Source organism: Neolamprologus brichardi, chromosome 20, assembly GCF_056152115.1.
Source record: "Neolamprologus brichardi isolate AB-2024 chromosome 20, ASM5615211v1, whole genome shotgun sequence".
NCBI lineage: Eukaryota > Metazoa > Chordata > Actinopteri > Cichliformes > Cichlidae > Neolamprologus > Neolamprologus brichardi.
This window is the reverse complement of record NC_142123.1, coordinates 2,625,305-2,686,252: the sequence shown is the minus strand read 5'-3', so window position 1 is coordinate 2,686,252 and position 60,948 is coordinate 2,625,305. Positions and strand designations below refer to the sequence as shown.

Below are 60,948 nucleotides of genomic sequence, written 5' to 3'. Positions count from 1 at the left end.
TTTGACAGTAAAGGTAAAGTAGCAATTGGATTACAATTATTTAGGTTTAAACAGTCTGCACCAGGTTTCTTAAGAGGTAAAGGAATAAAGCCAGATATTAATGAAGAACATATAATGTTGTTTAAGTTGGGATTTCACCACAAGTAGGACATGGGTCAATGTGACAAGTACTCAAAATTCATGAGTTTGACACTAGAAGGGGAAGAAAAGTGGGACTCATACAGTGTACTATATGTGGAATTACGTAGAGACAGCTGCTGATGAATATTACTAACCTTAGTGTTGAAAAAGGCCAAAAAATATTACACTGCTGATTGCAGTAAAACTGTTGTGGAAAATTGGTGGCTGAAGGGTGTTGTACAATAAAACAAGGAAAACAGCGATAGTATTCCTTTCACCACACCTAATTAGTGCCGCATAATATTCCATATTCTTTGATTGCAGTTTTAAGTTGGTGTGATTCCAGGGTGAAACAGGGAGCAGAGCAACAAAAGTATTCAGAAAACTGTGTAGTGAATAATTGTATAAAAAAAAGACTTGTTCATCAGGAGAAGATAAGATGTTCTACAGTTCTGCGGAACAACACCAACAGATAATATCAAGAATATAGCCCTCAGAGTGAGTTGGAAAATCAATAGTTACAAAACTACAAAGACCAAATGAGAAGGCACTTATAAGAGGTTTAGTGACGGTGTTCATATGTACATTATAATCACCGGATAAAATAGCATTAGAGGATATGGAACAAACTAAATTTGCAAAGTAATTTACAAAGACCTCATTTAGCTTGGGCATTCAGTACACTGTAGTAAGTGTATACTGGGAGGAGGCCCGCTGATTTGTAAGACAATAGCCTCAAATGAGGGATAATGAGGAATAGTTTTAGAGGATACTTTCCACTTCTTGTTGTAGAATGAGATCCCAGGACAAATACCTCGATTTAGCTGTCCAAAATTATTGTCAAGTAAAACTCACAGCACTCAGCAAATGACAAAATAGAGGAGTTGGTGAGTGACTGAATGTTAAATAGCCAGAACGACAGTTTGTTCATGTCAACTGTGGCATTAGTCAACCTTGACAGGTTAGCCAGCAAACTGCGGTCAACAGTCCATCCAGATCGCTGTGGAGGTAGAGTGCAGACTAGAATGATAACACTGGATTTTGATCAGGACAGCTGAAGTTCTGTTAAGAGCAGAGATGGGCATCCGATTACTTTTTTTAAGTAACGAGTAAAGTAAGGGATTACTATTGCAAAAACGGTAATTAGATTACCGTTACTTTCCCGTAGGAACGCTGCGTTACTGCGTTACTAAAACCGTGATTTTTTTGCGAGAATGTCTCATGACGGTGACGTAAGCGAGTGCAACGTTTGTGGCAACAGCTGTGTGCAGATCAACAATGGATCATATATCGCGTGGGGAGAGCGTGGAAGCACTGACCTTACTTTGAGTTTGATTCCATAAAAAGTGACAAAAACATTAGTGTCCGTTGTGCGTGGGAAGAAAACTTTTTTTTACAGCGAAAAAACCCTAAACTTCTGAGCAAGCACCGAGTAGCTACGACGTAATGGGAAACTCGCAGAGAAACTGCCGTATCCTTCCACTGACCGGTAAGGGCAAACCTCCGCCTAACTTACTCCTGCTTTACAGGTGAAAATAGAGCAACAGGACCGCTAGTCTTTGACTTTATTTATTTTCTGCTGTGTTTTACTTGCATCTATTTGAAAGACTGAGTGTAAACACACAAAAAAAATATATTTTATGTGCTGGAATGTGCAGAAAATAGGTTTAAATATTAAACTAATTTCTTCCAGTCAGAGAATGTTGCAGATAATTAAATGTTTGCTTGATGCATAAAGTTAAAAGATTAAAACTAATAAAACAAGTTTTAAAAAGAGACTTTTCCATTTGATTACATTTTGTATGATGATTATGTAGAAAAAGTAGAATTGGGCTGAAAGATCTATCACTTTATCACCTATTCAGGTTGTAAATCGTGTTTTTAAAAAGTAACTAAGTAACTAAGTAATTAATTACTTTTGAAAATAAGTAATCAGTAAAGTAACGGGATTACTTTTTGGGGGAAGTAATCAGTAATTAGTTACTGATTACTTTTTTCAAATAACTTGACCAACACTGGTTGAGCCACAATTTCTTTTGTATTTTTGATGAAAATGACAGAAAATATCCAGGTGATGATACAGTGGTGGCTCAGAAGAATGAAGTCAAAGCTGAAGAAGCTCGGCTTTCATGTAATGAAATGCATCACAGCGATGTTTTTAGTTTGCAGGTCATCAATCAGTCATCTGACCTGCAGATGACCATAGATGGTACAAAATAACATTATCAAAGTCAAAGTCGTTCGTCACTACAACATTCACATTAGTTGATCAATTGTTAATATTAAATTAAATTAAATTAAATATTGATTAGTGCATCGTAAATGTATCTAATCTATATTTTATTGTTAGTTATTATTACTTTATAAAATCAATAGCAATTACTACCACCTTATATCAATCCAACAGAGCCAGGGGACTTCTCTTTGGGTTCACAACATGAGCTAACACATAAAATTGCCAATAGCTGCTACAGGTTTGCTTTCAAGTGAAACACAGATATCCTGGTGTGTCAGTTTGATCAATAGCTGACCCTCACACCATAAAAGCAATAACAGCTGTTTCTTGCAGATAAAACAGGAGCAACATATTAAGAGAGAGTTCCATGAATAATGTGTTTCATTGACTTGGTCTCCTGTGAAGAGACCACATGAAACAAACAATTGCCAGAGGTTTGTTCATAGGCAAGTCATTTTATTGTCTGAAGTTACTGCTGTGCAGGAGTCATGTTTGGTCTAGACTTGTCATTCCTTGACTTTTGAATTTCAGGTGAATTTCAGATTTTGAATTTTGGCAAGCATGGTCAAAGCAGCCATCGGTCTGCAGAGGATCACACACCTCAAAGCTTTTTATGCATCTTATTTGGAAGCAGCTGACCCCATAAGCAAATTAAGAACAAAGGACTAATTCGGGAAATGACTGTGGTGATTGCTGTGGTGATTGCTACAGAAAAGAGCTGTGATCAATGAGTCCAGATTATTTCCGACACTCTCCCGGGAAATTTCCCAGTGTCTCATGGGTTTCTGTCAGTTTATTTGCTAATTGTGCATTCATACATTTAAACATTTATGCTGCCATTACTCCAAATATGGACATAAAACTTTGCTCAAATAGATAAACAAACATCCACCATCAATAAAACACTTAATAACAACATTTCTGAATCAGAGGGTGAATAATGCATGAACCGCTTCATGATTTCCAATTTCTGCCTCAGTCAGTATGTTGCTCGCTTGATCTTGTATTTCCGTAATTGCTCTTGACACAATTTTATGAGCAGGCCACGGACAAAACAAAATAAGCTCCAGAGAGAAGCCACATCAAAACACACTCACTCACTTTTATACGCAGGTGTGATGGAAGCTCTGTTGCATTGTGGGTGCTCAGAGACATCATGGTAATGACCTGTGAACTATATTTTACATCGCCATCATCTACCCACATGCCCAAAAACACACACGTCCCCGTCCAAAACAGTGGTTTAAGAGCCTGTTCTCTTAACCTCTTCATTGTTTGGTTTGGCAACTCGTCTATTTTCTAGCCAGTCTGAACACTGAATAGAGGCTGCATGGAGTGAGATACAGATGAAAACAGGAAAAACAGAAGGGTAAAACAGACGTGGACATTAAGCTTAAAGATTTTAATAAAAAAGATTATCTTTAGCACATGACATTACTTCAAGTTATTGCTTCTTCAACCTGGTTTCAAACTAAAACTGACTTTATACCTTTATAATAGGTATAAAGTCAGTTTTAGTTAAGGTTAACAGAATACATGGTGATTTCAGTCACCACTGGGTGCGTGTTGTATGTGTAAAGTGCTCAGATCTTCAGATCTTCTTCTGTCTTTGTGTCAAAGAATACACATGTAGTTGAGGTCTAAGTGAATATTCAGTCAGCTAAGTTTCTTGTTGCAGCTGTTTGCTGTTATTACAGTAAATATAGCCGTGCTCTTTTGCACTTTCTTTATCCAATAACACAAAAGCCAAATGTAAAAAAAGGGGGAGAAAGAAAGAAAAGAAAATTTGTGAGTGGTAACAGGAGCAGTTAAAAGGTTTGGGAAGTTGGCAGCGGTACAATCCATAAAGGAAAAACATCTAAATCTAACAGAGGAAGAGAGGCATTCATCACGGCACTGAAAATGAAAAAGCATCCTAAGACTGTGCTTGATAATACACTGTAAGTTTAAAAAGTAAACCCTCTTTGTCTGTGAAGGTTCTCAGTCATCCAGGTCATCGTAGTCAAAGGAGCTTGCAAAGAAAAGCGTCTGGACTTCTTTAAGTTACTTGAAGACGTTTCACCTTCATCCGAGAAGCTTCTTCAGTTCTGAGGTCAAATGGTGGGGAGTCCCAGATTTAAACCTAGTGGGAGTTTCCCCCCACAGAGGGACAAAAGGACCCCCTGATGATCCTCTAATCGCCTGAGCCAAGGTGTGAAACTGGGTGTGGGTCCCAATCAGCCAGGGTTTCGGGTGAGCTCATTGTGAAACCTGGCCCCACCTTATCATGCGAATTCCTGAGGTCAGATGGCCCAGGATGTGAGTGGGCGTTAAGGCGTCTGGGGAGGGAACTCAAAACTGGATTATAGATGGCAGACAGTTGGTGTCGTAAACCACCGCCTCTGTTCAAAGATGGTCGCTCACAGTGGACATAGATGCTTCTCTGTCCAAAATGTGAACATTGGCATCCTCGAAAGACCCCCTTTAGCAAAAAAACAAACTGCATCATCAATAACAAACTTTCTATGTTCCCGGTGTGTTTGATTTAAAAGACATTTCTAAAACTAGAGCATCTGATGTCACACATTTTATCAACTAAAAAAAAGGTGGTAGGCATGAGACGTGAGAGACGGCGATTGTGTCTGTGATGAACAGGATGCGAATGTGTCTTTGAGACTATTCTCACTCCATGATCAATACAAAATACTGTTTTGAGTCAGGAGGAAAAGTTCACCAATCTAAAAAAGAGTGATTCAAGAGGCTCAACAGCACCAGAGCATCTTATTTTCTCCCGAAGGCCAGTGCCAACCAGCGTCACTGAAAGAAGATTAAAGAGGACAAAGAGAAAAAACCTGTTGACAAGTAGACAGCAGAAAAACACTTTTGGAAAACACTGAGACAAACAAAAAGGATTTTGGTTTCGAGACACCGCGGCTCACAATCTCACATACCCGGTGTGGTCTTATGCTAATAGTATTTCAAGACATATCAACATCCATGTCAGTTTTAAAGAAGCAGCCTTCAAATTAACATTTAGATGGAAGTGACACTTCAGGACCTCGCGAGTCAGAGATCAGGAAAGAGTGGGTGCAAAAAAAAACGGGTCCATCAAAATCATTTTACACGCCTCAAGGAGATGTATAAAGTGGAGTCCGAGTTAAAATCACCAACTGATTTAAAAGCCTATTAACTCAATTACTGACAGGTGTGTCTTATGATCTACCGTGGAGACTAGATCTGCTTATTTTCGTCTATACGTCGCCACAAGCAACAGTGATCAGCAGGAACCGCCGCTGAGTGTGTGAAGGCGTTCACACTTGTAGAATACCCTTTGGACTCAATGGACAGAGACTCCGGCCAGCATACACGCAGTCGTAGCTAAATGTACACCCTGCAATTTCTCACACTTACAGTCTCACTCCTTCTTCTCAGCCTCACACAATAAGCTCCTCTGTATCCATCTGATCCTCTATTTTTTCATAGCATCACTCCCATATAAGGGCTGTGGCGTCACTGTGAACCTCTTCCCTCCTTCCCACAAACAGATGATTGGCAGCTCCATTAAAGAGAAAGGCGAGCAAAAGGATTACGACTGTACTCCACGCTCTATGTCCTCTGCCAAGTACACAGCTACACAGATGTATGAATCTCTATCCTCGTGTCCTTACGTGGACCTCCAAATAAACTGAGCTGCCAAACGTGTTGGAAATTTGAACCAAAGAAAGCCACACAAAGTAACACACACATGGAAATTATTATCCTTTCTCTCTCTGCGCGTGTTTTAAACATTTTTCCTTCTCTCGTTCTCTTTTTCTATGGGTTCCACAGCAAGGTTACCTCTATCCATTCAGCCTGTTAATTCAATAAGCATTGCAGAAAAAGCAGGATCAATTGGCAATTTTTCTTTTTTAATTATCAAACAGGTTGAAATCCGAGGATATTTTAGGTGGACAAGGATGTGCCACTCTTTATACTCAGATAAATATCTGTGAGATATAGAAGAACATGATTACATGAGAGGTTTAAACTTTAACAACACTTAACTGCTGCAAGCAAAGATTGGAATGAATTTAGTTGGCCAAAGGATTAGTCACTATAATAAAAACAGAAATTTGGCATGCATGGAAACAGTTTCAAATTCATTCGCATAGAATGACCTCATCATGGTGTTGGTCTGTGTTTTTGCTTTTCTTTTATATACTGCTTCACCTATAGCCACCATGGTCTACCTGCTGTTACTGAGCCAGCTGTGAAGGTCCAGCTGACCTGTCAGGACTAGAGATTATCCAGCTGTCTGCAGCTCTGAGGGAAGTGCACACATAATGACAGTTCAACAGTTTGGTACTGAGTAGGATGGCAGGATTGGATGACTTCCAAATGTTGTAAAGCAGAAAGATACAAGACATTATTGTTCAGCACTATGCAAGATGTGTGCCTGTAATGTCATCTGTAGCAGGATGTCAATGTTGGCTAACATAATCGATACAATATATCTACTCACCTTGTCATTAAATGAGAGGCTTTCCCTGCAATTGCACGCTGTGGAAAAACAGCCACTGGCACTCTTTCCTTGTGTTACTGGGTTGCTTTGATTACCAGGGGAGATAAGAAAGAAACACTCATCAATAATGCAAAAATGCAATTAATGACTTCCCCACTTCTGACGGATCTCCCATCCCGGACCCCTGCACTGCTGCAATCCCCACCCTGACCCATCCCCGCACGATTACAGACAGGAACAAGACAAATATGGAAATGGGAAGCCATTTCTTAACATGCGAAAGGCACAATTTGGATTCCGTCTTAATGCTTCGTTGTCAGTGTCACACCCTCTCATATCAGTCCTAAATCTCCAGACCACAGTAATTGATGTGCATTACTTGCCTTTGCCTGCGCTACAGTTTGAATCTCAAACTTTGCTTTACTGAAGAATTATGCTTGTTTGCATTCTGAAGGCGTAAACAAACACCAACACAAGTCTAATTGCTTGTGTAATTGCAAGAAAAATTATAGGTTTGGTACTTGCACTAAATTTGAGCCATTTTCAGAGGCTGGTGAAAACATGTTTAAACATGTTTAAACTGGATTTCTGTGAATGCTGACAGTATATACTAAATTTCCAGGCTATGCTGGATTAATTTGAAAAAGTAGCAGTTCTTGAGCATTTTACCCATGCAGTTTTTCACTCACGAAAAATGTATAAAAAGTCCCTCAGTGGTTGTCAGGTGATGACATTTCATCTCACCACCTGTCGAACACCATTTAACAGAGATTTTAGCAAGCTCGAAAACAATTTCAAATGATGTCTGAATAACGTGTTACTCATTGTGTCAGGACTGGTATGAAGATGTGTCTATCCGAGCTCAGCTCGCCGCGTATAGGCTCTAAAAATGGTTGTGCTGATAATATTTCTACCCAGTGATATTAAACATATTTAAGTCTTGCTTTCAAACCAGCAGAGATCAATTATATATGGTATATTCTATATTCTGTCTCCTAAAACAATTCCATGTTGATGTAAAATTAAAAGCCATTAGAATGGTAAGATTAATTGACTTCTATATCCTGACTTCTATAGATATAGCCTTATCTTTTTCCAAATATGTTCAGTGGTGTGCTTCAGTCCACGAAAACAAACATGTATCCTCGTCACGAATCCTAAACTTTTCTCTATTTTTTTTTCTTTTTAAAAGGGTGTGTGCGTGTTTTGTGTGCAGTGAGGAGTTGCGGGGGGAGGGGAGGGGGGACATGATCATCATCATCATCATCATCATGACCATCAATGAGTAGGCTCTGTAGCCTTCAGTGCAACGTGATAAAAGAGTACTCCACCTACGCTGCTGATTGGCGTTACGCAGGTATCCAGCTATTATTTATTACCACAAAGCCCAGACGCTTCATTTATCCTGACTGGCTCTCACAGCGGGATCTAGCCGATTCCACTCTACTTTGCACTTGGGCGCACTCAGCTGACTTACCAACCGCATTATCTGCTCGACAGAAGACAGGTAAAAGCTAAAAAATGCTTAAAAAAGATCTTTAAAATAACATTTAAACTGTTATCTTGTTGTGAAAGAAGACAGTTTAAGGTTTGCTTTAACTCTTTGGTAAAGGAACAGAAAGAAACACTGCGTAAAACTACTGTCTTTGATCAATATGAATCTGTTATTTACTGATTTTGAAAATTTCTCTTCAATCTAACTTTGCGAACAGTGAATTGTGCGTTTTTACGCACCGATTGGATCGTGCCTTGTGCGCAGTGGGTTTCTTAATGAAAATGCAATGAATTTCTCCATTACGAAAACACCTTATAAAACGAATTGTTTTTGCACAGGCGACACCAACAAGATGAGAAGAGGTTTGCTACTGGTGACTTTTTTCCTCGTCATGGAATTTCGCTACAGCCGGTGCAGATGCGACGAGCCCGGATCGCGCAGATCAACTTCAGATGTAGGTTCCCGGGCGCGTAATAATAATAATAATAATAATAATAATAATAATAATAATAATAATAATAATAATAATGGATTGCATTTATATAGCACTTTTCGGGCCCCTCAAAGCACTTTACAATTCCACTATTCATTCACTCTCACATTCACACACTGGTGGAGGCAGCTACAGTTGTAGCCACAGCCACCCTGGGGCAGACTGACAGAAGCGAGGCTGCCATATCGCGGCAGAGTCTGAGAACATCTTTTAGAATAATCACATTTTGTTTTATTCTTCTCATTATTGCAGCAGACCATAGGCTTAGAGAACTTTAAGCGGAACATCCTGAAGAGATATAATGACTTGGATTATGACAGCTTTGTGGGTCTGATGGGCAGAAGAAGTGCAGGTTAGTGTTTTCGACGGGCGAACATGACCAGTTTAAAATATATATATATATATATATATGATGATAGTAATGCTGAAGCGATAAACTAAAGAATAAAATATTTGCTGCAATGTTTCTGAAAATCTCACCGGTCTTCTGTTTTTTTTCATTTTCTTCATCAGACGCTGACGCTGAACAACCATCCCAAAAAAGTAAGATTTTGTAATTTACTTATGGCGTAAAACGACTGTTTAAAATTGTCATGAAATATTGCATTTTGCTTTTTATATATAAGGGGAGATGGATGACATTTTTATTGGACTTATGGGACGGAGAAACGCAGAGACTGGTGAGTGTGTGACAAGTGTCTAATATCCATGTCCTTTTAGCTTTGTCGCCTTTTATATTCATGTTTTCTATGTATATGTTACAGATAATGGTGCCTGGAGGAGAGAGTCTCCAGAGAGGAGAGGCATTTTTCTCAACAAGTGCAGGCTGAGGTGAGTGCCTCTTCAAATGTCAGCTGTTTAGAAAAAATAAGTTAACGATCATCCTGCATAATTAAGGATAAAACCGATTTCAGACATAGAACTTCGGAAGATTTGTGGTGTTTTAAAGGGACTGGTCTATGCACACCATCTGCATGCTTTTCATTTCTTAAAGTAAATCTCTACTTGTAGTTCTCACAGTGGATTTTTAGGGTACTTATGTCCATGTATGTGTTTTGTTTTTTCCTGCAGGTTACTTCAGGGACTGTAGACACTGAGAGTTAGTTTCATTTGGCTACAATGACAGAATATCACCGAGAACATCAACAGCAAACCAAATGTCTGATGGAAACGAAAAAAACACATATGATTCCCACTGTACCCGGCTTATGAAAGTGACAATGTACCAAGCATAATGTACGGTTTTATTTGGAGACAAAGCATAATTAGAAGTAATAAATTCTATTTCTTTATCATGTCATTCTTTTTCTTAAAGTTCAAAATAAATGTAATTTTTATACATAATTCATTCATTTAAATGTTGGTGCATTTCCCCTTGTTGTTTAAGTGATTCTTCAAGCTGTTGTCTCATGTTGAGACAATAATGTTCAGTCACAGTGTTGGGTTAAATAAAATCAGGTGCTCAAACGGTTCAACGGGGGGTTTCAAATATACTCTGAAAGGTGAAAAGAAAACACTTTATTTTGCATTTCTGAAACAAACATATCAAACATCCTGGCTCTGGTTTTAAAGCCTGTTAATTAGCTTGAGTTACAAATTAAATTTAAACAAAATTAATTTATTAACTTGAAGCATTTTATGCCAAATTACTTAATTACTCACAATTAATAATAAATGTCATACATCTATTGCTTTTTCCTGCATAACTCCAAGCACATTGGCTGTGACAATAAATTCAAACACTGATGATGTCAAATATAATTAAGGCTAAACCAGATGTTGGTTGAACACAGCTGAGACAAATGTAGCCTCCACTCAAACATCTCTTATCTTTAACAACTCACTCATGTTGTCATGACTTGTTAGTGTGCGTAAAAGGGTGAAGAAGAAGTCATACTTTTCACCACAGTTCTTCTTGACTAACAGAAGGAAAGTAGCCACAGGTGCTCCTGATGTAGTTTCTGATGGCGATCACTGCAGTTAAAACACATTCAGCATCATCTAAAACACAACACAGCTAATACAATACAGCGTTTTATTCAACTGCAGTCCTGTTCACAGTGAGATGGGAGTTTAAATTCTCCGTCTCCTTTTCCTCTGTCACCGTATCCTCTTTGGTTTGGTTTCCACTGAGAGAAAAGGCAACAGTCGTGCGATTCTTTCCGTCCTTCACCCCCTGAACTGCTTTAAGTCCCGCTGTTACAGCAGTCTGCGAGTGTGGGCTGACATTCAAACCATGACGTAAAGAGGGCTGGTAGCGTGGAATATAACCATACGCCCTTAGGTGGTAGGTGTAGTACTCCATCACGTACATCAGCTCTGCTTCGATATAATGAAACGATACAGCCAGGTCTGAGCAGCACTGCGGACCCTAAGGAAGAATAACACGCAGGTTAAAAACATCAACCACACACAGAACAATAAAAAGCAACTTACTGAAAACATGTTAACACTGAAGTATTCATATTTTTACTATATGAGTAGCAGTCACCGCCCATAATCACATTGATAGTCATTGCTATTGTAAACCACTGAGTTTTGCTTTAATGCCTGAGAGCATGATCAGTAATCGTCCTTGTACAAAGCGTACAACGCTCTCTGCTTTCAATCTCTGAACTGAAATGTAATTTTCAACAAAATATTGGATTTAATAAAGACAAATAACCACATACGGTCCAAAGAAAAGAGAGTGCTGCACAGTAGGGCTGCCACAAACGATTATTTTGATAGTCGACTAATCAGATCATCATCCATTGAACATAAAACGTACAGCTTATTGCACCAGCAGCATCTGCTCTTATGTAACTATCATTAGCTTACAGCTTTAAGTGTTTAAGGTATGTGCTAACTAAAAATAAAAACAAGATCAGTTTATTAAATTTTAATGAAATGTGCAGATTGTTTCGGTGAAGTTTAATAAACTCCTTGCTATCTAAAATATAACAGGACACCGGAGTAAATTCTCAGCATCTCACACTTCTGATAATCAGTTGTCTGCTTGACATTTATTCAGCTGTGTAAAAACTATAACTTTAATCTCAGCCAAACCGATTTACTCAGGAACAAATAAAATACTGAAAAAAGCCAAACAATAACATTTTTAAGTTATCTAAGTGACTTATATATCATGTTTAACCTGAGTAGCGAAAGACGGCGGTGGGTTTGAAAACGATTAGCCAGGAGTCCGGTGTTCTCACGGCTCTAGTTAGCTTAGCCCCCCCGCTAGCTATCGAGCTAGTGGCTAACAGACGTCTCCGAAAACGTCGGAGCGCTTTTGAAAATATGTGGTGTCTTGATAAACTGAGCAGATATTTGAGGTTTACACAGCTACATTCTCGCCTGAAAATATGTTAAACGTTTATTTTGTGACCCAGAAAGAATAATAAGAGTAATATTAAAACTATTGTTTCATAAACGGTCACATGTTGTCACAGTTTTTCCTTTTCATTGTCTGAGGAAAAAAAAAAAATTGTGGCTTAATATTAAAAGTACATTTACGTTCTTATTACCCTTTAAAAAAATAAAAATAAAGCAGCTCCATACTCAGGCAGACAGCAGCTGACAGCATCAGTAATGAACCTGCCTCATTTTAATTGCAAAGGACAATAGATTAGTTGCATCATCAGCAACAAATTGACCAATTTTCCCCTCATTTGACAGGACATTGTCTGTGCTGCCGTCATCTACTTTAAAATGAACACTTTCTTTTTTCCAATTCAATTATTGTTTGCACGGGTCAGGCACACAACTCGAATGTTTCAGATACTCACACATTCATTTGTTTTAGTCAGTACTCTTCTGATGATTCGTTTAAATCAATGCCTGTATTTCTAATTCAAAGTAAAATATACAAAACGTCAGGCGACAGTTTTTAAATTTGATTCTAAATAATTAAATAAATAAATAAAGAGATATAAATTGGTCAGAATTATTGATTATTCCTTCACATGTTCAGAGACCCTTTTCGGTGTGATTAAATCAGTTACTTGGTTAACTGACGAATCGTGCTTCGGGTGATAACCGTAGATGAAGTGTAGGTTTGGAAAGGCTTACGTTTCACTCATACATTTGGTCTGGAAAAGCAAACTTTCCACTGAATAGCTGGATAATTTATTTACTTATTTATCAGTTTATTTAAGTATCACCGATGAACAAGTGGTCACGTTTTGCAACACTCTTTGAGCCAAGTAGTTTTAACCACTTTACTCTTTAATTTATCATATTATATTTGTGTCGAGCATAGCTTTTCTTTATTCAACCTTTTGAAGCATGGTGTCACCTGTAATTTGTAAAACTGTACTTTCAAAGTAGTTTCCTCAACCCTTGATAACTTGGATTACTGTGAAGGTAGCATTAATGCTCAACAATATACATCCATTAGCCACTTCATTAGATTTACCTCACTAGTGGCATTCAGATCTGCCTTAATACTGGCATATATTCAACGAGGTGCTGGAAACATTCCTCAGAGATGTTTCTCAATATGAACCTGACAGCATCATGCATTTGCTGCAGATTCATGGGCTCCACATCCATGATTCTCCTGTTTCACCACAGCGTTCTGTTGATTTGACAGACAGTGTGCTATCCTGCTAGAAGCAGCCATCAGAAGATAAATACGCTGTGGTGATAAAGGGATGCAAATGGTCAAAAATAATAGTAATGTAGGCTCTGGCATTTAAACAATGCTCAGTTGGTGCTGTGCAAAGAGAATATTCCTGCGATACAGGCAGGATGGGACCATACCTTCATGTTGCTATGGCAATATCTGACCGGACCATCCGATTGTCTTAATGAGCCTGTGCGAGACTCAGTTTTCTGTTGGCAACCAGTGTGGTTTTCTACTGCTCTAGAACATCTGCTTCAAGGCTCAAGTTGTTGTGCGCTGAGAGATGTTCTTCTCCATATCTTGGTTATAACAAGTGCTATTTGAGTTACTATCTGGCTATTCTCCGTTGACTTCTGCATCAACAAGGCATTTTCACCCAGTGAACTGCCTCCCACTAGATATTTTCTCCTTTCTATGTGAACTGTACAGATGTTTATGAAGGTAGGTAGGGCAACAGTTTCTGAAACACTCAGGCCAGCCCATCTGAAACTGTCTTCCCCATTCGGATAGTCAGTTTGAAAGTCTCTAGGTCATCATGATCAGGTCTACATACCTACATTCACTGAGTTTCTGCCATGTGATTGGCTAATTGGCTGCTACAGTATGTGCGGCCAAACACATTTTGGAGCAAATTATGTTGCCATCCAAAGGAAGGCCTTTTTTTTTGTTTTTAAAGAAACAGCCTTCCTGGTTTCAGTCAGAATATTGCCAAACCAAATTTGCCAATATTCTGATTGCATGTCTCCATATTTAAAATGTTAAACTGGCTAGCTTACAAGTCCAGATACGCCATCGATTGAAAACATTTGTCATGGTGTGACACTAAAATTCAAAGAAGGGCTTGAACTGTCGGGAGACAGACACTATCTCTACTTTTAAGATTAGGCTTCAAACTTTCCTTTTTGCTAAAGCATATAGTTAGGGCTGGACCAGGTGACCCTGAATCCTCCCTTAGTTATGCTGCAATAGCCGTAGGCTGCCGGGGGATTCCCATGATGCATTGAGTTTTTCCTTTCCAGTCACCTTTCTCACTCACTATGTGTTAACAGACCTCTCTGCATTAAATCATATCTGTTATTAACCTCTGTCTCTCTTCCACAGCATGTCTTTATCCTGTCTTCCTTCTCTCACCCCAACCAATCACAGCAGATGGCCCCGCCCCTCCCTGAGCCTGGTTCTGCCGGAGGTTTCTTCCTGTTAAAAGGGAGTTTTTCCTTCCCACTGTCGCCAAAGTGCTGCTCATAGGGGGTCATATGATTGTTGGGTTTTTCTCTGTATCTATGAAGCGCCTTGAGGCGACATTTGTTGTGATTTGGCGCTATATAAATAAAATTGAATTGAATTGAACTGTTGAAAAGTTTTCTATATCAAACAAAATGGTAAAACTATCACTTTCAAAGCCAAAGAAGCTGGCCGCCTTAGTTCTCAAACTGTTTTGTTAAATGAAAACATGATACCACACAGCAGTAATCCAACTTTTTTTGAAAGTTTGTATGTGCCTGACAATAAATTCAAAATTTGATTATTTTTCTAAATTAGGAACTTTTTAGTGTTAGCACTCAATATACAGTCTTTGAAGTACTTTCAAGTAAAGACTGTAAACATTGTTGCCGATGTGACAGTAAGTGTAACTTTCACTAAGAAAAAAGTGTGTACACTTTTTTAAATGAAAGACCTGTCACTTGAATGGAAGACATGAGCTAACGACATTAAAGGATTTCTAATTTAAGGTTCAGTCTGTCATCAGCATGACGTCCTAACCTGACTTGGCCCTTTCTAACAAGGTTAATCCACTCACTGTTTGTCTGCTTTATCTAAGCGCTACCTGTGAACTGGATTTTAGAAATGACCTTTGTATGAAAAGATTTCTTTGTTCTTTACCACCACAATGTGTAAGCCCATTTCACTATTACTCGCTCAAATTTAAAACTAATGTGAGGGGACTTGCCTCAACAATTGGGTAGTAGCAATAGCTCCAGTACCAGAAGCTCTTGGAGAACTTGCCAGTAAGATGGTGCTCTGGCACAAACGGGTGAAAAGTTTCTCGTTGCAAAGTGTCTCTGGAATCTCCTGCCAGAACACCCATCTTCTCCAAACACTGACCGAGAGCTAGGTCTTCCACAGGGGTCGTGTGTGTGCAAACCTTGGTTCGAAAGCCTTCCACAAATCTTTTGAGGGCTTCTTTACTGAGTACATAACCTGCTCCCCCACTCATGTAGCCTTGTTTGGTATACGGTTTGAAGCGCTTGCCAAAATAGATTGGTTCTTCGGAGGAGTGGTTGGACAGAATCCAGCGCAGGTTGTCCACTACCACATAGGTGTCATCATCCGCTTTTAAGAACCAGTCTGCTTCATTCCCGTGGTGTTCGTAGACGTAATGGAACGCTCGAATGGTCTTCCAGTAGAGCTGGTCACGGCCCTCCTTTGTCCCCAGGCCCACAGTGGGGAAGTCGGGGTCGTCCACAGAGCTCATGAACACGACGATGTTGCAGTGCCGACTCCAGGTAGCCCTGACATGTTGGGCCCTGCTCTGCAGGTTATACGGCCCCGTCATCACCCAACAGAGAACGCGTACTTTCTGATACAACATATCTGCCACCTGGCTGTCTTCACCTGGAGGGACACACGACAGTATATAGCAGTGTTAACTGGTATGCATTTGTCATTCTACAAGCCACACCACACTCTACTTAACACATTTGGATACATATGCAGTTAGTTCCCTTCTACATTCTTTCAGCTGTCATTATTTTGGCCATGCCAATTGGAAGTAGCATGAAAGCAATAGTGGAAAAATTCCATATGTGCATCACAGTCCAAAGCAGAATAGATATTATCATCAATTCAATTCAATTTCTTTATTGTCCCACAAGGGGAAATTAGTTTAGCAGCAGGATATAAATAAACAGAACAATACTATAAAATAATAATGACAATAATAGTGATAGAAAGTCCTAGGACAGTTATTTGCCATTGAGGAGACAAGATGCAGTGGGGATAAAAGAGACCTGGAGTCTTTTAGTCCTCCTCACAGGTACTCTAAAACGGCGGCCGGAAGGCAACAACTCAAACTCACTGTGAAGTGGATGCTTCAAACAATTAATAATAGAATGAGCCTTTCTAAGCACATTTCGATTGTAAATGGCCAAAAGTCCATCTTGCCAGCGCCCTGAAATTTTGCTAGCAGTTTTTACCAGAAGTCCCAACCGATTCTTATTCTTCACCGTCAGTTTACCAAACCAGGCAGCGATACAAAAAGATGTCACAGATTCGATAAAACTTCTATAAAACAAAGACAACGTCTCAGATGAGATCTCATTCTCCTTAAAAAGAACAGTCTTTGTTGAACTTTTTTAGCAGTGGCATCAGCATGAGATTCAAAACACAGTTTATAGTCAAGTACCACACCTAGATATTTATAACTCTCTACAATCCCAATATCGGCAGTTTTAATGATAGTGGGTGATGAGCTATAAGAGGACTTCCTAAAATCAATAATCATGTCTTTAGTTTTTGACACATTAAGTGAAAGGAAGGACTCATCACACCAATTCACAAAATCATCTACAACCCAGTGAACTGGGTCATTGCACAGACTTGGTGCTATTTCAAGTCCGTTGTGTCTGTAAACCAATCTCTAAACTTTAAGGCAAAGTTCAGTCATGGGTTTAGAATTAGAAAAGAAATGTATTCATAGAGCTGAATGAGTGTAACACACCTGTACGGTGAGGAAGGTGCAGATTCTTAACAGCAGCTCCCTCCTTCCTCCAGCCGGTCGGCCTCTCCCTTACAGCGGTGACTTTTTCCTGAGCTCCTGACAGAACAGGGTAACTTCTCTCAAACCACACCTGGTGAAGGAAGAAGTACGTACTGCAGGCCCCTAAAATGAAGCCCAGCGAAAAGCCCAATCTGGAGCTGAAGCCTTTCATGGCGATAATGTCTCCACAGCTGCCAGGTCCAAGTTATTGCATGTCTACATGAAACAGCACCACACTCAGTCAATTTGATGCACAGCCAAACCACAAAGGCCAACAAATATCAGTCATTAAACGTCCGTAAGGTGCTTGATAGCAGACTGACAGCATGTAGTTGTACAATTAATTTTGCTATTATTGTTTTCTTTTTTAATTGCAATAATTTTAAAATTATAATACTTTGCCTCATTTTAGTCTTTAAAAATGTCATTAAAAAACTATTTCAATGTTTATGAAGTCATAGCGCGCTGACACTGCAGTAGACATGCGTTTAATGTATAATGTGCACAAATGATGACATAGTGATTAACTTCGCTGCTCGTGCCTAAAGATTTATTATGGTGACGTCATGTCAAGACCTCCTCCTTTTGTTTAGTTTAAAGACGGGATGATTCAAACTAATATTAGCAACACTTAAATTCAGTTTGTCGCTGGAGTAAAAAAGACTAGAGAAGCGCTTTTGACGCGCACTTCGTAACAAACTGTCAGCGGGCCGCTGGCAGTGTTTTTCATTGCGTCTGATGAGGTTAAAGACCCCAAATCCGAGACAGACGTTAACGATTAACGTGACGAGAAATGTTTATGGCAAAGCAGCTTCTCTCCTGTATGCTGCTCTTCTACTTTATCCAGACGATAAATAAAATGACGTGACAATCTGGTTACAATAATCAGGGATTCGTCCGTTGAGACAATAAATGAATAAACACGACAGAAACTGCTTGGCAGCAAAACGAGGCCAAAGGGAACCCAGATCGTTTCCCAAATGAAATAAACGAATACCAAAAGTTTCGTGTATGTCCACTGAGGAAATAAAAGAGAAATAAAAGCCTTTAAGAGACTCCCTCCCTCCTGTGTGTTATTTACCTTTGCTGGGGATCAGTCATTTGTGAGCACGATGTGCTTGTCACCCCAAGGAGCAGCTAAAGTATTTCGTGAAAAACAGCACAAGGACGCTACACCTGTCGAGCACACGGCTACACGCAGGTCTCATTCACCCGAAATACTGTTTCTCAGTGACGTCCTCCCTGCACTGTGTCGCCAAATAAGATGATTACCAGCAAAGAAAAGCTTCTGTGTAGAATTACATTCTTCTACCTCGCGGTGGGTAAGCTCTGAAAATGAACGCTGCAATTGGTCGCCTGTCGGTGACGTATGAGGAAGCGCTCGTCCGCGTCCTGAGAAATAATAATTGTTTCAGATGATCAAGATTTGTTTGTCACAAGTGACACTGGTTTTTCGGAGACGCCGGTGAGACAGCTACAGGGTAACGGTAAACGATGGCGACGACTTGTTGTCTGCAAATAATCGCCACTAGGTGTCACCCTTACAACGGCTCCAAAAGGCTTCAAGCCAGCTCCAGCAATCATAAGCACTTTACGTTAATGCAAGCAGTGGCGGTCCTAGCCTGTTTGGCGCCCTGGGCGAACACTCCCTCTGGCGCCCCCCCCCCCCCACACACACACACACACACACACAAAACATATTAAGGATTGTACATTAACATAAAACTGTTGTATACACACACACACACACACATGAAGAGAGAGAGAGTATGCAAACGGCTATCAAACAGCCATCATAATTCGTCATACATTGAGAACAGGACAAATCAACAATTGACGATGACTAATTAATATTAAAATCTGTAACATAATGTATTTTTTGGAGTTTAGTCTGTTACTGTTGCTATTTTTACCATTTCTTCTTGGAGCAGCTGTAACCCACATAATTTCCTTAGTGATTAATAAAGTATTCTGATTCTGATTATTTCAGGATGACCTGCCATTATCCAATCACACATCTGCTTACCTGCATCTTTTGCTCGTTTCTCCTCCTCTTTTTTTCTCTTTTTTCTAAACTGAGGATCTGATGGCTTTGAACTTTTCTTGTCCATCTTCCATTGGTTTTAATTTTGCACTCCAGTATGAACACCCATCCTTCAACCCGAGGATCACCACAACATGATCTAACACACCTACACCTTAGTTCACAGATTCAGTTTGTCTAAGGTGCATTTCTGAGATTTCAAACAACCCAGGATTCAAATCATGAATACATAATGGACTTGGATTTACAACATTATAAATGAAATGTGCTCTATTTGAAAGTATTAAACCCCGATTCTTTTGTCCCCATGACAAAACAGAGAAAACCGACTCATAGTGTGTTAAAATATTGATATTTCTTTTATTCATTCATCTTCCGGAAGAGAGAGACCTCTGCACAGCTCAAACGCCAGTTGCAAGAGCTCTAACATTCAATCATAAACTGTGTCTCATATAGGTTTTATTTTGGTACTTTACACGTCACACAGTCTCAAACATTGCTTATATGGCAAGTTCCTCATTGTCTTATCTATTAATATGGCTGTGCACTAAAACTGTGCACTAAAACTTCCTGTTTTTCAGTCTGGCTGAGCACTTAGTTTGTGAGTTAAAAGTGGCCTTGCTCTACAAGCCTTTATTAAAGTACATAAAACAATATAATGAGCAGATACACATTAAAAATATTTCTCTTATCCCTAACAGAAGCAACTGGCCCCCCTCCCCTTTTGACGGCTTGTGTGTGAGACTTTAAATCATCAAACTGTAAATTTTAAATTGTTATTGATCCCTTTACCCCGAGTCCTAAAGTGTATATTTATTTTCTTACTCTTCTTATATTTATTGTTTGTTTACTTGCACTGTTGTAACTGTCGTCTCGTCTCTCTATATACTGGACTGTAGCGGAGATGACAATAAAGTTTACTTTGACTTCAGCAGCGAGCAGGCGCACCGAGGGCTCTCGCTCACTTTTCGTGTATAAAATTTCGAAAAAACATCGGTGCAAATTATAAGTCTGTATTATAATGTCTGGTGTTTTCGTGTTTGTTGGTTTGTTTTTATTTTGTTTAACTTTGCGAGTTGGTTATTAGATGCTGCTACAGCCGGTCAGAAAATCATCCGCCGCCCCGCCCTCTCCTCTCTGCGCCGCAAGCAGCAGGCGCACCTCGCAAACGAAGGGCGCCCTTACACCCAGCAAATGGGCGATAGAAAACCGATCGGTGCCTGTGACATTCCCAATATGCGCTGGCATGACGTCAGGGCAGCACGAGTACGAGCATTTTTTTTTTTTGCCGATGCCCGTGATGCCGCCCCCCACCACGATGCCGCCCTGGGCAACCGCCCGTGTCGCCCGTATCTAAAACCGCTACTGAATGCAAGCCACCACCAGAGCTTCTGACTCCACTTTCAAACAGAACTCGGAAATTAAAGTGCATTCCGAGTCACCTGTTGCCCTGGATCCCCATTTCGTCGCTTGCAGTTAAAGGCAACCTGGCTATAACTACCCTCTCTACAGCTGGGTTCTTAGCCTGCTCCAGATAAGCAAATGTAATATATAGAACAAGTGTGACTGAATGTAAAGCTTAAAAAATTAAAATTTTACAATATACCAAAAGTGGTAACAAAGCACTTTTGAAGGGGACTAAATTTCTAGAGTTTTGATGTTCTTGAACCTCTAAACTCACACAGTTCAATTCATTTGTAGGTCATTTTCACCTCTTGTAAACAGTCATTTGGTATTGTGGTGGAAATCCAAAGTCAAACTGTGAGAGTAACAGGTGTTTTCTCTTTCATTTAGTAACTTCTGCAAAGACAGCAACACTATTTAAGAGTGTAATGTAAATGTCTCACTTCTGAGGAGGAAGTGATTTTTTTGACTTGTGCAAAAAGAATGTCTACAGTGTGAAAAGAGTACGAGCAAATTTCATGTAACTGTGATAAAGCTACACTTTTTATATGTACGATCTCTGTTTGTACTTTGTCTATTTAGAGTATACTGTGCACTAAGAAAGAGCTTTAACAGCTGCACAGAGTAAGACTGGTTAATGTGCATCAGCTTATATTTTTATACTGCAATATACAAAAAATAGAAAATAAAAACAAGAACATTTGATCAGAACAGATTATGCAAGCAAGTAAGCAATTAATTAAGCAATGAAATGTTAATTATTGATGCAACAAAATTAACCTCTTAAGCACACACGCCTAACCCTAAATGCGATCTCCTCCCTTTTGCCCCTGTATCTGGGGGCGCTGGTGCTTAAGAGGTTAAGCTCTAAACTAACAAGAGATGAATTCTTATAATTGTAAATACAGCAAGTGTTTCACAGCAAAGTAGGTTATTTCATTTGAGGTCCTAAAGAATAACAGAAAGGAAAATACTGTAAATAGTTACATTTTTTCAAAGCAGGAATGCATGATTGACTTTTTTTTAAATTCAGAGAATCTAAAACTATGGAAGTTATTGAATTTGGGTATAAATAAATTTCCATGTTTTGTCCATTTTTACTAGTTGATAACACTAACATAAATATCTAAACCACCTTGTGGTGGATAGGCATAGCTTTGGGTCACGTGGTGTTGGTAGTAGTAGTGATTGTTATATCACCTGTTCACTTCCCGAGCGAATTTTTCTGAATGAGTGAGTGATGGGGGAAGTCGACTTTTGCAGACCGTTCAAGCCTGGAATGGTTTGATCACTGTTGTTTTTGGATGGATTTGAAAGGTTTTTGATAACAAATAAAGGGGTCTTTTTTTTCTCTTTTTATTTTGTCTGTCCCGTTTGGCTCTTCTGCCATCAGAATTATTGTCTAAAGGCGAAGAAAGATGCCCAACGGATTTACTTTACCAAATGGGCCATCCCAGCCTTACCATAATGGTCTATTTGATTCACCTTTTATTGTTTATTTTATTTTTTATTTTCACTTGCTAAATACGGGACAGACTTGACTGAGGAAAAGAAAGGGGAGAAAGAAAGAGTGAAAGAAAAACAGCAGAGAAGAGGGACAAATAAAAGGGCAAAAAAACCCAAAACCCAACAAAATAAGCAGACAAAAAATCCATATATCAATCACCTGGATCACCTGTTGAGAAAGAAAAAAGAAAACAAGCAGAAGAAAAAGAGAGCAACATAATAAACAACATTACGATGATATATGGGAATATAACAATAAATACTAAATATTAAACATCGCCTCTGTCAGTGCGCCCCAGGGTGGCTGTGGCTACAACGTGGCTTGCCATCACCAGTGTGTGAATATGTGTGTGAATGGGTGGATGACTGGATGTGTAAAGCACTTTGAGGTCCTTAGGGACTAGTAAAGCGCTATACAAGAGGCCGAGAGGCCGAGTGCACCCCACCCCCAAAGTGGCCCAAGCGAGCCCCAGGCTCCAGGCCCCGATAAGCAGCCACCAAGGAGTGAGCCGGTGTGTGCCTGGACGCCCACCCCCGGACACAAAGAACCACCAATGCACCGATGTCTGAGGGCGTCTGCCACTGATAGGGGAAGTGGTGGGGGGAGAAAGGCCTCCATATCTTGGAGAGCCTGAGATGTCCCCAGAGAGGTGGCGTCTGATACCCGACCTGACATATAGACACAGACATACAGGCACGCACAGATACAAACATCCATTCCCACCCTCATGCTCTCATAGGCAATTACTCAACACTCACCCAACGTGGAGACAGACATAGAGAGACGCTGTACACACAATCACACTCCCCAAGCGTACTCTAAGCCCTGGGTCTAGGTACCCTTGCCCCTGGAGGGAGAAACTGCACCCAGACCCAGGTGGTGTTACCCTTTTCCCTGGGGTGGGGAGAAGCAGACCGCCCCGACGGGGGCTGTGTGAAGACTCCAAACCTCCCTTCGCCCGCTCATGTGTAGTGTTGATGCACGTGTGTTCTAAGGTGCATTTAAAACCCAGGAGGGCATGGAGCTACCTGCCAGAGAGCAGCAGGTAAGCGCATAGCCCCTGCTGATAGCCCTCAATGTCTACATGTATTTAAAATTAAGAGGTGGGCAATGACGCCAGGGGTGAGGCGTACGCCCTGATGGTCTTTTGGATTCCGTGTAGCGTGCCCACCCCCAAGATCCTATATGTATGTGTTATGGGAGTCTTAAATGGAAAGTTTGAGTTACGTTTGAACAGCAGGTGTGTCAACATTATTCCCCTATTCAGCTGCTCAGCGACTCAGTTTGACAGTTGCCAATACACCTTACCCACAATTGTCCATGATCTTACCTGTGTTTGTTCACATAATTCAGCATCATCACTATCTGCTCTCTTCAGGTCCTCTTCAGGATTTCATACAAATGTATCTGCTTCATCTATGACTTGAACAAATTCAAAAGCTTCAGGACAGGTGTACTGGGACTCTATTTGGGAAAATTCATCAAGAACTGTGCCGGTCAGATCAATTACTTCAGAGGAAATCACTGCAAAGCTGAAGCTGATTCGAAGCATTCTCATTATCTCATTGAGCCAGTGTCCTGTCAGGGAGGTCCCTGCTCCTGAGGGGCCGGGAGTGAATAACTGTTAGCTCCAGTTATTCACTTCCTTGGGAGATTTAGCTCTAGATCTGGTCCAATGGGCAGTTGAAAAGGAGTGCTTGGCAATCTGATGCATGGTTGAATCTCTTCATTATTATTCCTCAGACAACCTTTCACCCTCAGTTCAGATCACACCCCACTGCAGTGGCTCCATCACATGAAACATGCCAACACCCAGATCACCTGGTGGCATCTGGCTCTCCAGCCTTTTAAGTTCAAGGTGGCGCTTAAAAGGCCAGATGGCTCCCCATTCTAAGTTGGGCAATGGGGATATGTGGCGGGGTGTGACTTGTTGCTCAGCTGCAGAGAAGGGGTGGAGCAGTAGGTTGAGTGTGTGGTGTCAGGGGAGGCTGGTTGTCACATATGCCTTCTAATCATGCCTTTCCTATATGAGTAGGCCACCAGGACCTGACAGGAGAGCTGTGTGGTGGGTGCTTAGCTCTAATAGTGTCACGGTCCTGACACTATAGTGTTTTGAGTTTTGCATTATTATTAAGCTTTGATTTTCATCACGGTTTATCATTACTAGACTTTTGGGTCAGGGCCCCACAAACACTAAGGAAAGAGCAATGTATTTTGGTGGAAACACTTGAGGGGCTTAGTACAGTTGCTGTTGCTCCATCTCTAGGAATTGTCTGTAGAGACAGAGTCCCCATCAAAGTAAGGAATCTGAACCATTTTTTAATATTATTCTACGAGGTTATGAGGCCTTTGCTATATTCTCTACTGAAAACGTTGACATTCAGGAACCTTTTGAAATTACTTTTGAGCAAAACAGGCCAGGGATTGCTGAAGTTGGTGTCCACCAACTACTAACTGGGCTAGTAATGCAGCTGATATTGAAGTTATGACACAAGGGAATTCAAACCTATCTAGAGAGGAGCAAGACAAGCTGAGATGCCTGCTGAGGAAATGGGGCATTGTGTTTGCTGCCCACAAAGAGGATTATGGCCACACAGATGTAATCACCCACTCTATCCCACAGGTGTGGCACCTTCTATTAGAGAATGCTAAAGGCCAATTCCCCCTAATATGTATCAGGAAGTGCGAGAGCTGCTGAATAATAGGATTCAATCACGGGTGGTTAGGGAGAGTCCAAGTGCTTGGTCACCAACCATTGTCCTGGTTTGAACTGAGGAATTGTCAGGGTTCCTGGGTCGGTGACCCAGTGCTTTCCGTTTTGTTCACGTTCAGTTTATTTCGTCACTTCCTGTTTGTTCCTGTGTTAGCTCGTCTCGTGCCGTTAGCCAGATTATGTTCAGCTGTGTACTCACCGGTCTCTCATTATCATCCTCATCAGTCTGTGTATTTAAGTCTTCTGTTTCTATTCGTTCTTGGTCGTGTCATTGATGATGTTCGTGTGATGTTGTCCTCCCCGTGTTCTCTCAGTCAGTCAGCCATTCAGTGTTCCAGCCAGTCAGTGTCCGTTCACCCTCTGTTCCTCCACTCCTTATAATAAACATCCACCAGTCTTCACCTACCTGTGAGTCCTGCGTTTGGGTTCCTTCTTCCTCGCCTCCACACAACGCCTGACAGAAATTAAGATTTTGTGTGGATTACTGCAAGTTAAAAGCAGTGACAGATAAAGATTCCCACCCACTTGCTAGAATCGAAGAGATCTTGACGGTGCTGACTAAATCAAAATACTATTCTATCTTTGATTTAGCTAGTGGATTTAATATCATGCAATCCCGACACCAGTCAAAATCAAGTAGAATATGCACCGAGCATAGAACAAGACATCTCAGCATCATGCTCATCACTGTCGTCTCTGTTCAGCTCAAGCAGCTGCACTGGTAGCATTGACACAAGCATGTGAAATTGCTAAGGTCCAAATAATCACTTTATCTGATTCCAGATATGCATATGTGGTGATAAATTATTTCGTCACATTACGGAAACAATCGTTTTTAACTAATTCAGAGAAATCCACTGCACATCATGAACTTGTAGCTCCATCGTTGGAGGCCGTGTTACTCCCAAAGACTTTTCTGTAAATGTGAAGCTCAGAAGACTCTGTTTCTACAGACAACTATACACTGGATGCATCAGCCAACACAGCAGCTAACCAGAATGTGAAACCAGACCACAGCATGGACAACAAAACCACACGCTCTCCAAACACTGACTTACAGACTACCCATAGCAAGGTTACCCAGAGGAGAAATGTGTGGAAAACAGCAGGAGTGTACATAACAAGGTCATCCACTAATCAGAAGGTCGGTGGTTCGATCCCAGGCTGCCTCCTGGCTGCATGACAAATATCCTAACCCCATGTTTGCCTACTGGTGGTGGTCAGAGGGCCCGGTGGCGCCAGTGTCCGGCAGCCTCGCCTCTGTCAGTGCGCCCCAGGGCAGCTGTGGCTACAATGTAGCTTGCCATCGCCTGTGTGTGAATGTGTGTGTGAATGGGTGAATGACTTGATGTAGTGTGAAGCGCTTTGGGGTCCTTAGGGACCAGAAAAGCGCTATACAAATGCAGGCCATTTACCATAACAGGTGAAGTCCTGTATGGCCCTAGTGACAAACCATATCTGCCCCACATTCTTTCCCCCTCATTATGTAAATTGACACATAGGAAGTGTCATGGTCCTGGGTCTTTGACCTCAGGTTTTTGTTTGGACTTTTTTATATTTTTTGGAATTATGAGATGATTATGTTTAGTTGTTGAGAGTCTGTTTTACTTAATTATGTTTCTAGTTTTTGGTTCTTGCTTGTTTTCATGGCTGTTTTCTTTTTCATGTCCCGTCTGACTACGTCTCATTTGTGTTCAGTCTTCAGCATCTCCTGATGTCTCTGTGTCTTTTTGTCTCCATGTCTATTCATTCCAATGTCACAGTGTAAAGTTTACGTGTCTCAGTCTGGGTGTCAGTGTGTGTTACTTCCTGTCTTATTTCAATAGGCTCTTGTCCTGAATGCGTTTAATTTTGCTTCCCTTTTTTATGTGATCTGAAAAGTATCGTTTGGTGCTTGCTGGGATGTTTTCCCTTCTAGCAAACAAGATTCAGGTGCAGTAGCCAAAGCGTTTCTGGGAGAAATAAACCCACGGAAACTGATTCGTAATCCCCAGAGAACCAGCTCCTGCTGGTTAAGGTCAAAGGTTGCACCACTTAGATTCATGCCAGCCATTGCAAGATTTCCATGTTGAGATTTCCCTGTTAACTGATGAAGACAACAAGGGTGTATGATGTACTCTGACCTTTCAACCTACACCTGCACTGGAATTAAAAAAGGCACAGACCTCCAACAAAGTGGCCTGCAGAGTTACACTGTGTCGCCCACAAGGGAGCAGCAGTGGAACACAGACAAAACCTGTAAACAGCCTGGCTGGTGTGACCCAAAAGGTTCATTATAATATTTTATTTTAAGTTATTGTAGGTACCGATGAGGCTTTTCTAATCATGTTTGTATATGTTAAGCCTTTGACTCTCCAAACATCACATTTTCTTTTAGCTTTAACCCTTACTATAGTATATTGTGAGCTTAAAAACAAAAAAAAAGTGTGGTTTTGGCAATATATTAATTTGTAACAGTACTGTAGCACCACATGAATTTTACAAAAACACTGAATGGATAATAATAATCAGGTTTCATTCTGGGGACATTCGCACCCTTCAAAAACGGCCTTCTTTTTAAAGAAAATGTTTAACACTTCGACCAGTCGGAAGAAGCTTGTCTGTAAATGAGGTGTGGCTTTCAGCTGTGGCATGTACTGACAGCCTAGAGCGCACTCTATGCAAAGCTGGTTGTCGTAGTCCAACGTGAGAGTTCTCCGCCGTAAAGAACGTCTTTATCGCAGGGAAGCCGCAACAGTAAGAAACATTTCTTTTTCCTGTACTACTGTCAAATATCTTCTGAAAAGGTGGAGGCTGCTGGTTATATTCAGAGTGCAGGGATTTTCTTTCATTTCCCTTTGTAATGGGGCTACAATGTGTGCGAATATGTTATGCTAAATAGTTTTAATTGTCTAAGAAAATATGAAACGGAGCATTCTCATTTTGCCAAAAACACTAACTAATATTTTTGAATGATCGTTTAGCCCCTAAGTTTATTTATCAACAAAAAAAAAAAAAAAAAAAACGCGTTGTGGTGTACCAAGGATCTAGTTAACTTTGTGAGCTGATTTGACTAAGGCTCTTGCTAGCGCTGGGTTTTGCCTTCAGAGCTTCGTGGATTCAACGAGGTGCAAGAAACATTCCTCAAACGACCATGATTTGAACCTCCTGTTCCACTTTCTGTAAAAGCTGTTGCGTCAAATGACTCCGTGATCAGTGATCAATAAGAACAGAAACACTTTGCAAGCTGTTTTTAAAGCTTCCTTGCCTGGTTATCAGTACTGCAAATAAGCTACCAAGAGGTAAATAAATATAAAATAATTAGACAGCGTCCCATTTCGGTAAGATGTTTTAATATAAAATATTAATTTAATACAAGATATTACGTTTTCAGCTGGATCAATTAAAAGAAAGAACATCTAGAATAAATATATAATATATATATAAGAACTATTGCGCGTTACATCCTGTACCTGCTGATTTGTAAACTAAAGTCTGAAACTAAAACTAAAGCCTGAAAGAAAGAGTACAGTAGCACTCCAAAATGCAAAGTTATATTTTTAAACACTGCTGTGCAGAAGTCTTCAACAAGCACTCAGTTCATTTGTAATATCATTGCTACATGTATATCCCCCAGTTCATCCAATACTGAGATGAGAGTGGGCATGTTTGAGTGTGAGACCCCGGTCTGAAACTTGATTAATAGGTGATCACTAGGGGTGGGTTTTTATAATCGATTTATCGATTAAAATCGATTCTGGCTTGGATAACGTAAAATCGATTCATTAAAATCCTGAATCGATTTTTTAATATAAATTTATTTTGCCCGAAATGCCAGAATCTCAGGTGAAATCTCACAAAATTTCAACAACCACCAAACAGCTAAGACAGTAAATGAGAGCAGGAACACGGATTCTGCACAAAGAGTAAACACACAGCGCAACCGCAGATCAGAATCAGTTAGATGTGGCCTTTGTGTTCACGCCCTTTATGCGCTGATTCTAAAGCTGTTAGTTTGATGTCTCTCCAAACAATATTGACCGAACCAGCAGCAAAAGAAGATCCAAACTATGCCTCACATAAACATCGTCATGTATTCAGTCTTACTTTTAATGTTTTGCTTCGACCACGATGCACAGCTCTCTCTTGCGTGCTCTCTCGCTCTCTCTCTCGCGCTCTCTCTCTCCCTCTCTCGCGCTCTCTCTCTCCCTCTCTCGCGCTCTCTCTCTCTGTACTGTTTTCTGCATTATTTGCTTGCTTGTTACGCACAAGTCTACCGTTGTTTACAGCGCTGTCGGCCGACGTTTTTTTTTCGTTTCATATACTTCTGAAAAGAAAACCTAATTTCTGCCGTTCAATACTGAACAAATTTAAACTTTTTAAAATTATGCAAAACGCTTAGCCGTGTCTCTAATAAAACCGCTGTAACTTCAGAGGTAATGTTCATGTGTTGATTAATGGTTTTCTTTTGTTTTTGATGTACTGCAGAATATTTTTATAAAATCCCAGGCCAGAAAAATCGCCTTCATGTTTTTCTGTGTTTTATCCTCAGCTACTTTGACACAAAGGCATCTGCTGTGATGCTCACACCTTTGATAAAGTCTTGCTTGTGTCAGCTTCCTTTTTATAGATACAAAAATATGTAAATGTACTGATCTGAATTATAATATTTCTGACTGTCAAAATTTCCCAGATTCAAATCGAATTAAATCGAATCGTGGATCGAATCGATTCGGGACCTTGTGAATCGGAATTGAATCGATTCTAGAAATCAGTGACGATACCCAGCCCTAGTGATCACTGTTAAGTACCATACAAGGAGGCAACTGCAACAACCTCCAACAAATCACAGTGCGTGGTAAAAATCTGTTCCTGCTGCAGGTTGAAATGAAAAGCTAGTTTTATTACCTGACATATCCAGTAATTCAGGCTATATCAGCAGGAAATACTATCAGCCAGTGATGTGTGGCTGAGTGCAAGTACATACATGATAGTTATTTCCCACATGCAATGCTAGTTGCCCTCCATATGACAGAAAGAGCAAACACATTGCACACTACACAGTAGCCCTAGCTCTAGTTTTTAAATGATAATGTCAGCACAGCAAAATTGTGCTAATATTGTCATGTTTTCTAAAAGTAAGAACTAATTAGGAGGGAAGAATATGGACCAAATAAATCAAACTGCCCTACTATAGTCAGGCTGATCTATTCCTTTGCATTGTGTGTTTCCTTCTTAATAAAAATGTTTCCTTCCTTTAAATTATGATAACACTTCCTTCTGTGTCTTTTGGAAGCACAAATTTAACATCTTAAATTGGCAAGTCAGAAAGTCTGTATTTTCTTGACAATATCTTGGAAAGTGGAAACATTAATTGAAATCAGATCTACAATTTTTCACAAACATAACCATTTACAGCTACATTCAGACTTCAGTTGTTAGGATTATGTGTGCGCTGGAGAAGCAGCCTATGTAGCTCAGTCAGTTATATAAAAATACATATTAAAGACCAACATTGATTAATTGATGGTTATAGATGATCGCAGATGGTCCTGCAGACTTGACCAGCTGCCTTTCAAATGATTATCTACACAGGTTCTGTAGTTGTAAATTTTGTTTATTAAATCCCACAGAAACTATGATACCGACAAACTGTTAATTGTGGTTACACAACCAATGATTTTCCAGTTCAGACCACATAAAATTGTGTCAACAGCAGACCCACATCCTTTAAAAAGAGTGCATCCTGTTGACAAGAAAGACGAAATAAGCAGTATAGTAGTAGAGCAGCTCTAAAAAGCTATACTGGAGTTCGATTTTTGATTTGTGCATCTGCAGCATAATACTTAATCAAATAAGGTTTGACAGTCCTAATAAACTTAGGTAAACTTTAACTTTGAAATAATAAGTCTGTAAGTTCAATTATTTTATGGTTTAGTACTTTGTACTGTAGTCTTCAGCACATGTTTGCGGTGGGCATGTCTGGCTTTTGGCCTTGCACCTAGACAGGTTTTCCATCGAGCACTAATAAAGTGTCGGCTCATTTCAAGTTTCCAATGACCCACTGAAACACAGTAATTCCAGTGTGAAACACATAATGTCTGTCTCTCCCAAGCCGCTTTGCTTTATCAACCTGATGATATCTATACAAATTTTCTTTCTAGATGCACAACAGTTCTAGGAAGTGTGTTCGACTTGCTTTGCTTAGTGGAATTCTTCTGGTCGCCCTCTTTTATTTTTGGAAACCTAACCGCAAAGAAGTTGACATAAGCTCAAGCCAGATTACACCCATTAAAAAACTCTTCACTGGGAAAATTGGAGACGCCACAAATGGTTATAAGGACATCCCCTACCACATAAAGGAGGAAATGGCAAGGTGTGTAAGTGTGACCTTATCTTTTAAATTCAAGTTTTTCTTCTTATTACTTAACTCTTTGTTATTTCCAACAGTCGTTTGGCTCAAAATGCCTGCGTATGCAAGGCTGATGAAAAAACCTTTCGCCTACCGTTGTCAAATCTGCTCTTTCCACACGTGTGGGCTCACAATCTTGATCAAGCATTTTTGGAGTTCCACCCTGATCCTGAAAGTGTAAAGCAGCACAGAGCTGACGAGTACAACAACTTTCGAGAAAGGTGAAGCATGTTTTGCATCTTTTGATTAAATAAGGAATGCTTTATAAGATTTTAGATGATTAGACCTTTTCGTCCAAGAGGCTTTTAATATACTTAGCAGAACGGCATTCTTGATACAATCTGCAATTGTCTATGATCATATTTTAAAGTAAGATATTTTATTTATTTTAGATATACAAGAGGATACGTGAATTTAGGTTTTTAGATGTCACCTGTTAAATTAAAGCCTGAGTTGATCAAATAAATTATACTGCTCTAAGTGTACAGACTACAACTGTAAAAACTCACAGCTTTTATGTTGTAGGGTGTGTATATCATTGTCATGTTTCCAAAGGTCCTACAATCCTGCAGATGTGCTTAATGTAGCTGATGCCAACAGTCCTCTTCAGTATCCTACCCAGGGGGTGCTGGTGCGACCCCTAAAGACAATCATCATTCCTGGTAAAGGCATATTTAACATGCAAAAAAACATTGAAACCCAGTCTAACCTTTACCTTTAAAACGTCAGTTACACTGGGCCCGAAAACACTGTGCATGGTATAATACAGGATGCAGAACAGTCACAGGAAGGAAGACTGGTGCATGTGTGATCGTTTTATTTAAAGCTACAGAAAGCAAAACAAAACTTAACCGTCTGTGTTCTACATGAGCACTTTCTTGTTAAAAAGAGGAAATAAAACTGCTATTTAAACGGGTTCATATTTTTAAATCTTCTATTTATATAATTTCACCGTTTCTCTGCAGGTTTAGCCCTTAAAGAAGAAACAAGATCAGTTCACATGGTAAGGCCTCAATTATTGTTTTGCACATTTTTTTTTTTTTTGTCGTCGTTTTAAATATGATTATTTTAAATTATTTTTTGCAACCAATGCTTATCCTGTAACAGGTATCTTTGACTGCAACACTTGGAAGTTTTGATGTTGCTGCTCAGGTGGACATGGTCTCCATCCAGGGAGTGGGCGAGAAGAACATGGTTCTGTCGAGTCCTCTTCTCTCTGCTCTGAACAAACAACTGCAGTTTGTCACCTATACGAACACCGTGTTTCATCCGAAGACAGCAGACACAAGTAAAGTTATGATGTGGATATGAAACTGATACTAAAAGTGCAATGTAGAATGTACCTGTTTGAGCATATAAACAGTTAGTGCCTCCCCACCCACAATGAGACGAAAGGAAGGCAAAGTTTGGTATGTAACTTTATACAAGCAATTTTTTTCTTATCTATTAAATAAATAAATGACCATTACAATACAAATGTAAGGAGATTTAAACTCAAGTTAAAGCATTGACGGTATTTGATTAAAGAGCTTACACATGCTAGCTAAGCATTAACCATTACAGAATGATAGATGATATCCGTGAACTGGAGGTTACAGGTGGCAGTCTGACAGCTGTGTGCATTTTACATTTACTGCTATTTCTTGACTCATTATGTACTTCAGGAAGGCAAAATGTTAAAATGTGAGTGTACTATTCAGTTTCTTTCAGCTCCTAGTTCAGCATATGTCACACTTGTAAAGACAAGAAAGAAACTACTTTAATCAGATCAGAATACTCAGAACTAAATTAAATAAATCGATATATTACAATGTTTATAAAGTATAAGAAATAGCTCTAATATATACAAATAGGACTGACCACAACAAAAATAATAAAAAATCTTTTGAATATTGTCTGACATATGTTGAAGGAATTCGGCCACCTCTTAAAATAGAGACAACTTTGGCCTTTCCTGTAGAGTGCAGTGGTGTTTTTAACCCAGTCCAGTTTATTATCTATATGTAATCCGAGGTATTTGTAGTCCTCCACATCAACCCCCTGGATTGAAACAGGGGCCTTTGGTCTTTGTCCCGTTGAGCTGCAGATGATTCTGCTCGCACAAAGGAGTCGACCAATGTAATGTTTGAGGAATATTCTTGTCCAGAAAGTTCCAATAGAGATTAAACTTGACCACATGGTTTAAAAGCCAATGAAGTAGGTGAGTGAAGGCTTCCCCAGTGGGTTTTTTTTAAGACATGTCATTGAGGGCGGGGCTGTGCTTAGGCAAATGCAGCTTACAGCTTCATGTGCAAAGGTTATTTTCACAACGATAACTGCCCATAAATTCTGCAGCTGGCCTTTTATCATTGTGTTTGTTTTATTCTGCAGTTCAGTTTGCAACTAAAGAACACCAGTCATTTTTCACCATCAAAATTGAACACAGAAACAATCCGAAACTTTACAACTCGGGATACCAAAAAGGTTTGTGAGCAGTTACTATGGAAACATGTAAAGTTTAGCTTTTTGATGCACAGTGTTTAAAAGTCACATGAGTATTTAATTTGTTGTTCTTGTTTCCCTTAGAGTACAATATTACAGCTCTAGTTACCATCGCCACCAAGACCTTTCTGCGCTATGACAAACTGAAAGATCTCATTGACAGCATAAGAGAATATTATCCCACCGTCACTATTGTGATAGCAGATGATAATGAACACCCTCAGCCCGTGACTGGTCCTCATATTGAACACTACATTATGCCATTTGGAAAGGTAAACAAGTTACTGTTTCTGTATGTAATGACCTGGTCCCTATTCCAGGAAGCAAGGTTAGTGAAAAACTCTGAGTTTGTTAAGCCTGAGATGAAGGACACTCTGGGAGTTCCAGAAAGAGAGTTAACTTCAATAACTGGAACAACAGACTGTGAACTTAACTTGCTTGCTGGCCGCTGGCAGGTTTTCTTCAACAATCGTAGTTGGTCTCCAACAATCTGACTTGGTCTCCAACAATCGTAGTTGGTCTCCAACAAATCTGAGTTTGTCTCCAACAAATCTGAGTTTGTCTCCAACAAATCTGAGTTTGTCTCCAACAAATCTGAGTTTGTCTCCAACAAATCGTAGTTGGTCTCCAACAATCGTAGTTGGTCTCCAACAATCGTAGTTGGTCTCCAACAATCGTAGTTGGTCTCCAACAAATCTGAGTTGGTCTCCAACAATCTGAGTTGGTCTCCAACAATCTGAGTTGGTCTCCAACAATCTGAGTTGGTCTCCAACAATCTGAGTTGGTCTCCAACAATCGTAGTTTGTCTCCAACAATCGTAGTTTGTCTCCAACAATCGTAGTTTGTCTCCAACAATCGTAGTTGGTCTCCAACAATCGTAGTTGGTCGCCAACAAATCGGAGTTGGTCTCCAACTCTTCCCCTTCTGCTTCACTTTAACCACCTTGTTTACTTTATTTGTAGGACCCAAATGCAACATATTTACTTTTTTTTTTTTATTCAATTTAAAAATGCCCTCAAACTTAATACTTTTATCTTTAGTTTGTGCCACCTATTTACTTGTTGCTATGGCGAATCCTAGTATCAGAGCTCCCCTGATAATCAGTTTGACCTGCTTCCTCAAATAGGATCCTGCTTTGACATTTTTACTGTGGTTGTTCTATTATTGATTGCTCTTTGTTTATACAGGGTTGGTTTGCAGGTAGAAACCTGGCAGTGTCTCAGGTAATCACCAAATATGTACTCTGGGTGGATGATGATTTCATCTTTACTGCAAACACCAAGTTGGAGAAGATGGTGGACATCCTAGAAAAGACCACTCTGGATCTGGTAAGACGATGCAGTTGTGTTTTTGTTTGTTTGTTTTGGTTTTTTTAAAGTGAGCTTAAAGGAGCGGCCTGAAGCTTGATGCAAATATGCAAACTAGTAATTAGACAAGCAAAGCGCAATGTCGCTGTGCCCTTACAATCTTTGATTATGAACAGAATATTCAGTTGTTGCTGAAAGAAATTTAATCACTAGAATTACCATTTTACAAGTTAACTTCCTTTTCGTGTCATAATTTTCTCCAACTGTATGTTTCTATTTATTCATTCATTTGTTTATTTATTACTTAAAGTCAGGGACAGAAGGGAAATGGTGACTGTGACTTCTTGTCCCTGAAATTGCCCTGATGACAAGTCTTGGGTGCCAGTTTTGGAAGTGCAGTGATGATGTAGATCTAAACTACCAGTCAAAAGTTTTAGAAAACCCAAATTTTTCCTTTTTTTTTTTTAAATTTATTTTTAAATTGAAAATCATGCAGTTTCCTGTTAGCCGCCTATCACAAAAGCTGTTGTGGCTTTGGGTCTGCCAGACCACTTCCTGTCAGAGTTTGTCCCAGTTTCTGAGTCGCTTTACTTGTACCCACGCACACGTTGACTTTCTTTGCAAAGTCTGTGTGGGAAAGATTTTTAAGTGTGATGACAGTCTGTGTCTCTTCCATTGTTATTTGCTTTTTTTTGGTAGCAACACACTACTTTCTGCAGTACAATACTGTTCAACTGATGCTCACGAGCGTATGGTACCACAGTGTGTTCCAACACCACTTTTGTCCAGACAGAGGGGGTTTGTAAGTAATCCAGAAAAGCTGGAAAACCTGTAGGAACTAGTAGCACCAGTAGGGCTGCACGATTAATCGTTAGAAAATCGCGATCTCGATTCATACTTATGTGCGATCTCATTTCCAAATGACAACGATTTAAAAATATAATCTGCATGAAAACAAGCGCTCACACTTCCTGCTCAACAAATGACAAGGGCGGAGCCTCATACCACGTGATACAGAAGAAATCTGGCAGAAAAAAACAACGGAGAGCACGTGAAACTGCCCGAGGGGAGAAAACACAATGAGCGCAGAGGAAACGTTTCCTGATGTCGGTGAGAATGACAACCCCACTGTAAAATTACTTCCAAGAAAAGGCTCTCATTCCTCTGTGTGGACGTTTTTTGCCTTCAAAGAAGACGATGAGAGTCAAAAAAAATATCATTTGCAAGCTGTGTTTTGCCATAGTAGCAGCACCGCAAGGTAACACTACAAATCTGTATAACCACCTCAAACGTCACCATAAAGTGCAATGTGACGAAGCTGTAAAGGCCAAGAAAGTGACAGGAGAAAATCCGTCCCCGTCAACCACCCAAACATTAATAACCTTATGCAGCGCTTCCCCATACCCGTTGACCTCCCGCAGGCACAAAGAAAGGCCATCACTATCACCTGACCAAAGATATGGCTCCATCAACACTGTGCAAAACGAGAGATTTAGGAGAATGATCAACATCCTAGACAAACGCTACACAGTGCCGTCCCGTAATTTGTATATTTGACACATTTTGTCCTGTTTGTCCTGTTTGTCCATGGTGTTCTGCCATGCAGGCAACGAATGCAAACAATGTAATCGTTTGTATGCCGGCTTGCACACATACGCGAGAGGCACGAGAGTTTACTGATGTTTACTGTGCTTCTCTTAACGTACACAGGTACACCATAGAACTGGTGAATACAAATGTACAAGGAAATTATATTTCAGCAAACATATTGCAATAAAAAATTCACAAAATATAAACAAACATACCACTTTGGCCTGCAAGTAGACAAACCGGTGTATTTGGAACTTAGGACTTGTTATTTCTTCTTTGACATTCACCATGAGCAGCTTCTCTGGCCTTTTTTCCCAAAACAGGAAGTGACCTCTGACCTTACCTTAAACTTAGAAAACTTTTACCGATTATTTTCCATGTATCAAATTAACAGTACACCAATCCGGTATGCAAATAGGAAAACGTTAACATGCTGAACATAAAAATAAAACATACAAAATAAAATGTGTTAATTACATTATCATTACAAGAGCTCCGCCTAGTGGTCAAATACTAACATTTCAACAACTGTTACAGTTTGTTTTTGTTCGAAATGAGCTTGTGCAAGAAATAGTAGACACAGGGCGTAACAAACACAACACAGCTCAACAAATTAATATTTGTTTGCTTTTTGGAAATGGAGAACATGGGTACTCCACCACACAAATAAAAGGTGTGTGGTGATTTGTGCTTTTACCAGGAAATGTCCTTTCTGAAAAGGCAAAATGTTAAAAAAAAATAAATTTAAAAAAGTTTCATTCCACATCCTCTTAAAACCCAGCAGTTCACTTTTCCCCTCTGTGGGTGCCATGAATCTGAAAGCTCTGTGTCAAGCACCATTTGTGCAACCTCTGTGAGCCAACCTCTGTGAGTCCATCTCTGGGCTTTCTATTACCACATTTGTGGAGTCTGGGCAAGGGCGTAGATTTGGTTGTGGCTTTGGTGGAGACGGATGATTCAACCACCGAACCCTGCCCCGTTTCGTCTTTGCTTCTTGATTAACAAAAAAGGAGAAATATACTTGCCTACATATGCTATTCTACATGCTTTTAAACCATTTAAAACTACAATTCATAGTTTTAGATGTGAATTATATAATGTTAAATTACTATTAAGCAAATGACTAAAGTATTTTAGGCTTTAGTTTACTTCAGCCATAATCCATATAAATCAGATATCATACAAAAATAGCTTCAAATACAGTTATGACAATAAAAGAATATGACTTTAAGGACTTAACAACATCAGTTATAGTACACCAACATCTCTTATACATTAGCACTAAGGGAACACTGAATGACCTGCTGGTTTTTGTCCATAAAACTACTCGTCTAAGATTACCACAAAGTAAAAGATCTCTCAGCAAAATTATGCAACATTTTAGGCACTACTGCCCCGATCAGATCAGTGAGCTGGGATGTTTTTATTCTAAACATGAACTACTGTTACAGCAACACATATGCACTACTGGTCCCCCACACAACAACTCAATGTCCACTATGTGAAGCAGCCAAACACATGCTTTCTCCTCTCGTTAACCTATAGCACCAAATCATCAGTCAGTCACCTGTGACTCGCCTCTTCACCTCTGTCCGAGCTACAACATGGCAGAGCTGCCTCTGTCACCTGATCAATAACAGTGAGACATTCCACATACATGCACACATGTGCTTCAAATACAGTCATGAACCAACAAGTCATCATCCAATTCCACCTGTGATCTTGTGTCACCATTTCTCTCTGAGCTTTGTGTTGGTTCTTCTGTCACCTGACAAATAGGACAAACATGACAATAAGAATAAAATGTGGAGCTGCTTCAGTGTTTCCGTCACTTTGTGCAGATCTTGACTCGTCAGTAATGTTTGTAGGCTGAGTGCATTTTTAAAACAATTTGTGCAAACTGCACTACAAGGTGGAATATTTGCAAAATCATGACTACCTCATGATATTTTGTCTCAAAAATTAACCCTATGAATATGTCAGTGCCAGTAGGATGAAATTATTGTGTCACCAACATTTTAACGTTAGACATATAATTTTAACAGCCTCTGTAAACTAATATCCTGGCTTGCTCGAGGCTCCGTTTTCTCTGACAGTTTCAATCAAAATTAGAAATGCTGCTCTGAGACTGAGAGAACTAATAGTGCTGCTGTTGTGCAGTTAGTTTCGAAAACTCTCTGAAAAGCACAGCCAATCACATTGGCTATATTTGTCACATGACGTAGGACTCTAGTAGAGAACGTAATTTCACTCTTTCTGCACCGCTGGGTGAATGAGACGTTGACAGATCGTTTTTTTTTTTTCTTACTATCAGGTTTGTTTTTCTTTACTCGAAGAGATCAAATTATTGGTGGGGACAATTCAATAATCGCTGGATATTGGTGGCATGCCAAATCTACGCCCTTGAGGCTGGGTTAACAGAGTACATGACATTTCCTTTCAGAATAACAGGAATTGATACGTTTCACATTTTGTGGCCACAAGTGAAGTTAAACGATTCTGTTGCTAAAACCCAAATCGTTTCTTTAATGTCTTTGTCTTAACTTGGATTTTAGTGGGATTTGAGAAATCAACGGTAACTTTACCCCTTCCAAAACAAAACTTTAATTCGGTAACTCTGAACCACCACCTTAGATTTTTAACCTGTGTCCATACTTAAAGAGGAAGAGAGACTGATGAGTCTAGAGTTTACTTAAAATTGTGAAAGGGAAGTCAGACATTGGAACATGGAGGTGAAAGGTCAGAAGAAGACATGACATCATTATGAATAAGAAGAAATGTGTAGCAAGTATAACGAAATTAATTGCAGTGTCAAAAGTTAAAAGTTTAAGTATAATTACAAAAGAATAGAATAAAAAAATAGGTAGAGCATGATATTCAGTAATAATAAATAGAACCTTATTGCACATAAACACTATAGCACACGATGTCACAGGATGTCATCCATTGGACTATTTGCCAGGTTGAATTGTAGGTGATTACTTGTAATCCAAAGCCCTAACAGCTAGAGAGTAGAAACTGCTATCTAGTCTATTAGTCTTTGTTCTGATGCTCTTGTATCTTTAGCCTGATGGCAGCAGTTCAAAAAAGATTATGAGCGGGGTTTGAGGAGTCTTTTATGATATTTCCTCCTTTCCTGAGACAGCAAAAGCGGTTGAGTTCATCCAATGATCCCCTGAACTTTTTTTTTTTTTTCCTGCGCTGTCGTGCAGCTGGAAAACCACAGAGGGAGTAGCACAGGATGCTCTCAATAGACCAACGACAGGAGGACACTAGCAGCTTTTGGGGGGTGTTGTGCTTCCTGAGGATTCCAGGAAATAAAGTCTGTGCTGAGCCTTCTTTGCTAGCTCTGCTGTGTTCACAACCCAGGAACCCAGGAAGCGGAATCCAACACCATTTCCACCCCATCTAAATTGATGTAAAGTGGTTTAATTTCCATTTTCTTTTTCCTGAAATCCACAACAATCTCCTTTGTCTTGGTTGTGTTCAGGAGCAGGTTGTTGTCCCTGCACAATGCTGTCAGCTGCTCCACTTTGTCCCTGTAGGCAGATTAATCCTCCCCCAGGGATGAGCCCGACCACAGTGGGTCGTCTGCAGATCTTATGATGGCGTTACTGTGGTGAGTGGGGGCACAGTCATATGTGTATAGTGTGATTGGGCTCAGCACACAGTCCTGGGGAGAGCCGGTGCTGATGCTGATGGCCGAGGAAATGTATGGACCCACCCTTGTGTCCGGTTTGTCAGAAAGTCCTTAATCCATAGGCAGGTGGAATATGGGAGTCCCAGGGTCAACAGCTTGCTCGCCAATCTGTGAGGGAGGGTGGTGTTAAAGGCAAAGCTTAAATCAATAAAGAGGAGGCATGCGGAGCTCCTCTGCTTCAGGTGGGACAGGGTAGCATGGAGAGCAGCAGCGTCCTCAGTAGACCTGTTAGCCCTGTAGGCAAATTGATGAGTATCAAACTACTGGGCGATACTCATTCAGGCAGGTTGTGGGTGATTTTTCTTTTGGTAAGGGGACTATGGTGTAGGATTTCAGACGGGGTGGAAGTGAGGCCTGGGAGTGTGACAGATTAAAAACATCAACTAAAAGTTAGATTTATTTAACTATTCTGCAGTTAGTATCATAGTATGCTATAAATAATAATAATAATAATAATAATAGATTGCATTTATATAGCGCTTTTTGGGGCCCTCAAAGCGCTTTACAATTCCACTATTCAGTCACTCTCACATTCACACACTGGTGGAGGCAGCTACAGTTGTAGCCACAGCTGCCCTGGGGCAGACTGACAGAAGCGAGGCTGCCATATCGCGCCATCGGCCCCTCTGGGGCTATAACTGCATTAGACACACATCTCCTGTCTTTGTCAGTTCAGTTTAGAAATTTGCATGAAACATGAAAACAGAACACCTAGTCACAACTGCCAAGAGAGGAAGCTCTCTGATAAGATCAAACAGTAAAGGTTTTAGAAAGACAAATGTAAGAGCACATAAACCACAGACAGATCAGCTCATCTCTGCATTTAAACTGAAAACATGCCAGTGTTTGTGGAAAAACTCAGATAACTTAGAATCTGCATTTACTGGTTCTTTGTTTTAGTCAGTTCAGTAAATTAAGACAGACTCTTTAAGATCAAAGTAACAAATAGAATAGAATAGAATAGAATAGAATAATCCTTTAATTGTCCCACAAGTGGAAATTTGGTTGTAACAGCAGCCAAAAAGACAAATATACTACAAACAGTACACAGGACACGGAACAGAAACATACACAGTTTTTCTTACATATTTACATTAAGGACAATGGTTACTATAAACAGAGTACTGTACAGTTATTAAATTAAATAAAAATAATTACAGGTAAGAGGCAAACCAGGTTGTAGTGCGAATTGGTTAATTAACTAACTTATTGCAGTTACAGCATTGATGTAAACATCTATGTTTGTTGGGAGCAGTTCAGATTGTACAGTCTGACAGCTGCAGGGAGGAAGGACCTGCAGAAACGCTCCTTCATGCAGATAGGATGCAGCAGTCTGTCACTGAAGGAGCTCTGCAGTTCAGCAACATCTACATGCATGGGGTTGGAGACTCTGTCCATCAGAGATGTTATTTTGGCCAGAGTCCTTCTGTCTCCCACCACCTGTACTGGGTCCAGGGTGCATCCCAGAACAGAGCTGGCCTTCCAAATGATCTTGATGTCTCTGGTAAGGGGAAAATAATAATTCCCTCTGGAAGGTGAGACCTCTCTTAAACAGTATGCTGAGACCATAGAAAGATGGTTCCTTTTACGGGCCGCTGTCCTGTATGGCATTTGAGAAACCAAATCCCACAACTTCAGAGCCCTATACAATACTTCTTATCCATAAGGAATACGAATTATTGTATAGGGCTCTGGATGTCGTCATTTATGCCCCTGCTTTCCTGTTCCTGCTTTAATGCCTGGCCCTCACCCTCATCATCTCCTTTCAGCACCGACTGACTCATCTCAGGTCTTCCTTACTCAGCTCGGTCATACCACGCATGACCACTATTGGTGCCATGGGTGATGTGATCTAACAATCAACATTTAGGTGACTATTGGGTCAGCAGATTGAAGTTTAATCAAAAAGCTTGACTGTGAGAAGTTATTACTTACAATTATGTTTTAGTGTTCAGATGCAGTTCTAATGTTCAGAAATCCACACATGGAAACGATGTCATTACATCACACCACATCATCCTGTGATCAAAACATGACCCGATGTCCCCTACAAAAGAATTACGATTTTTTTTTTTTCTTCAAAATCACAATTTTGCGGGGAAAAGCAATTGTAAGATATTATTTTCACGCAAAATAGTTAAATTATCTTTCAAAAAGATAAAGATCAAAACATATTTTGCTCAGGCTCACAGGAGGAAATATTCCCCAAGCTGTGAATGACATGCTATGTTTCTCTTTGTCTTATTCATGTTCCTCTGTACTTGATATAAACAGCAGCAAGGACACAGGAATGCTGTTGACATCAAGAGGAAGTTGGGGGAAGGTGGAGGCTGGGGGGCTGTGAGTGGGTACCCTGTGGGATTGGTTGTCCATCAGCTCCTGTAGACATTATCAATTGGCCAAAATTGGAAATCTTTTTAAGTTACTATTCTCTCATATGTGCACTTTGCAAAAATTAGGATTTCTTTTTATTATTTCCATTTCCATTTAAGGGCAACTCTGAGCAACACAGGCTGCGTGAGTCAGACACACAGGCATCCTTGAAGGGATTTTCCAGATGGAAATGAAAACACTGCAAATAGTTCGTAGAAAGGAAATTCTCTACTGTAACAACACTATTTTATATCAGCATATGGAAGAAGCACAAAAAAAGAAAAAGCAGCAAAAGAAAACAAATACTAAAGGAGGAAAATCCCTCAGACAGACCCAGAGACTGAGGTCACTGGCAGAGTCCTTTCAGCTAGGCAAAGAATACGCAGTTACATGAGATATGAATAACTCATACAACAGTGAAAGTAAGGATTCAGTTGTTGTTTCAGCAATCCGATTACCTATAGACTATGTTCAGGCAGTCATATGATATATTCTACCTATTGAAAGGCGTTAAATAATTGTTTGTTTGTTTTTTGGAACAACAAAAATATACCTCAAATGAACTATGAAAATGCTTGAATAAAATATGTCGTTGTCATTTCTACAGCAGATTTAAAGCCACAGGAGTTGATCCAAAGTGCTTTTCAGGTCTCCCAAAAAAGAAAAAACCTGGTCTGTCCCAGAAAACATTTGGAAAAACTGTGAAGCTGTTTTGTTAACTTTAACTACCAGTGAAAAGCAAAAGTCAGCTATTTGGTGCTCATTAAAATGTGCTCAGATTTAGCATTTTACTTAGTAAAACCAGGTTTGGTAGCTAATCATAGCTTTCTATGACTGCCCATGCACATGTTAACTGGGGAGCAACATTCACAAAGTTGATTAAGCCAGCTTCTATCAGTTTGTGCTCGAACTGAAAACTGCTGAGCATGGCTTTCTTTCCGTACTGACGCACAACCCTAAATCAATGATCAGCCTTTCTTGAAGAGAAGAAACTCACAGACTGTTTTTCTTTGTTTGTTTTTCTGTCATTTTTAACATTTTTGAACGTGACTTCAGAAATAGGGCCCAGATCCAAGTTGCAATGGTTGCCCAGTCAACGCATTGCTTCTTGAAACCATGCATATCTTTTCTGCCTTAACCTTATTGTCGTACTTATTTCAGGTTGGTGGTGCAGTCAGAGAGGTGACAGGTTACACCGCAACTTATCGTCACACCATGTCGGTGGAGGATGGCGGAAAAGAGGGTGACTGCTTACATATCAGACTTGGCTACCACCATGACATCAAAGGATTTCCCAACTGCGTGGTAGCTGATGCTGTCATCAACTTCTTCATGGCGCGGACGGTCAAAGTGCAGCAGGTTGGATTTGACCCGCGCCTCGCACGGCAGGCCCATCTAGGTGAGTTATTGTTATCAGAATCACAATACTTCAATAATCTCTAAGGAATTTGTGTTACTTCTGTAGAACTGAAATTACATTGATGAGTTTCTTCGCAATGAAAAAAAAGTAAAGTGGCACAAAATCAAGGCTTGTGGAAAATGGAATACTTTCTTTTTGCAGAGTTCTTCATCGACGCTCTTGGCCACCTCCACATCGGCTCCTGTAGTGACGTCATTGTGAGTCACGTGTCAAAGATCATACTACCCTGGAGTAAAACAGACGTACAAAAAGCCTATGAAAAATTCCGGTACTCATCGTCAGCCACGAATGCTAAAACTCATAACGAAGTCTTCTACTTTAAGAACAGGTTCAAATGCATGACCAGTCAGTGAAATGTGACAAATAGTTTTGCTCAGGTAAAATAAGACAAACTGTTTATTTTTGGTTTTTACTGACAAAAAAACTGGGAGGATTACCCAGTTATGATCTTTGGTATCCAAGGTTGGTGTTTGTTTTGTTTTTTATGTTAGTGGCTTGTAGTGTTTCTAGCAACTCTCTGGAAACTTGTAAATCACCTTTTGACTTGTTTTCAAAGCGTTTCACCCTCATCTTAAACTGAAATTCTCTCAAACTGATTTGCAAAATGTTGACACTGAAAAGGAAAATCTTCAGTTACATAATAAATGGCTTCAGCTTGTGAAGCACCGCATTTTTTTTTTAAATTTATTTTATTTAAACGGGTTTTTAAAAAATGGAGTTAAGAAAAAGATACGTTGTTGCAAGTCACAATATGGCAGCAAGTATTCTACAGCAAAACGGTTCCAGTTTGATAAAAATGGCTTTGTGAACTAATGCCCAGTGTCACATGATTGTTTTTGTTTAAGTTGTTTCATTTGTATGTATTTTTAGTAGGATACTGTTATGCCCCACTTAAAAACAAAGTGTTAACTGGGGTGGGGGTGGGGGGGACACAAAGTGAAAAAGAAAACAAACTACTGAAAAATAGATGTCATTCAACATGATTTATTGCACAAAACTACTAAAGTAAAGATGAACACAGGGAAGCTCTTTTCTTCATGACGAGCTGCAACACACCTCAGCTGCGGCTCATGAGGCAGACCTGGAACTCAGGAAAGGGAGGAAAACTCTCACAGAGGGAGAGCCACTACAGGTCAGCGAGCATAACAGATACTCAGGTCAACAGTCTTTGTTTTTCCCTCTCCCCTAATGTCAGTGACTTCACTTTATCCTGCTGCTGTGACTGTGTCTCTAAATTTAATCTATGAAACCTTTACTCAGGAATTTACGTAAACAGATGCTGTCTCTGTCTTTTCTTCTCAACAGTATTTCTAAAAATGCTTGTTTATTTTTTTAGACTGTATCGTTTGTTTGTTTCTTTGTTTGTTTGAACAAAAAACCCTTAGCATCAATTTCCTGTTTATTTGTTATATTAAATTTCTTCTTTAAAATCTTTAAACAGAAAATATGACTTACATTTAGAGTTTAAATAGCAAATAGTGGCCTTGCACTTCTTTCCCAAATCCGATGGAACATTAAAGATGGTTCCTATTAATATCTACTACAACCCTCTTCCACTCTAAGGGGGGCTCTTTTTATGGTTAGTGGTTAAAGGTGTAATATGTGAATAATGAGTGTACATGTTTACCAAATTAGTACTTGTTTTTTTCCCCAACATCTGCTGTTTCTTACTAGTAGAACCAAAGTTGCTCCTCAACTACCTCACTCAATCTAGAGAGCAAGACTATCACTGGGCTGCAGAATCCTTTGCATGACTCTCATGACTTGTGAACTGAATCTGGTCAGCATTTACCTCTTTTACTAACCCCCCTTTGCTGGGAGGTAAAGTTGGCAATGTTGTTGGTTCCACACCAGAATAGGAGCACATCAACCATCAGCTAAGTACCTACGTACAAAGAAACAATCTAGCAATCGTTTTGGGGTTGTTTCGTTCTGTGATATGAGTATTTAAATACAGCTTTGTTCTATTTAAAATGATGTAATTTAAATAAAAAGCACAGATCCATTATGTGGCCATTGTTTTGTTAAAGCCTACGGGGCCTCAGGAGGAAGAGTGCGTCGTCTATCAATTAGAAGGTTGTTGGTTTCATATCTAGCTCCTCAAGTCAGCATGTCGAAGTATCTTTGAGCAAGACACCAGAACCCAAGTTGCCCCTGATGCGTTCATCGACACTCGTCATCATTAAACAAATGGGGTAAATAATGTTTGTCATAAAAAGCGTTTTGAGCGCTCAGTCAGAGTAGAAAAGAACTAAGTGGAAGTCCTTTACCCCTGTATTTTATGAGAGAGGGAGTTTCCTCATCTGAGTTCATCATTTTTAATAACTAACACAAATTATGAATAAATAATGTGCAACCTTTTTGTATACGTCTTTGTGCCTCACTCATATCTCCTCCAGCAATCCTCCACTCTCATCACTCTTTCCTGTAGATGCGAATTCAACAGAAATTCAGACATTCTTCAGTGCAGCTCTCTGAAATTCAACTCAGTTCAATTCTGACAGTTTTCGTAACAGCTGTTACACACTGTAAAACCTAATTAGTTCACAGAACTCAAGAAAACTATGCAAACTCGTTGCCTCAAAGAAATTGAGTAAAGTTTTACTTAAGATGATTAAGCTCGGGCAACTTACCCATTTTGAGTACACTGTACAGCCACATTAGTTCCCAGAACTCGAAAGAAATATGCAAACTCGTTGCCTCAAAAAACTAAGTAAAGCTTACTTAAGATGACTGTTAGGACAACTTATTCATTGCAAGTCTGCAGTATTAAAAAGAATTAACAACACTTTTTGTAATGATGTTAAAATCAGCCCAACTTTTATTTTCAAACACAACAAAGTATAACAGCCAACATACTGGACACTGTTCTGCTGAGCAACAAACAATTATATTGCCATCACGGTTATAATCTTACAATGAAACAAAGTCTCAGATGTAATTATTCTGAAAATAAGTTTAGGCCTACCACAAGTTTGTTTTGTACTTACATTACTTATATGATCAAAATAAAATATTTATAGTTCTGTCACAAGTGCAGTCTCTGATTTAAACAACACATTTGTTTTTCATTCCAACACATGAGCTGGAATGTTGTAATATTTTAAGGATGCTTGTTTCCAGTCCAGGCATTACTGCCTGAATGACTATCATGGATTGAGGTGATCCAAATGTAGGTGCAGAAGAAAGTCTTTAACTTCCCTTCAGTACAGTGTCAGTGGATGTGGGTTGGAGATGCAATGAGCTTGAACCTGCAGGCGACCATCTTCACTGACCACACCATCTGTGACGGAGGACTCATCTCTCCTGTTGTCCTGCAAGCAAACAATCATATTTTTTGGAACATGAACTTGATTGCCTTCTTAAAACATTTTTTTCTGCATTTGGTATAAAACAGACTCCAATTTAGATCTCAGGCCCCCTCCCCACCGGAGAGGTGACATTCAACGTCCCACTGTCAGTCTGGATAGCCGTGACCACCACCCAACACACAATAATGTAATGAAAGCATCATTTTAAAAAGGGCTATGCAAACATGGCCAATAACTTTCATTCTAATGATGTGCAAAATGATTTGGGCACAAAACAAATATTGCTGTTAGAAAACTTGCAGACTTCACTATTTACAGTGTGGACCCTCTAAACTAAGTTTGGGGGATGTGATCTTTCAAGAAATGCAGACAAACTGTTGTTTGTTTACTTACACAGCGAGTCTTAAGATAAGATAAGACTTTATTTGTCTGTGAAGGTTCTCAGTCATCCAGGTCATCGTAGTCAAAGGAGCTTGCAAAGAAAAGCGTCTGGTAGTGGTGGGCGGATCGATCCAAATATCGATAGTATCGATCCCAAGTCGGGATCGGTATCGGATCGATACTAGCCTGGTTAGATCAGTTCTTTACTTTGAGTTCTGCTTGTTTGCTATGCTGTGCTTTCGGCAAAAACGAAACAGCCAGGTCGCTGGACTCGCTGCTCCTGTGTCAGCGGAGAGCAGGCACACTTTGCTCCCCACCCCCCTCTTTATAGCAACTGTACAAATGTTATAATTCATTCATTTGGATACTAGAAAGGCTTAGAGTTCGGGACATGGTCACTAGGTAGACAGGTATGCAGGGAGCTGTGGCAGATGCTGTTTTTTAGGCTTCACCTCAACTAATACAAGTCACTCTGCAGAACTTTCAACAACGTTTGTACCGTTTTAAGCATTTAAACTGGAATTAACTGACTGGTGGTAAAGTTAGCTGTGGTGTACAACCTGTTCAAGAAGTTTGTGGCTTTAATGTTCCACAGGGTTTAATGCATTTAAATAATTTAGTTTTATGGTATGTATTAAAAAAAAGCATGACACCATACTGGCTTTGCATCATTTACATACAGTTTGTTGATTAAACTAGCAGTCAAGGCAATCCTTTGGTTGCAAACATTTCATTAGAGACAGTGAACTCTACTGGAATGGATAACTGATAACTTTTCAAAGTGAACTGTAACGGAGCTGTTTTGTTCCATTTGATGTGTACACAGCAATGTGGAGTTTAAAGTTTATTTTGCCAGTTGGCTGAGAAATAATCACAGGTATAAGCCTCACAGCTGTTATTTTATTATGTTATTTTTCAGGGTCTTTGAAAAAAAAGCATCATAAGCCACTGGGGAAGTAGATAAAGTAGTTTAAGGATGTATTTTGAATTTGCATTTTTTTTAAATGGTGACAATCTTTAACTAGTGTTTCCAACAAATTAGAATTTAAGTAAAAATAAATAAATAAATAAATAAATAAATAAATAAATAAATAAATAAATAAAAATCCAACATTTACCGATTGGTAAATATTAGGGGGAAGGGCGCTAGTTAGTGAACGTGACTAGGCGGAGATCTCATCTGACATAATTAACACACAGCTGTTAATCGTGTATCTTTGGAGTAGTGGCGCCCCCTGGAGACAAGCGGTTAAAACTAGCGCCACCTCAAGCTAAATCAAATTCTGTTTGCTTGCTCTTTAACAATATTTTCGTGCCATCATTGGGCCTGATCTCTATAGACATTCAATTTCACTATAAATCTGCTTGACACCTGGCAAGACAGGCGACACCTCGGGGCCTCAGGCCAGAGAGTTCACAAACTTTAAACTGCAGCAGTGACAAAGTGCACATTTTGCAAGGATAGTATGAGAAACCTGGCCTCCCTAAGGGGGCCCTACAACGGAGATGGGAGGGGTCGTCTGTGAATTTTTGCCAAGGGTCAGAACAGATCACCACTGATGACGATGGAGCAGCACGTGACCATTTTCTCAGGCTAGACAGCCGCAGACTGACTGCTGCTCCGACGTTTGACCACAAGGTGGAAATAAAACATCAGACAAATGCAATACAAGTTGCATTTTTATGAAGTGAGTTCATCCATCCATCCGCTTCCGCTTATCCTTTTCAGGGTCGCGGGGGGGGCGCTATGAAGTGAATTCCAGCATATTTATTTTTATTTTACTTTACGCTCTTTATCTTCAAATTATGTAAATTCCTGTTATTACCAGATACGATTAAATTATAATCCACTTTATTTATTGTTCCTGGTTTTCTTTCTTTGCTACCATAATGGTACTCAAAGTGTGGGGAGGAAATTACCTTATTTTTCCCTCTCAGTAGTCAAGTCAGCTTATATAAATTATCTTCTGCACGCCTCCAGTTTTCCATGTTTGCAGATTATCTTAAAACAGGTATTCATTTAAATCCCAGTTTGATCACATCGCTGAAATTCCTGGGAGATTTTCCAGTGTTACTTTTATTTTGTTTTATTTTAGATTTTTTTTTTGGAAAATTTGTGTGTGTGTGTGTGTGTGTGTGTGTGTGTGTGTGTAGGCCTGAGTGTAGAATCTGGCTTAAGTAAACATTTGGCCACAGCCTTGTGTATGGCGTTCTAATTAAAGTGGACAACTTCCTACTAATTAGTAAAACACTCCTTGAGCTTTAAAGGGAAAACCCAAAGGGCGCCGTATCCCGAGGGCCCTTTGAAATATGCACAGGAAGAAATTAATAACTTGGCTATCCAACATCAAGCAAGGAAATAATTAGGATTTTTTGTTTTTTTGTCCTGGTTTTTGACTCTCACTACATGTAGTTTTATCAGGTCAAGGTAACAGAATGTGATAGCAGGGAGGTTTTTACGGACAGCAGAGGGCAGCATAACAGTGTGTGAGATGCTTTCAGTTATTGTATATATAGCAGATTTCACATCACATCACATTTTTTAGAATATGTCTGCGTTTTGGAAGTAAAGACAGATACACATACCAGAATAAAAGTGGCATGTTTATGTATTTCCAGTGAAAACTGCATTTTGTATCATAAATTAACCAGTAATCTGCAAGATTAATCTCCTGTTTTTTCTCCAATTGTTTTGGGGTTTGTTTTGTTTTGTTTTTTTCTTTTTTTTTTATAACACTAAAATATCATTTGTCCCTGCTGCTATGAGACTTTGTAGTATTTTTTAATCTTTCTCACTCCAGACAGCCTGGTTTACAAAGGCTGATGAAGTCCAAAGACTGCTCTTCTCCCCCCTCTCAGAGAGTGGCATTCTTCACATTCCACACCATTTTCCTTCAAAAGCATAAGTCTTCACACTTAATAACTATTGCTACTCAATACATTGATATAGAAACCTACAGATGACGTTTTACTTCTATTTATTGCATGTTTTTATTCACTGAAATGCTCCAGGTTTTGTTTGTAAGACGTATTCATTGTCAGAACAGCCACTGGGGGGCACAGTTGCCGCAGCTCATTCCTAAAGTCTTTTATTCAGTCTTTCTGGAGTCGCAGTGCTATTTACTGTACATGCATACTGAAGCACAGATTTCAAAATGTATAAATATGCATAGTAAAAGAAAAATATATACAATGTGCATGAAATGCATTTGTATTAAAAACAACAAAAAATAAATACAACCAATGCTGATAACATGCCAAAATACATCATATACAATAATAAAAATACAAAATTATTCAACAACTAAAAAAAAAACAGGCAAAAACAATTCATGTAAGTCATATATATCATTTTTTTATTGTTTTGTATTGATGGGTTTTGTGTTGTGACTAATTCCTTCTGCTTGATTTGATTTTGATTTAAGTTTGGCAGTCAGTCTGATATTTGAAAAATAAAAAACATGGTAAAACTATCATGTAAGAAGTTAACACAAATTAAGACTTCATGCTACAACAGGCTACTGCGCCTTTCAAACACTGGCAAGTACAGTCTTAGTTATTACAGCAGCTAAAATGGTCTCTGCCATTCTAGCTCTCAACACTTGGTTGAGGGGAACATAACTCATCACCTTCCTCCAGCCTCATACCCAAACTGTCGTGGTGTTCTCTGAAGGTTTTTCCTGCAACAGACAAGATAGTTAACATCGTTGTTCTTCTTATCAGAATTTAAAGTCTCATCTATTTATAAAATACTCTGATATTCACCTTCTGCTGTTGGATATACACCACAGCATCGTGGACGGTGACAAAGATATGTTGTGGATTCATGTATTTCATCAGCCCGCTGGACGTTAGGATCTTTAAAACACTCTCTGTGCACAGAGAACAAGCGGTCAGCATGTATACTCTCTCTAGAAAATATGAAAGCTTCTACATAAAAGTTTGCACAGAATAAAACAGAAAGAAAACAATTGGGAATAAAATATTTGGGGTACATGGGCCTCACCGTTGCAGTTAGCCAAATATACATGAACTCCAACTTTCTGGCACTCAGTACACATCTAAAGGGGAAAAAAGCAATAAATTGCACTGATTACAATGCATCAAGAAATAAGGAAAAGCCTATACAGTGACATGGTGTCATTCAGGCTCCATGTTTTCAATTAGGTCTTACTTTCACTGACTAACCTGTGTCAGGAGTCTTGCTCCAGCAACATCAACAAATATCACGCTGCTGCAATCGATTAACACTGCCTGGTCATAGCTTTCAGATGTTTCTGCAGAAAAAATGTATTCATTTGAAAGTTCAAACTATTTGCAAAACAAGAACATCTTCAGAAAATGTTAACATGGTGTTAAAAAGTCTCTTGATATATTTTTTTAAAATTCATGAAATAGCAATTGTATTTAGAATTGTTTACTTGACATACACCTATACAAAGTCATCGCTTACCTGATTTGAAGAACTCATTTTCTGAGGAAAACGATGTGTTTGCGATCCCTCTTTCCTACAAAAAATACAGCAGGAAGCGGAAAGTTATTGAAGTAAGTATTTTGTATTTTTACCATGTATGTGTACTGTATTTTTTTATATATTTTGTGACTCAGATTAATGAGGAATAGCAATAATCATACCACAGTGCTGACAGTGGTCTCCCTCTCCCGTTTCTCCAGGGCTTTCATGGCCTTCTCCCGCCTGCGGATCTTCTCTGGTGTCAGGCCCAACAGCCTAATCATTTCCTCCCTGAAGAAGCTGCGGTTGCCGTAGTAAATGGGCCCGTTGTAAGTCAGGATTTTCACTCCAGGCACTTCGTAGCACTGTAAGAAAAGTAGAAATGCATCACCTGTATTCTTGGATATTCATACTGCAAATCCACATGCAAATTTGACGAGATATTGACAGGGTGAGAGAAAGTTTGTATATTTCTGGAGCTGGTTGCTCATTTTCATAATTCAAAGAAGAGAAATAACCCTCGCTCACCTTGTTATGGTTCTCCAGAGGTCTGTAAATTTCTGTGTTGCTGGCCCGACCAAGCACTGAACAACCAGCCCTGTTAAATCATAAACTTTAAATTAATATAAGAAGTTATGATAGACCACATATGCTACTTACATACATGAAGTATGATGTTTGTGTTTATGTGTTTTATTTTTAGCCTTCCAGATGTGCACATTTTCCCTTATAAGTGCTTTTGCTGGATTGCACTATGGTATTTGTGCAGAGGGAATGGAAAATGTACCTTTGTGTGCGGCAGATGACGGTCATCATAGAGAAGACCACCCCGATAGCCAGGCCAAGGTCCACATTGAGTATGACCACAGAGAGCCAAGTTACAAGCCAAACCATCTACACACAAACAGACACAATAATGCATTGTCTTGTCAGGATATAACAATTAACAATAGATGCCTGTCAGCGTAAATTCTGATTAATTCTAGCCTAGCAATTAATGCGAAAGTGCAGGGATCAAGCAATTTATGTGATGTGCTCCCCGTGTTCCAGTAGGTCAGGATTCCAGGGCCCTGATTAATGCTTTTTGGCTTCAGGCAGTGTTTATTTCAAAAAGTCTGGCAACTGATGATGCCGCACTTATTATTTAAAGACAGCACAGGTGACATCAATTTGTCAAATGAACTTGGAATAATTGAGTGTTAGTATTACAAAGTATGGAAGATGTGCATGGAAAAATATTCACAGCATTTCTTTAAATGGCACATACTTTGACACAGTTCAAAGCTGGAGATACTTTTATCCTGCATGATTAAATTAAACATTATAATATACTTCACCCCACCTGTGTAAAATGTTCACTAGAACAAGGAAATCTGTGTCATTAATTCTTAAAGTTACATTAGTTGCTGCACTAATTACTTAGAAGTCTGGATGACAGCTATGAGGTCAGTCTTTTATCTTCTGCTGCAATTCTGGAAATTTGAGGAAAAACCCAGCAATATGACAGGAGGCTTTAACCCTGTAAAGCCTGAACTATATGAAAATGGCCAGAAAATTCTCATTTTTTTAAACTGGAGCATTTATTTCATCTTCAGACCTTTTTAAAAAAAAAAATAGAAATTGAAATATTAATTTGCATATATGTATTTTAAATTGTATCATGTTTGCTACTGCCAGCATTTTTGTGCAATTTATTGCTCAGAGGTTGTTTTTTTATCATAAACAAACAAAAGCAAGTTATGGTTAAAAAAGAAATCCTACTGATGATGTAGAGCAGGGATGCCGAGCTCATTTTACATTACACTTTGATCTCATGTGGGCCGGACCAGCGAAATAGTCCTCTCTGGCAGCGTACAGAAGTTTATCTATATATTTAATCCCTGAGATAGCTATTTATATGTCTATTTGCAGTGTTTTAAAATAAATAAAGATTTTGGCTGCATTAAATAATCATTCTTCTGTTTTCTGGTATTTATTTGTCTTCAGAGGTGAGAAACACTTATGTTATAGCTTGCTTTTAAGTGGCCTTACAAAGTCAATTTTACTGATTCTCCACAGGTCAGGTAAGTCTTGGAACTGCAGGAACATCTGTCTGAGGCTGGTAACATTGATGCATGCCAGGACTGCCTGCAGACACAGACAAAGGATGGGATAAGTGAACGTGCCCCCTCTCCTTTTCTAAAGGTTGTTGAGACACATATTTAAGCTCACCTTGGGTAGGAAGTAGAACAGCGGTCCAATTAGCAGAAGAACAATCAGGACAACAAGACTAGTGAACAACCCGGAGAGCTGCACGAATACACCAAAAGATACAAGGATTTCTATGTTAAATGTAAAATTAGCATTTTGTATTCTCTGTGCACATTGTTTTGGAAATTGAAGCATGTTTTTCTGCTCCTATTATAACATCAGTATAACATCAGGTGTCAAGTTTTCTGCTCCTTGGTGAGAACTCTTAGTGGAAACTGAATATCATGTATGCTACCTGTGTGTATCCTCCAGCACTCTCCAGTATATTAGTGGTGGCTAAAGTGGCTGAGCTAGGGAAGCAGGTAAAAAAGGAGGACACTGTGTTGGAGATCCCATGAGCCAGCAGCTCCTGAAATAAAACACAGGTTCAGTCCAAACACCTGACAGATTCGCAAGAATCGATTTCACCATTTGAACAAGGAGCAGTGACATTCCTACATTTTACCTGGTTGGGATGTATAGAATATCCATGTTTATCGGCATAAATCATTGCCAGTGACACGGACACGGCATAGCCAACAAATGTTATGGCTATTGTGTCCCCAGCAATGGCAGGGAACATGTGAAAGGCAGGCAGTTGTGGCCTCGGGAATCTGAAGACCACAAGATTTGTGAAAATTAGTCCGAGCACTTTTAACTACTGAATGAATCTTTTATTTTATTTTATTTTTAAATGAAAGTCGAAAAGCTTACCCAGCAGGGATATGGCCAACTATCTCAATGTTGTAAGTGGAGTCCAGTGAGCAGGCATAAGCCACACCTGTGGCAATAATCACCTGAAGCATAGAGTCAGAGTTACAACTGTAAATGATTAAATATATCTTTAGCGTTCACAAAGCTAGTTAACTAACCGTGAGGATCTCCACAGGGATAGGTGTTCGGAGGCGTTTCCTGAAGCGCATGTTGAGCTCCTTAACTGGTACCAGGATGGCCAAACACACCAGAGAGATCAGCAGCTCCGCCGTGTTAGTGTGAGGCAGGTTTTCCATCACCGATGCTAAAGTCTGAGCACACACGACCGCGATAAGACTACAAGAAATAACTCTTTGCTCCAATGAGAACACTTCTTCTTCACCAAGAAGCACTGCTTTTTACCTTGAAGAGAGAGAAGGTCCCAGTGTGGCGAGGGAGCCGCAGGCCCAGCATGCTTTGCAGCTGTGAGATGGTGACGTGGAAGGCGGCAGCACTGGTGAAGGCCTTAACAATTGGCTCAGATAGGTAGGTGGAGAGAAATCCCAGCTGAAGAGCAAACATGCAGAGCTGGGCGAGAAGAGTTTAATGTAACACTGTGAGTTTGATACACTATTATTTCACTTTATTGACCTTCTGTGTCTGTTTTACCATAATAATTCCTGAGAGAAGTGCTATAGCTGAGGCCACTCCAATTCTCTGGGCTTCCAAGTCACTCGCTTCAGAAGAACTTGAGTTCATCTCCAGAGGACTGGGAACCAGCTGCTCCACCACAGAGCCAGTCATCAAACTCACTACAGCAAAGGTCCCTGAAAAGAGGCCAAACATATCCATAAAGCAATATAAAAGTAATCTCACTTTAATCCCAAGAAATATGCTTCAAATCATTTAACCCTCACATACAGGTGGGGTAACAATGACCTGTTTTTCTTGACTTTTCCTAAAATGAGCCAAAATACAAAAGAGGGAAATATATTATTTACAAGCTAGAAGATTCGGTATATTTAAGGCTTGGTCAAATTTGACCTGCATCTATTGAGACACTGGAAATGGTGTTTTTAGGGAATCTTCAAATTGTGAAACTGTCTGTGTGTATTTGTATGTGATACTGGTGATTCAAGGGGGACATTGACTCTGTCCCAACAACTGCCTTTGTTCCCATCACATTTACCCAGATTCCCCCAGTGACAGACTCCAGCTGCTCGTTGAAACTGTGAAATAGGAAAACTGCAGCAGCGATCATTTAAGGTGCACAGAAGCACAGAGGTCATTAAATCTGCAACTGCAAGCACGAGCAATGCCATAAAATAATCTCACACATATTCTGAGATAAGTGAGATTACAACCAAGATCAATAGAACCGCTGTGAGTTTCATATGATTATAAAATTTCAGTGAATGCACTCAGTAGTTTGCAATAAACAAAAGAGTTGTTTTTTAATAAATACTGATGATATAGATGGTAGTTATGATTGTAATGGCTTTTTAATTGTAATAGTTTTACATGGTTATATAGTAAATCCCAACAGCTCTAGAATGTTCTGACCATATTCAAATAATTATTGCTGCTATAAAACAAACAAACAAACAAACAAAAACTCTCCACCTGCTCTGAAACATTAATAAAACATTAAGGTTCCGTTTAATAATGACATGCAGGGTATTTTACAGAGATCTGTAGTTTAAGATTCAGTATAGACACTTATTACGTGGAAGTTCTTGACCTCATCAAAACTTACAGAGAGGGAGTGAAATATGCGCAGTATGTGAGGGTTACATCTGATTATGACTCTGCTGTTATCCCAGATTATTGAATTTCATCTTATACACTTCTCTGTGAATAAATAGACACCCTGTGGACTAACATCTTACCTGTGGATACATGGCGACCCGTGCCAAAAAACATATACAGGACAACAGGAAAGAAAGAGGTGTAAAGACCAAATATCGGAGCCACGGATGTGAGTAGAGCAAAGGCCATGCCTGTTTAGAGGAAGGAGAAGAGAAGGAAAGGACAGTTAATGTTGCTTCTCTTTCATTCAGGAATTTACAATCTGTTCCTGTTCTTCACACTAAGGCGATGAAGGTGCAGTGTGACCAGATCAGACACCAACTATGTAAATAGTTTGAAGTTTACAGTTGAAACATTTTTGAAATACTTATTAAATTTATTTCAAAGTATCAGTATTAATAATGAACTATGTTTTGTCGTGAGATGTTCAATGTTTTTTGTTAATATTAAATTTTGGCAATGTAGGATTTTAATTTTAAAAAAAAATTAAAGTATGAGAGAAGCTCCAAGTAATTAATTCTAACGCAAACTTTTTTCTTTTTCTCGACGCAGTGTTTTCTCACCTTGAGGAATATGAAGAATACCGACTGTGAGTCCTGCTATGGTATCTCCTAGAATCCATTTCTTTAGCTTGTATCTTGGCAGCCAGCTGAAAATGGGCACTCTCTCCCTCAACAGGTGAAGGCAGGCTCGCTTTGAACACCTGCACCTCCCTGCGAGTTTTTCCCGGAGCCGCAAGCTTCCACTGGCGTTCTCGTCAGAGCCGTAAGCCTGCTTGAATCGGTCCTCCGTGTAAATGCTCCTGTATACAGCAACAGAAGCGCTCATGTTGTCCCTGCAGAGATGACTAATGACACCGTGCAGCCGCAGCAGTTAACTCAGGAGAGGTGTTGTCAGTTATAATACATTTATAGTTAACTCTCCTCTGACCTCAAGAGCCATTACATTTTCCTGTCAGACTCTAAGTAGCCAATGACATTGCTCATAGCTCTACTTTTTTTTTTTCTTACAGTAATCAACAAGTTTTTTCACATCTTTGTCCAGCCTCAGAAATCATAAAGGTGTGCTGGTCGATTTTCCCCCCAGAGAGAAATCCTCTGGGTCCTACTGCTAAAAGTTTTTTTGTTTTTTTCCCCCTGCAGAAGATAGAAAGCCAGACATACAATCTTCCTGTCCTTCACTCTCAATACCTACTTCTAAACACACACATACACACTCCTTCACACTGCACAGCTATGTGGGAGGTCAAAGGAGGCACAATTGATAAAGTCATACAATGTATAGCACTGTGAAACTCCTAAAGAGATCAAAGTAGTGTTGCTGGTGGAGCTGAGGTGTAACCTCAAACCATGTCTGTTAACGAGGAGTTCATTTCCGAGAAGGATAAATGTCTGTAGTGGAGGGGGTCGTTTAAACCGTGTAGCCATAAGGAAAAGAGTCTGCATGGTACATGAAACCTCTGTGAAACTCAATCTTACATGGCATCCTGGTTCATGGATCAAACCACACCTTGACTCTGATCACAGATTGTATGTGATGAGTGAGATCTTCTTTGTCAGACAGGAGCGAATACAAGGGAGCTTTGGATAAATACAAGATAAAACGGGATCTGTGTGTGTGTGTGTGTGTGTGTGTGTGTGTGTGTTAGCCTGCTGGCCGTATTCTCTGCAAGACGCAACTTGGAAATCTAACCGTATAATCAAAACAGAAATGGTTTTACCGAATGTGTGAGCAAGGGCGAACAGAGGGAAATCACAGTCTCAAGAAAGGATTGGTCTGAATGGTGGAGATAAAACTAAGGAAACGGAGAATTTATCTTAAAAGTAAACCCAGTTTTGGGTGCTGTGAATGAATCTCTTCCGTCTCATGAATAAAGTGTCCCATTCTATGAGAAGCTACGTGAGGTAGGGAAGGCAACGCCGCTGCTTTCTATTGTTGTACAAGGCAACACCCAGGGGTTTCGGCTTGAATGGACCCAGACCTTGGCTAGAAGGGCATCAAGTTTAAATTTGAAAAATTCAAAATGTACTGTAACACACGCCCAAACATCAAAGATAACAAAGCATGAACTACAAATGTTACTGACCATGAACCCAGTTAGGATGGCCACACACACACTGTAATATCACTGATATAGAGCACCATACAGGTATAACAATAGTTTAATAGTTTAATAGTTTAATTATTTATATAGCACATTTAATTACAACAAGAGCGTTGACCAAAGTGCTGTACAAGAATACAACATACCTAATAAAACAACTTGGAGTATTAAAAGCAAACACCAAATATGAATTAACAAATAACTCTCATGCTGTATTAAAAGCCAGTAAATAAAAATGTGTTTTAAGATAAGATTTAAAAAGATTGACAGTGGGAGCCTGTCTGATGTGTAGGGGTAAATTATTCCACAGCTTGGGCGCTACGGCTGCAAATGCTCGATCACCTCTATGAACCAGCCTCGACCTTGGTACAGCTAAAAGCAAAAGATCACTTGATCTAAGAGATCTAAGGGGGGTATAAGTCTGCAGGAGTTCAGATAAATACCCGGGAGCCTGTCCATTCAGGGCTTTGTAAGTCAACAATAAAATTTTAAAATTAATTCTGAAGCGGACAGGGAGCCAATGAAGGGAGGCAAGTACCGGGGAAATGTGTTCGCATCTTTTAGTACGTGTCAGAAGACGAGCTGCACGAGAACTATTATCCCAGTGTAATACCAGAGACAGGTGATCAAAATATTGTAATTATTAATGCTAAAGTTTCACTTACTTTTGAATGCTCAGTCCCAGATATTAAATCCCCCTAAAGAGTTGCAGTTCTATAAAAAAATATTATCTAATTTGCTGTTGCTCACACTTACTTTGCTCAGAATCGAAAAATGCTTTGTTGGTAGATGGTAGATTTCAGCCACTGAGTTCCATAAAGCAGTCAGATGTTTTGAAGGTCTTTAATCTGACAACAATCACAAAACAACTTTGTCAGGTTTGGGAAAAGGTCAGCGTTAGGGTTAAATACGTAGTTGGGGGTCAGGTAAGCTTCTAATTGCTTACAATACAATTACTGCACAATGCAACCAAGCTATGAAGCTGCACGCTTTGCTCTTGTAGATTTCATCACCACAGTGCATCAGACACATTACATGCAGTCATCTCAGTAATTCTTAACATAAAACTAATCACTTTTGGCGTTTTCATGAAATCATTTTCATATGTCATGTCACCTCAGCCCAGGGGGTGTTAGGTAATCTCACATACGGCGACAAAGCTGGATCCAGGTCAAGTGATTTAATTCTGAGAAATCTTTCATTCTTATTACTGTGCTTCATTCTCGTTTTTTTAAATGAAAACATTAGCTAATTTGAGCTAAAACTTCCCCGTGTTGTTGTTATTCCCCGAAAGAGAATTCACCGCTAACAATGCAAGGGGAGTCAGACAGGGTGTAGGTGAAAGGTCCGAGGATGTGTTGCAGATGCAAAGCGCTGCGTGGGCAAAGTGTGATGTATTCTTGCCTTTATGACTGAATGAAATAAACAGACATGCATGTGAAGACTTGTTTTTGTTCCTGTGTCATGTTCCTAGAATTTCTGTCTCTGGTGGAGAGGCGATCCAGTGATATTAGGGACTTCCTTTAAATGCCAGGAATGTGGGCTATTGTGTTGATTCGCTCCAGAGGATTTATAAACATGCCAGCAGAGTGATGTGTCTGCAGACTGTTTAAACAAGATATTAGTCAGCTGTTAAAGGAAAAATGCATTGAATAGAAAAGGATATTGAATGCAAACCCCGAACTACAGACGGAGTTCTTTAGGAATGGTAACAATGAAAATGTGAATAACCGAGGGGCACAGTAACAAACTTGAGTCCTTTACACAGTTAGAGCCACAAATTATTGGACAAAGACAGAATAACACAATAACAGTACTACTACTACTACTACTAATAATAATAATAAA

At 39.6% G+C, this 60,948-nt stretch overlaps 4 protein-coding genes across 4 annotated transcripts; 2 read left to right on the top strand and 2 right to left on the bottom strand.

Annotated features, from left to right (window-relative positions):
- The first annotated feature begins 8,117 nt into the window (after positions 1–8,117).
- Positions 8,118–10,287, top strand: tac3a (tachykinin precursor 3a). The gene is made up of 7 exons (XM_087834047.1): positions 8,118–8,343; positions 8,670–8,785; positions 9,077–9,176; positions 9,338–9,367; positions 9,451–9,504; positions 9,589–9,655; positions 9,896–10,287. Exons 1-7 carry the CDS (start codon positions 8,118–8,120, stop codon positions 9,912–9,914), a joined length of 612 nt encoding a protein of 203 aa, XP_087690173.1. The 3' UTR covers positions 9,915–10,287.
- A 40-nt stretch (positions 10,288–10,327) lies between these two features.
- Positions 10,328–18,687, bottom strand: c1galt1la (core 1 synthase, glycoprotein-N-acetylgalactosamine 3-beta-galactosyltransferase 1, like a). Its single transcript, XM_006785624.3, has 4 exons — positions 18,272–18,687; positions 17,152–17,406; positions 15,382–16,046; positions 10,328–11,195 (listed from the first exon to the last, which is right to left on the bottom strand). The coding sequence occupies exons 2-4, from the start codon at positions 17,360–17,362 to the stop codon at positions 10,860–10,862; spliced, it is 1,212 nt and encodes a 403-aa protein (XP_006785687.1). The 5' UTR covers positions 17,363–17,406; positions 18,272–18,687; the 3' UTR covers positions 10,328–10,859.
- Positions 18,688–27,511: 8,824 nt separating this feature from the next.
- Positions 27,512–45,448, top strand: b4galnt1a (beta-1,4-N-acetyl-galactosaminyltransferase 1a). The gene is made up of 11 exons (XM_035905701.2): positions 27,512–27,594; positions 31,002–31,213; positions 31,288–31,470; positions 31,805–31,911; positions 32,215–32,252; positions 32,357–32,537; positions 33,620–33,712; positions 33,815–34,002; positions 34,918–35,058; positions 43,862–44,099; positions 44,262–45,448. The coding sequence occupies exons 2-11, from the start codon at positions 31,002–31,004 to the stop codon at positions 44,471–44,473; spliced, it is 1,593 nt and encodes a 530-aa protein (XP_035761594.2). The 5' UTR covers positions 27,512–27,594; the 3' UTR covers positions 44,474–45,448.
- A 5,655-nt stretch (positions 45,449–51,103) lies between these two features.
- Positions 51,104–57,855, bottom strand: slc26a10 (solute carrier family 26 member 10). The gene is made up of 18 exons (XM_006785625.3): positions 57,560–57,855; positions 57,077–57,187; positions 55,857–56,014; positions 55,611–55,775; positions 55,367–55,519; positions 55,209–55,291; positions 54,961–55,108; positions 54,751–54,864; positions 54,477–54,554; positions 54,297–54,392; positions 53,053–53,159; positions 52,794–52,863; positions 52,448–52,630; positions 52,266–52,320; positions 52,001–52,089; positions 51,819–51,873; positions 51,578–51,684; positions 51,104–51,492 (listed from the first exon to the last, which is right to left on the bottom strand). Exons 1-18 carry the CDS (start codon positions 57,822–57,824, stop codon positions 51,454–51,456), a joined length of 2,076 nt encoding a protein of 691 aa, XP_006785688.2. The 5' UTR covers positions 57,825–57,855; the 3' UTR covers positions 51,104–51,453.
- Positions 57,856–60,948: the final 3,093 nt, after the last annotated feature.

Coding starts and splice junctions, on each gene's coding strand:
- tac3a (XM_087834047.1), top strand. CDS start 8,118: ATGAGTAGGCTCTGTAGCCTTCAGTGCAACGTGATAAAAGAGTACTCC. Junction 8,344..8,669: donor ATCTGCTCGACAGAAGACAG/GTAAAAGCTAAA, acceptor GTTTTTGCACAG/GCGACACCAACAAGATGAGA. Junction 9,177..9,337: donor GATGGGCAGAAGAAGTGCAG/GTTAGTGTTTTC, acceptor TTTCTTCATCAG/ACGCTGACGCTGAACAACCA.
- c1galt1la (XM_006785624.3), bottom strand. CDS start 17,362: ATGAAAGGCTTCAGCTCCAGATTGGGCTTTTCGCTGGGCTTCATTTTA. Junction 16,047..17,151: donor GCACCTTCCTCACCGTACAG/GTGTGTTACACT, acceptor GTGTCCCTCCAG/GTGAAGACAGCCAGGTGGCA. Junction 11,196..15,381: donor GCTACTACCCAATTGTTGAG/GCAAGTCCCCTC, acceptor ATTCTTCCTTAG/GGTCCGCAGTGCTGCTCAGA.
- slc26a10 (XM_006785625.3), bottom strand. CDS start 57,824: ATGAGCGCTTCTGTTGCTGTATACAGGAGCATTTACACGGAGGACCGA. Junction 54,865..54,960: donor ATTCTATACATCCCAACCAG/GTAAAATGTAGG, acceptor GTTTTATTTCAG/GAGCTGCTGGCTCATGGGAT. Junction 52,864..53,052: donor GTCATCTGCCGCACACAAAG/GTACATTTTCCA, acceptor ATGATTTAACAG/GGCTGGTTGTTCAGTGCTTG.
- b4galnt1a (XM_035905701.2), top strand. CDS start 31,002: ATGCACAACAGTTCTAGGAAGTGTGTTCGACTTGCTTTGCTTAGTGGA. Junction 34,003..34,917: donor ACATTATGCCATTTGGAAAG/GTAAACAAGTTA, acceptor TTGTTTATACAG/GGTTGGTTTGCAGGTAGAAA. Junction 44,100..44,261: donor CGCACGGCAGGCCCATCTAG/GTGAGTTATTGT, acceptor TTCTTTTTGCAG/AGTTCTTCATCGACGCTCTT.